Source organism: Lissotriton helveticus, chromosome 3_1, assembly GCF_964261635.1.
Source record: "Lissotriton helveticus chromosome 3_1, aLisHel1.1, whole genome shotgun sequence".
NCBI classification, from domain to species: Eukaryota; Metazoa; Chordata; class Amphibia; order Caudata; family Salamandridae; genus Lissotriton; species Lissotriton helveticus.
The window spans coordinates 848329778-848401866 of NC_136061.1; positions in this window are offsets into that span (position 1 = coordinate 848329778).

Below are 72089 nucleotides of genomic sequence, written 5' to 3' on the forward strand. Positions count from 1 at the left end.
CAGCAAAAGTGCTAGATGATGGGCCAGGGAGGGCCAGGGCCAGAGTGAGAACAGAGAGCAGCCCAGGCAATTCTATCGGACCGGCCCCCGGGAGGGGGAGGGGTGCTAACCAGGCCCTAGCACAGCTGCTTTTGCTACTGGGGGCCAATATTGCAGCACTGCTGCAAAACCGGCCCCAGTAACAAAAACCGCTCCCACCACTCCAAACCCAGCCCCCACCCATTCATCCCACCAGGAAAATGCCCGCTGCCTGTACGGCCAATCCGGCCCTGGCCGGGGGGGGGGGGTCCTCCATGTACTTTGCAGAGGGGCCTCCTCAAGTTTCGTTACACCACTGGATGACGTGTTTTGTTCAGCACAAAATAATACGGTGACTGACCCAAGTTATTGCTGTTTCGCCGCAACAATGGAGACAGAACCTTTCAGTAAACACAAACATGATTAATGGAATTCTTCAATTAATCCCTGCTAATCACCCTGGCCTGTCCATTGTTTTACTTTGTGCCATTACACACAGAGATCACCCATATGCAACTCACACTTGGTCCTTCTCAAACAGGAACAGTTGACCTTGGATTGCCAGGGTAACTCTTCGACAGACAGGTTTCGGCCTAGTTGGCCCTCATCAGTGAGTTGCAGCTTGAGTTCTATGCAGCAAACGTGGGAGACCTTCAGGCTAGGGATGGAGCAAACAAGAATATAAAACAAATAGAATGAGATGGCCACAACCTTCCCAGTGAGAGTGACAGTCAAATCGACTGAAAGCTAAGAGTGAATGGATGAGTACTGTATGGTGTTAGTGTATGTACAGTGGCTGAGAGATTGGTACAACTTTACCCAGCCTCTCATTCCCATTCTAGAATTTTTGGCCCTGGTTTGGAGTTGGGTGGACAGAAATCCACAAAGTTCTGGAGGAGCTACTGTATCAGGAGAAGAAAGCAACAGCTGAACAGCTTCCACAATAGCATTCCTATGAAGATGATATTCAGCCAGTGAGTTCTCCTCTATAGTTTCCTCTTCCACCGAAACTGGAGGATCGGCTGTAATGCACTGAGCTTTCTAAACAGAAACATATGGCCGTGGATCTGGGTCCAGTCTTCCATTTTTGGTGATAAGCAGTCGATGAGATGCATTTTTAAAAAGTTCAACAGAATACCTATATTCAAGCGAGATGGTTCTGGAATACTCTACATATAAAATAGAAGTTTTCGAGAACTCCCTTTTCTGCTCTGAGTCCTGAAACGGGGATGCCTGCTCACAGCTCCTAAGCTCAGTGGATAACAGCGCCAACTCGATGGCCCAGTCAGTCTCTCATGTTATACTCTTGAGTGGGTTAAGGGAGTTCGAGCTCAGCACTATGGCAAGGCAGTACATATAGATGGACTGTAAAGACAAAGAAACTAATACTATCAAACTTGGCCCTTTTACAAGTTTTGGGTGTACCTATGTACCTGTTGATGTGGAAATGTCACCTGTCTGGCTTTGGAGTGTCCACTCCTGCCCTGAGAGTCTAGGTAGTTTGGATTTGTGTGGCCTCAGTGAGCATGACAATCACACACATATCCACATATCCTCATTGGTTTGTTAAAGCGTGACTACTCACCCATAAGGGTCTCAAGGCGCTGGCGGGGGCGGGGAGGAGCTCCGGTCCAACAAGGCAGGGGTCTACTGAGGAAATGAACTGAGACCCAAAGTAAGCCATGGACTTCACTGCCTAACTACCCTCAGGGTCAAGCACTAAAAAGGCGCTTAGATTTTGGGTCATCAGAAGGTAATATCGTGGACAGCAGAGGTAAAATGTTCAATAACTTCTGTTTGCTCTCAGACTCCTGATAAAGCTTGGTGGCAAGCAGTGACGGACAACTAGAGAACTGTCAAGGGAGCACCAATAGCAGCTACAAGTCCAGCTTTTTCACTCACAGCCTGCACATAAATATGACAGATGAGAGATGGGAAGAAGCAGACTCGCAGAAACTGACCCTAGATAAACTGAAAGATATGTGTTAGGAAAGGGAATGGAGAGCACCAGGTACAAGGATAGTTGCATCATAATGGATTTTATGAATAACCAATGGGAGAAGCAGTCTCACAGGAAAAGGTGCGAGGTTTGCATAGAACTCAAGGGAGGGAACCATGGAAAAGAACGCACATGAGAGTGTTGTGGCCACTGGCTCTCAAAGACCACCCCTAGACTACCCCGGATTTTGTCCCCTGGGTTATCCACTAGGTTACCCCAAAAACATACCCAAGCCTCTAGTCCTAGGGCTTACTTATTCATCGTCCTAGGAATTAACCTTGCAGAAGAGTTAGACCGAGCAGAGACCCTCTCTCTGCAGCTGGCCCTTCAGAAGAAAAGGCTGATAAGTGGGCAAGAGAGTTCTAGGGTTAAAAGCTGAGGCTAGATCGCCGGGCAAAGCAGGGAAGGCAAATCAATAGGAAGGAAGAGTGGGCCTACGAATAAAGAAAAAGAGAGCAGGCAGAAAAATAGACAGCAGGAGATAAAGAATTTGAGAAGGAAATATTAGCTTTCAAAGAAAAGACGATAACTACTGAGCTAGAGAAAGAGAACCTCAGGATTGAGTCTGCTAGGGGCACTAGTAAGGGGAAAAGTGACTCCTCCTCCAAAACCTATTTCATCATAGAGTAAAGTAATGTAAGTAAGATGTCCATCGCGGTGTGGGGTTTGAGGCAGGGCCTATCCTAACCGTCTGTGGTTGTCTATCCCCCCCACTGCGCATACCCCAAGGTCAGGTGCAGCATGGTGTTGGGAGCAGGGCCTGGGAGCCAACCACCACTGTGACACACACAGCTGACTATGTCATACAGCAATATAAAGGGTGTCATTTTAAGTAAGGCAGACCTACTGGCTTTGTCAAAGGGTCAGAACACCAAAAAATAAAAAGAGGCAGGCCTATTGGATTTCTCAAAGGGGGCAGCACATCAACATATATAAAGCAGACCTTGTCAAAAGTCACCAATGACTATAATAAAATGTATATTTCATAAGTTCACATATTGCAATGTATATTAATAGCAATTGTCACAAAATATTTCAAATACAACGTTGTATGAAAAAACATTAAATACGTCTTTGAGTCTTAAATCATTTTTCAGGCCACACTGCAGCCATTGAACCAACCACAAGTGGTCCCTGCACTTTGTTTTTTTTAATGTTGCTAGGGGTCTGCTGCACTCTCTGCAGCCCTCCACAACATTAGGAAAATGCTTAGTGGTGCCCCTGCCCCTATTATCGATCCAGAAATATAAATACCTAGCCCTCACAAGATATTATGGGGCGCTCCTTGTTTGGATCATTTAATATAAATGTTTGTTATTTTTCATTTTTTATGTATGTCCATGGCAAATGTGGGGGTCTGCAAAGGGAGCCCCAAAACCCCTGTGGCCCTGCCGACTCCCAAGCCAGCACCGATGCTGGGTGCCGGCGAGAGTCAGCGATTTTTTAACAGTGAGTCCCGGTGCCCACCCCCAGTACCCAGAACATGGGCAATTGTTGGGGCAGGAAGGGGAACCTGAAGGCCCCTGTGACTTCTGCTGGCTTTCCAGCCACCACCTATGCTGGGTGCAGGCGGGAGCCGTCAATTATTTTTACAATGGGTGGGGTAAATGTTTAGGGGGAGCCCCAAGGCTAACAGCAGACCCTGCCAGCTCCCCAGCCAGCACCCATCCTTTGCTCCCGACTAGGCAGGAGCAGCTTTTTTCTGTGCTCCGGGCAACTAGGTGCAAAGTTGTGTCCTCTGCCTGAGACAGTTAGGGCAGGGTCTTAAATTTACATTCAGAACAGCTGTGTCTCAGGTCATTGGGTCTCCCGGGACAAAGCTTTGTTCTAGCCCTCGGAAATGGGGTCACCGGGCCCAGTGAATGACTTGGGGAAGGGTGGGCAAATTTGCCTCACCTAAAAGTCAAAGTCAGCCCCTGGGCCTGACTTTGACATTTAGGTGAGGGGGATTCACCCACCTCACCAAAATTAGGCTTAGGGAGTGGAGGCACATGCCACCTGAGATTTCAATGTTGGCCCCAGGGGATGGGGTCCCCATTACATTGTAATGTCTCGGGCAGGTGAGCAGCACACCTCCCACCCAAAAAACATAATTGTGCCAACGCCTCAGACCTTAGCCCACACTGGGAGCTTATTTTTGCAAATAGTGACTCCTCGGGCCTGTTAATAAAAAAAACTTTTTGCACCTTTACCAGGCATGGCAGGTGGTGGGTATCCCTACAGAGGACCTAGTGAAAGAGTCCTAAAAAGGGTTGCCACCACATCTTTGTTGAAGAGGTGGCAGCTAATCAGATCTTATCTTTGAATCTGTTGGATCCGCGGATCCTCTGCAGTGTGATATATACTTACATTTTGAACCATATTTTCTCAAAAACTACTGAATAGATTAACACAAATCACAAAGGCATGCTTTCTGACCCATATCTAGTTACCTACCAAATTTGGTGTTATTCCATTTAGTCATTTTGCAGTATCGCTGTTCAATTTTCCTATGCAAATTGTTTGGGGAAAAGTAATTTTGGACCCCCCCGCCTCTTTCTCAGCCCCTGCTTCATGAATGCCCTGAAACATTCCAGGAAGAAGCTGTGGTGGATGAACGTTTTTTGGAAAGCTTTGTGAAGAATCGTCAATCTGCACCAAAGTTATAAAGAATATATATATATATATATATATATATATATATATATATATATATATATATATATATATATATATATATATATATATATATATATATATATATATTGTCGCTCCAAGGTTGTCCACCTTTGAGTAGCACACGAGCAGCAGCTTGATTTATGTGTAGGTGAGGACGGGGATCCGCTTGTAGATGCCGCTCCGTAATGGATCTGCCCGACGCATTTCGAAGCTCCATATGCTTCTCTTCAGGGACTTTAACGGAAGCGGTGTGCGCAACTGCTAATCCACTTCTCCATTTTCCATATGACACACCCACCAATGTGAGGCTCAAATGAGACTGTGCATTATGGGAAGTGTGGTGGGGAAAGCACATAATCAAATCCTGTATGGACCCCGCAAGTGGGCCCATCCTCGATCCCGTGTACGGCTGCTGTTTCACTTCCGTGACCCCCAAGGATGACGGGGTGGTGCATACTCCGCGGCTGGACGGCCGCGTATAAATTATCGCTCCAAGGTTGTCCACCTTTGAGTAGCACACGAGCAGCAGCTTGATTTATGTGTAGGTGAGGACGGGGATCCGCTTGTAGATGCCGCTCCGTAATGGATCTGCCCGATGCGTTTCGAAGCTCCATATGCTTCTCTTCAGGGGCTTTAACGGAAGCGGTGTGCGCAACTGATAATCCACTTCTCCATTTTCCATATGACACACCCACCAATGGGAGGCTCAAATGAGACTGTGCATTATGGGAAGTGTGGTGCGGAAAGCACATAATCAAGTCCTGTATGGACCCCGCAAGTGGGCCCATCCTCGATCCCGTGTACGGCTGCTGTTTCACTTCTCAGACCCCCAAGGATGACGGGGTGGTGCATACTCCGCGGTTGGACGGCCACGTATAAATTGTCGCTCCAAGGTTGTCCACCTTTGAGTAGCACACGAGCAGCAGGTTGATTTATGTGTAGGTGAGGACGGGGATCCACTTGTAGATGCCGCTCCGTAATGGATCTGCCCGACGCGTTTCGAAGCTCCATATGCTTCTCTTCGGGGACTTAAACGGAAGCGGTGTGCGCAACTGCTAATCCACTTCTCCATTTTCCATATGACACACCCACCAATGGGATGCTCAAATGAGACTGTGCATTATGGGAAGTGTGGTGCGGAAAGCACATAATCAAGCCCTGTATGGACCCCGCAAGTGGGCCCATCCTCGATCCCGTGTACGGCTGCTGTTTCACTTCCGTGACCCCCAAGGATGACGGGGTGATGCATACTCCGCGGCTGGACGGCCGCGTATAAATTGTCGCTCCAAGGTTGTCCACCTTTGAGTAGCACACGAGCAGCAGCTTGATTTATGTGTAGGTGAGGATGGGGATCCGCTTGTAGATGCCGCTCCGTAATGGATCTGCCTGATGCGTTTCGAAGCTCCATATGCTTCTCTTCAGGGGCTTTAACGGAAGCTGTGTGCGCAACCGCTAATCCACTTCTCCATTTTCCATATGACACACCCACCAATGGGAGGCTCAAATGAGACTGTGCATTATGGGAAGTGTGGTGCGGAAAGCACATAATCAAGTCCTGTATGGACCCCGCAAGTGGGCCCGTCCTCGATCCCGTGTACGGCTGCAGTTTCACATATACAAACGGGTTAACAAACATTCCATCACTATTGCACATAAAACCATATTAGCAGTAGATTCAAACCAGGACAGTTAACATTATGTAACATATACGTATATAGTCTGCCCCACTATTTAAGCACTGATACTTCACACTTAGTTAATGACTCACTTTGAACACAATACACACCAATAGATTTATTATGTGACATAGAGGATAAATAAATAATACGCTAATGCCGTAATGAATTCAGGAATTATGGAAAGTTTTGCCTATCTGTATATGCTGTATTTAACAAATACGCTTTTTAACTGTGATTTTGATATCATATCTGTATTAATACAAATGTGTAGGCAGTGTTGATGAAATGTAATTACCTGTTCGCTGTTTCAGGAGGCATTTTTAAGAACTTTGTAGTCTATCTGCTATGTCTAGTGTTGGAAATCTTCACGTGAGCACTAATTAGTAAGCACTTGCACTTTAAAATCAAAAAAAGTCTGTCTAACCGTGTCATGTGATCAAGGCTCACTCCGAGCCGAAACGCGTCAGGACCGAGCAGGTGAATAAAATTTTTCTTTTTGGCACAATCCAAGTGGTCCGTTTCCGTCCAAGCGTGTATGCTGATGATTGACGGAGAGCTGCAATATATATATATATACATATACATATTTAGGTGTACTCTAGAGATGACTAGAGGTGTGCGTAAGCGTGTCATTTTGTAAAATGTGCAACAAAACATTAACACAAAATTTCAGATATTACTCTGATTCCACCGGTGAATAAAAATTTCACCTAGGCTCATGCTGCCTTGCCAGACGTATGTCAACAACAAAAAAATGAATTATATATAACAAATACACAGAGGCTTTCTGTGAACCCAATTCACTCATTGGTTTGTTCAATGATCTTCCATATTTCACTTTCAACTATCACAGCCACAGCATGGGGGCGTGGATCATCCATTGGTTGTTTTGCACCGTGAATGATGGCTTTTGGTCTGATCACATGTGTACAACCGCCTGAAAATGAGTGCACTTCAACATCAAGCCTGAAGTGCATGGATTGCTGGGCTGCTCCTTTATTTCTATATTTTTGCCGTTTTTATGCAAGTTTGCAAAACAAGTTTTAAAAAAAACATTGAATGCTTGCCAAGGCTAGACCTAGTGCTTTGGCAATACCTGTTTATATGACCTTTTTCTAAGCCAGACCTAAAAATGACAGACTTGTGAACACAAATAACATATTACCTAAGGCACTATCTGTCATTTACAAGCAGTCTTTATCAAGGGTTCACCCAGAACAGGCAAAGTGGACAATTGGCCAGCCCCCGCTCTGCCTTCCAGCAGCCCTCTAGTAAAGGGATAACTGCATGCATAAAAACAGACACATTATTGATTTGTCCGTTTGGCACGCCCAGTCTGTCCAATCGTAACTCTGTCAGGCAGTTGGTGGCAACTAAATGAAAATCAAGCTTTATCTCTGTCTCCTCAGTTCGCATTACCTCTTCTACCTGACCTGGCTGACCGCTCACTTTACCTCTCTCACTCTGCCTATCCCGAGACCTAATGATCCCGCTGGGTTTAGCATCTGAGCCCTGCAAGCACTTCTACACAAGATGCATTAATCCACCTAGAATACTTGACTGACGTGAAAGCCTGAATCTACATGTTTTCACAAAACCCCAAAACTAGAGTTCGGATCTCAGCTGACCCCGTTGGTGTTCCTAGCTAAACACTGCAGTGTAAAAATGTATGCTTAGGTTTAAACCACCAGAGATTAGAAGTTCTTTGGGAAGCATGTAGCTGTGTGTATGCTTTAAACCTGTTGCCCTTAAAAAAAATCTTTATTTAATCTACACGAACATTGCGATACTTACTTGTAATTCTGGTTTTCGTTAGTGTGTCCTACATCTCTCAGCTTATCCGCAGATTAAAAAATTGTTTTCAGTGGGTACTTTCTATAAAATTCCAATAACATGTAGGACTAATAGGCCAGAAAAAGTCCCCACACTCCTAGGATCCGCTTGATAAGCTTGCACTCCCTTTAAAGGGGCTTGGTTACAGTCTTGTAGAATTGTCTTGGCGCAGGACAAATCATTCTTAAAAGAGCTACTATAAACATGCACAGTGCCTATATTTTGATGTAAAAGGAGCTTCTCCATAAAAGGACTTTCACATGCATTTTTTTGGGCAAATGATAAAATTTGGGCTGAGTCACCGATGAGAAAAAGCTTAGCACGGTACACGCTCCCGTACAAAATCCTCACAAGTTACCAGTGCAACATGGTGTCCGAATACTAACAAGAAAAATCAAACCCAACAAACCAAGTACATAAAAAATACTAAAGATCCGCACCAACCAGAATACTATGCAAGTACGAAGTGTGGGAGAAGTAAGAAACTCCAAGGCCTGTGGGAAGATCTAGTTAAGTTACCACTCAGATGATTTCCCAACATTTGGAGGTATTCGAAAAGAGGGCTCTTCTCAGTGTGGTTGTCATTTACCTACACAAGATAATGTTCAGCAGAGGAAATGGCATTTCCCTGAGACCATGTAATGTACTCTCGCAACGAGGGCCTTTGTGACACCTCATCATGTCAGCAAGTTGGGCCAGGTAGGCTAGATGTAGCAATGACCAGTTCCTTCATTTATAATCCCTTCTGTGAAAGGAGCTGCACCAAAGGTGATCAAGGGCTGAGGGTCCTTGTGGCTTCACTCTCAACAAGCAATACATTTTAATGGTTTCAACAGGTTTTAGCTGATAATATCCACAAATGTCCTTTATGGGCTATCATCATGGTTGGAGAATGTTGCATATGGGACTCAGCTGGGAATCAATGAGGATGCTCTCAAATCATAGTGGTCTTGTGGCTTGGTGTATAGGTGGAATGCACTAATCATGTTTGACCGACCCTCTCCAGGTCAAGAAATAACTGGTCTTTTTTACCAGCTGATATAGTTGTAGGAACTCCCTAACCATATTACATGTAATTTTTCACATGTTCCATACTGAGCTGATTGCTGCGTACTTGGTCAGCAGTTGGACTTTTAGAGATCTCTTAACTGAAATGAGGAGCTTAGTCAGACTGTTGAGACTGCTCAGGAAGATTCTATATCTTATTCCGGAGCAGCTCAGGAAATCTGTCATTCAGTCTCTGATAGTTGCCAGTTTGGACTACGGGAACTCTCTCTACTTGGGCTCGCCCAAGTACGTGATTAAGCGGCTTCAAACAGTGCAGAACGCGGCAGCCCGGCTCCTACTTAAACTCCAAAAACATAAATCAGTGAGAGAACCCCTGACACAACTACATTGGCTCTCAGTCACCGCAAGAGTAAAGTTCAAAGCCCTCTGCATTGCTCAGAGGGCAGTTAACAATAAAGGTTTAGAAAAACTTAGACTCATGGTCTCTGCTCACACCCCGACTAGGCTATTGAGATCCTCCCACACCCACCTCCTTCACACCACCAGAATAAAAAGATCCAGATGGGGTGGGAGCCCCTTCTCACATCTGGTTCCCAAGATGTGGAATTAGCTGCCTCTGGAATTAAGAAGTCTACAAAATGAGCTGGCTTTTAGAAAGGGACTGAAGACCTGGCTGTTTCCTGGAAACCACTAGTTGGCTCCTCTCCTGATCACAGCTCCTGTCGGCAGCGCGAGGAAGCCTCTGGGAAGCCATGCGCTTTAGACATCCCCAAATCAAATCAAGGCTTGGCTTATAGGAGGTGGTGTGAAGGTTTAGTGAGATGCAGATTGAAACAGTTGTTTGTAACGTAGACAAGTCTTAATGCCCAGTCATACTTATTACATGGTTTGGTAAACAAATTGGAATAAAAAAATTAGAATTATCTACCATCCATAGAACCTATAAAGCCCTCCAGCCCTAATCATGATTGACTGATCACCTCCAAGTCGTAAAATAAGTATTAACTGGGCCCTCAGGACCAAAAGATGGAAAATTATGTATATTTTAGAAGCTATTAGGGTCTTATTCTTGCTAAAAGGTTTGCTTAAAGTTAGGGTAACTCAGAAGAAAGCCATCAAGCTTCAGAGAGGCATGGGCTTGTAGTGTTTATGTTAATCTGGCTAAGAAATGTATTTACATAGCTCTTACTACCCCAGATCTCAAGAGACTGCTGGGGCGGCTTTACGAAGCAAGTGCATCAGGTTGGTCAGATGTTAGTTACCCTTGTTAGATTTATAGGATGACCCTGGCCTCTGAGGTTGTACCCGATGGCAACCGGCTTTTTTGCCAGGTTACCAGGGTCAGTTGGCTGACTCAGAGTATCTGGCCCAAAGGGAAATTTGCAAAATGTAAAAGGTTTTCAAGGACAGAATAGTTCAGTCTTCCAATTAATTTACATGTTATTGGCAGCCATCCAGATATGAACACTAGATAGACAGTTATTAAGTTGTGTGGCTGTGATCTGAGGGTCTTCTGTAATTTTCACAATAATTTGAGATTTGTTGGCATACAAAAAGAAATCAAATCCAAATGATTGGATGAGATGAGCCAAGGGAATCATACAGATACTGAAAAATAGTGGGGACAACAGGTGTCCTTGGAGAACTCCACAGGTACAAGATCTTACTGCGGAGTCAAAAGGGTGGCTGAATATTCGAATAGATTTATTCTCAAAAACTAATAAGACCAATTTAAGGCCAAAACTTTAATTTCCAAGTCTGCAAATCTAGGAAAAATAAAGGACTTTTTTATGTAATCAGAAGCAGCTATCAGATCCTGCATGATGAGAGTAGCAGGAAAAATGGCGCCCACAGCACATCTCAAGTCATTAAGCACCAACACCATGGTGAGTTTGGTGCTGTGGCCGGAACTGAATGCCCTCTGGGCCAGGTGTAACTTCACTTTCAATATAAAATGAGGTAATCGTTGGAAACATGCTTTAAAAGGGTTTAGCAAGAAATGGCAATTGTGAGATTGGCCTATAGTTAGAGACCTTCTGGGTAAAGAGTTGGCTTTTTGAGTAGGGGAGTCACATGGCTGTTTTCAAAACTTCTGAGATATGACGTTTTAAAACAGAGGCCTTGTCTAAGTCAGGTTACATTGTGGAAATGTGCCTTTTAATGAGCACACGGGTGCTGGGGTCACCCTTCTCTGTCCACGGGTCCGTAGATCAACGAATTAGAGATTGGCACAGAAGCTGGAATTCCAATAACAAGTTTATTAATCATTCATGAGTGGGACTACGTCCATACAACACCCTCAAGTGTTCCAGGAGGTAGTACATTGAATACATAGACCATAGTGCTTATATACAGAGTTTGTTGCAGAGTAGGAATGTAGTTACAAATAGAAGGTACAAGCATGCACAACAATAACTACCGACAAACATGGGTAGATGGGAGATCACTTAGTCAGCAAAGTGGGAGTGGGAACAGAACTGCTTACAGCAGCCACAAATAGTCGACAGTTACATCTTGGACCAGGTACATTCCACCAGCTACATGCCATTGCTCAGCACATACATTCTTTGGCCCAGTACAGAAGGAGTTAACTAAAGTTGATGACACAAGCAGACTAGAAAGGCAAGCAACAGGGAAGACAGAAAATTACATAGCGAACAAAATGGATGCCACAACCAAAATGGCTTCAGCTTATGCTAACTGAAATTATTTTCGATTTCCGCAGACGGCCCTTTTAGCATATGCTGAAGACATGTTCTTAAACTTTCAAAGGAATATGAAAAATATCATTTATGTCAATCTGTATCATTTCATTAATTTCTTGATCACTTGCTCAACGGGCATTTACATCCTTAACATTTGTTTAGTCGGTATATACGAGATGCAAGTAGAAACACAAAGAGAACAAAGCATCGGGCCGCATTGGATACATAGGCAACAAGTGAAAAGAATAGCAACAAATATACTTAGAGCTGACAGTAATTTCCAGACCCATAAAGTAAACATGTTCCATAGCCCGTCAAAGTTCATGTCCCTGAATCCTGGTGGATTTCAGTGGCTATTTTGTGCATCATGGAAATTGCATCAAAAACAGAAGGGCTGTAGTCAGAGATGTAAATGCAACAGCTACCCCCGATGATGCGACATGCTCCACCACGGTCAGCCAGGATGACGTCAAGGACCATTCTATTTTGGAGCGTCACAATTCTTGCAATTTGTAGTTCTTCTGTGATATTTCCAAGTGCCATTGCTGTTTATTGGTTACAGCCTCTACAACACATGTCAAACGTCTGATTTTTCTGCTGTTTAAGGCCACACCAACAAAGAAGAATAGTCCCAAGTTAAAGTCAATATACTGCAGTATCAGTTTGATCCACCACATCATTATTTATTGTCCTCTTGAATCGGCTCTTAGAAATGTCATTATACAGTTTATAGAATTTATGGTAGGATGCAGGTGCCAAAAACACAGGTGAAAGCAAAAAGGACACGTAGCAGCTACCAGACCAACCAATAGGTAGATGATAATAACCTTTACTTCCGCAAATGAAATAGATATTATGTGAGGACAAAAAGCTGCTATTGTTTGTTCCAGTAATATTCAACACTTACGTACAGTCACTTTTTCACACAGGTATACTGCCAATACTGTTCACACAGAGATCCGCTCGAGCTCTAGTAACAGCGATAACAGGAGGCCCATTTCCCTTGGTTGTTCGAGTGTTAGGGAAAACATAACATGGGGAGGAATTTCCCTGACAATACTCCTCCATTTCCCATACAGTTCCATTAGCTTGTGGATTTCCTTCCTCATCAGGGTAACAGGGTAACAGACCTTTATCAACTGAGCGTTTAGTCTTCCTACATCAGCATAAGTAATGTTAGCAACTTCAGAAGCCCACAACAATGCAAACCATGCTCTGCAGGAGCCACTATGTAAAAACGACAAGGGAATAAAAGGCGTTCCTCCCTTTTTCTGATGAGCTGGCATCATTCCACATACCCAGCAGTTGGTAACATTTGTAGCATTGTGTGTAACATCTGAATGAAAGTGTTATTGAGGTAGGACATTCTGTGCTTCAGCTCATGAGAAGGAACAGTGAAGTAATGGTGTTCAATGGGGACAGTAGTAGTAGCAATCAGTAGATTTCGGACAGGGGCTACTTCCTCTACAATCCATGTTATTGCAGCAACAATAACAATAGTTAAAGGCAGTCCAGTAACAATCATTGTTCTTTTGCTACAAACTCTTGCAGCAGTTGGTTTCTTCTCCTTAGGCATATTCATTTAGTTGACAAACAACAAAACAAATGGTGCCCTAAGGTCCTAGGCAGACGTTGATTTCTTCACTGAGGTTGAGACGAGCAGTCACTAAAAGACTACCCTCCTTTGTAGTCAGTCTTTAACCACCCAGGACAGTGGCTCAAACAGTATTTTTCAACAATGAAGTGTGTCGCATGGACCCAGTTCTTCCAGTTCGTCACTCGAACTGCTGTCCTGGTAGCCAGCAGCACTTGCTCAGGGCCTCGCCATCTCGGTGCTAGGGAGCTGGCTCTCTGGAAGGACTTTATAATCACAAAGTCACCAGGGCGCAAGCAGTGGCCCTCACCTTGGGACCTGTCTGGAAGAGTCTCCTGAACCTGTTGATAAATAGAAGACAAACTTTCAGTCAACTGAGACAAATAATCATTCATCAATACATAGGGTACATCATGTATAGGGCGTGGCTTAGGAATCCCCCAAATATTCATTGGCCTTCCAAAAACCACCTTATACGGTGTGAGGCCAGATCATGTATGTGGTATCGATATAATGGATAGCAATGCTAAAGGCAGTGCATCAGGCCATTTCAAAGATGTGGAAGCCTGTATCTTAGCCAATTTCAATTTGAGGGTAGGATTGTAACGTTCCACTAGTCCTGCCGATTGTGGGTGAAAAGCAACGTGAAATTTCTGCCTAATTCCCAACCCTTTCATGAGATACTCAACAACTTGCCCAATAAAATGGGGTCCGTTGTCACTCTACAAAACTCAACAAATGTCAAATTGGGTAAAGAACTCCTTTATGAGCACCTTTGCTGTAGTAAGAGCTGTATTAGTTCATAGCATATGCCTCCACACATTTACTAAAGGCACAAACCACTACCAGAACATACTTCAGATTATTACAGCGTTCAAGCGGATATAATCCATTTGCAGAACCTCAAAAGGTGCAGTAGGTATTGCAAACCCTCCTGTTGGAGTTTGTGTTCCCTTTCTAGGTTTATACTGGAGACAGATCAGACAGGACTGGACTATTTTCTTAACCATACCGATAATATCTGGATGATGCCAAACTTGCATAAGTTGGTTTGCTATTGAGGCTGCTCCAACCTTTGCCGGCCCACGTGGCATATGATTCATAAGGTGTAAATAGGTTGTGGGTAACTTCCATTTTGTCATTTCTTTATTCCTCCAACAGCCCTCATCGTCAAATGCTTCCTCCTTGGACCAGTCGTCTAATTAATTGACAGAAGCAGATTGTTGCATGTCCAGCACTTCTTGCCTGGCATCATGCCAGTGTTCAGCCTGTGATTTAACTACATACATAGATGTGGTACTTCGCTGCATTGCGGTCTCCCAAGCCGTGTAATCTGCAAAGGCATTGCCTGCTCCTGTTTAATCAGTCACTTTCTTGTGTGTGCTACATTTAACAAATGTCACTTTCTTAGGATAGGTCAAGGCAGTAAGGAGATTATGTACTAATTCCCCATGCACTATTTGTGTCCCATGTGAAGTGAGAAAGCCTATTTCTTTCCAAAGCTATCTACCACACCAAAGGCGTATTGGCTATCAGTGTAAATGTTAACAAGCAAATCTATACTAAGCTCACATGCTCTTGTCAATGCTATTAATTCAGCTGCTTGAGCTGACTTCTGTGGGATACGAGCTGTCTCAACTACTGTCTGAAGTATTGTAATTGCATAAGCAGCAGATGTAGTGCCATCAGGCAACTTCAGGCAAGATCCATCGACCCACAATTCTCCATCAACACTAGAAAGAGGTGTATCTTGTAGGTCAACACAACCCTTTGTTTGCTCTTCAGTAAGGGATATACAGTCATGTAACTCTTGTGGCTGAGACTGAGTAGCTGGAAGTGGCAATAATGTAGCAGGATTCAGAGTCATACAAAAGGGGGTGGTAATGGACGGAGCATCTGATCCAATCAAACACTCACACCCAGTCAAAAGATCTGGGTTTAATCCATCACCGTTCTTTAGCCCACTCTGCCACCCCAGTTCAGACATGGCTATATGCAAATCAGTCTGACCCTGTGCCTCATGGGAACAGTCCAGCCCGAACTGCCAAGCCATGCCTTCCCTGGACCGGACACAAGCTTCCGAGGACCGGTTTCTGGCATTACAGCCGTCTTCAGCCCGGCTTGCTTGAATCCAGTGGCAAAGTGAGCAAGGGACTCACGTCTGAGCATACCCTGCCACACTTATGGCGGCCAAAAGCGGTACAAAAGGGGGTGGTAATGGACGGAGCATCTGAACCAATCAAACACTCACATCCAGTCAAAAGATCTGGGTTTAATCCATCACCGTTCTTTAGCCCACTCTGCCACCCCAGTTCAGACATGGCTATATGCAAATCAGTCTGACCCTGTGCCTCATGGGAACAGTCCAGCCCGAACTGCCAAGCCATGCCTTCCCTGGACCGGACACAAGCTTCCGAGGACCGGTTTCTGGCATTACAGCCGTCTTCAGCCCGGCTTGCTTGAATCCAGTGGCAAAGTGAGCAAGGGACTCACGTCTGAGCATACCCTGCCACACTTATGGCGGCCAAAAGCGGTACAAAAGGGGGTGGTAATGGACGGAGCATCTGAACCAATCAAACACTCACACCCAGTCAAAAGATCTGGGTTTAATCCATCACCGTTCTTTAGCCCACTCTGCCACCCCAGTTCAGACATGGCTATATGCAAATCAGTCTGACCCTGTGCCTCATGGGAACAGTCCAGCCCGAACTGCCAAGCCATGCCTTCCCTGGACCGGACACAAGCTTCCGAGGACCGGTTTCTGGCATTACAGCCGTCTTCAGCCCGGCTTGCTTGAATCCAGTGGCAAAGTGAGCAAGGGACTCACGTCTGAGCATACCCTGCCACACTTATGGCGGCCAAAAGCGGTACAAAAGGGGGTGGTAATGGACGGAGCATCTGAACCAATCAAACACTCACACCCAGTCAAAAGATCTGGGTTTAATCCATCACCGTTCTTTAGCCCACTCTGCCACCCCAGTTGACATGGCAATATGCAAATCAGTGTGACCCTGTGCCTCATGGGAACAGTCCAGCCCGAACTGCCAAGCCATGCCTTCCTTGGACCGGACACAAGCTCCCGAGGACCGGTTTCTGGCATTACAGCCGTCTTCAGCCCGGCTTGCTTGAATCCAGTGGCAAAGTGAGCAAGGGACTCACGTCTGAGCATACCCTGCCACACTTATGGCGGCCAAAAGCGGTACAAAAGGGGGTGGTAATGGACGGAGCATCTGAACCAATCAAACATTCACACCCAGTCAAAAGATCTGGGTTTAATCCATCACCGTTCTTTAGCCCACTCTGCCACCCCAGTTCAGACATGGCTATATGCAAATCAGTCTGACCCTGTGCCTCATGGGAACAGTCCAGCCCGAACTGCCAAGCCATGCCTTCCCTGGACCGGACACAAGCTTCCGAGGACCGGTTTCTGGCATTACAGCCGTCTTCAGCCCGACTTGCTTGAATCCAGTGGCAAAGTGAGCAAGGGACTCAAGTCTGAGCATACCCTGCCACACTTATGGCGGCCAAAAGCGGTACAAAGGGGGGTGGTAATGGACGGAGCATCTGAACCAATCAAACACTCACACCCAGTCAAAAGATCTGGGTTTAATCCATCACCGTTCTTTAGCCCACTCTGCCACCCCAGTTCAGACATGGCTATATGCAAATCAGTCTGACCCTGTGCCTCATGGGAACAGTCCAGCCCGAACTGCCAAGCCATGTCTTCCCTGGACCGGACACAAGCTTCCGAGGACCGGTTTCTGGCATTACAGCCGTCTTCAGCCCGGCTTGCTTGAATCCAGTGGCAAAGTGAGCAAGGGACTCACGTCTGAGCATACCCTGCCACACTTATGGCGGCCAAAAGCGGTACAAAAGGGGGTGGTAATGGACGGAGCATCTGAACCAATCAAACACTCACACCCAGTCAAAAGATCTGGGTTTAATCCATCTAGGTTCTTTAGCCCACTCTGCCACCCCAGTTCTATCCATTCCTATCCTCTGTGCCTTTTGCTTCTAATTCCTAACACTCATAATACTGAGCCATAGTCAAAAGGGACACTGGGGAAGACGTAGTCCACTAACTCTTGCTGGCCTTGAGGCGACTAGCTATTTCTGGCAACATGTTAGCGACAAATTTGTCAACGAACAGATGCTTACCCATGTCATCCGTTAATGACTGCCCCCGAAAATCATGGAATGTCTCTTCAAATCGTGTAAAGAAATCAGAAACGGACTCATGTGCTTTCTGTTTACAAGACGCTAACGTTGTCCAATCTATTTTCTTAGGGAGTATGAGAGTTTTTAACTTAGTCACAATAGCTTTGGGAAGATCTAATATCGTCTGTTGTGGTTTCTAAACAGGTTCCCTAGCCGCATCTATTTCATCTAAATGCACCCATGTATCACCATATGCTACATTATCATCTAATTTACAAATTGTTCCCCACATATCAGGAGGCAAAATAAGTCCAAAAAACATATCAATACCTGGCAGGGTCATAGTGCAGGAGCTAATGGCTCCTTCCACTTCTTCATAGAAAGCGGCAGGATTTTTCCGCGGATTGGGCAAAGCAGCATTAAGAGCCATAATGTCTACTCTACTCCAAGGACTATAGACCCAATTATGGACAAAATATCCCTTTGCATCATCTGAATCTTTATCGGCACTTGGTACCGCACCCTTCGGAGGAACATACAAAGGCGCAGTTTTACGCATCGGTCTCACAGCAACTACAGTATCACTAGGGTCATTGGCTTTCCCCGAAACTTCTTCTTTTGGCGGAGGCGTCTGAACTGTTTGCACAGTTTTAACTTCACTAACTGAATTCTGCTCTGCTTTTAAACGTAGTGTATCATGTCTTAATTTAACTACTCACTTAATTAGATCAGATATATTTGACAAAAGGAAAGTTCCATCCTTTAATTGTTTATAATCGGAATTAATATCCTTGGGCTCTAGGTTTTTAGAAACGTTTCTAAAACGAAGTATTATTTCCCATGTAAACTCTGCAAAATATAACTGCCCTAAATCTTTCCACTGCTGTACCATCGCTACAAGATCTGAAGAAGAAGTAGTCCCATGAGCCTCTTTGCGAGCACGGATCTAATATTGGCTTTTTCATCAACAGTCTAAGTGGAGCGAGTCTGCCACCCATCTTGCTTATCTGTGTCTTTATCGTCTGAAGAAAGATGTTCTTCATTGGAAAGATCATCCTCAGGGGCAGAGGGAAACTTATACGGGGGCGGATGTCGATCTAACAAGATGGAATCATACTGAGGCTTATTAAGTATGGGATAAATGGGGCTGGCCAGTTACTGCTAAAGGACGCTCCCTTTCCTCTTTTTCTTTTATTGCCTTCATCTCTTTATTTTTTAATTCCAACTGTTTTTTGATATATCGTTTTTCGCTATTCTTTTTCTGCTATACCTTCTTTCCTCACTCTCTCTTGCACTTCTTTCCCCCACTTTCGTACACAATTAAACATATCTTGTTGACTTTTCCTTTTAAACAAACACTGTTCTACATATTGAATCTTCTTAAAGTCAAATGACCCATTCACTGGACATTGTAGATCAAGATCCTTTTTTGTATATTTGTCCCACTGTGTACTATACATTATGGAAGAAATACCATATTTAACATACATATGTCTATTAGGTGTCCCCTCTGGGGGAGCCGGCTGACTTCTTTCTAAATCTGTTTGGTACCATCAAGACAGCAACCCAGACTACAGTGTGTGCTAGAAACAGGCATGCTACCAAATTTTTGTAAAATATTACTTTTCCAAAATATTCTCCACATTACCTGCCTTTATCTTTTGCAAAAAATAAATCAAACAAACAAAACCAGAATCTTGGCCAAGCAAATCAAGAGTGCAGCTTCAGCAACCTTACCAAACAAGAGTCTCCAACTTCCAACTGCCAATCTCTTGGTCAACCTAATGGTGTCAGGATTGTACTAAGTTGCGCCTGCCTAAATGATTAATAACTACAAATCCCATGAGCCTCCTGGTTAGGAAGTATATATTGCTGCCCTGCGCGATTGGCTGATGCGCGTAATTCTACTTCCTGATTTCGTTTTCACTCACCGATGCCGAGTGAGAGATGCTACGTTTCCTGTGATTCTAACAGGAATCCTGGTCCGGAGAACTCCAACCGGAATAAAGGTGCCGGTAAGAGGAATGCTTGGAGCATCTAATATGAGAGACGCCCGATAGACTTGGTGGTCTTTCCCTGTAATCGCTTTTGGTCACAAGCGGAACGCGGAGTGATTCTTAACTCGCGCTCCCGCCAGTGACACTTGGTTTGCTAGGCGGAACTCAGAGGTTTTCCGCCTCGTGTTACCGTGCTAGTACTGTCGCTGGAACTCTTTACAGTACTGCAGCGGAGCGAGGTGGTATTCCGCTACACGCTGCCGTATGATTCTTAATCTTTTAGTTCTGTGGATTCCCGGAACGGTAGTGGTGGTCGCAACTACCCGTTTCCGGTAAGAGTATCTGTTGTGATTGTGACTGTGGAATATTACAGAGTGGAACACGGTGGTGGATGCAAACCACATTTTGCCGTTTCTTTCACTGTATTCTGGAACTGATCCTTGGGATTCTTTAGCGGAACGGTAGTGGTGGTCGCAACTACCCGTTTCCGTATAGATTATTCTTTTGTTCAATGTTATGCTTTCCACCTATCGGATGATGTTTATTGGGAAGTACGCTACATGGAAAACACTATAAAAAAAGAGTACTTTGTTTCATCCTATTATTTGTCAAAGGGAAAAGGATATTCTAAGACTACAGTTCAACAGGGTAAAGAAGGATATTACTTCTTCTTGGATGGTACTTTAGAACACCATAACTTTGCATTCTATATGTCATTGCAAGTCATATATAACATCTGTTTTCTTGATGTGTTTGTTCCTAGGAGCCCCAGAGTATATACAGAGCCTCATATTCTCAGTTTAGATTATCACAAGTATACATCAGGTATTCAAGGTTTTAGCGAGATTGCATGAGAGTAGTCATATTATGCTTGCTTTGTTTATACATTGTGTTGTTTTGTCATTTCAGATCCGTTCCCCCTGCTGAACCTTCCCTTTCCCTTTTTTCCCTCGCTTGATATTGCGAACAGCCTGTGTTTTTACATTCAGGGTGTTGGTAACGTCAGGAGGTGGACCCTTATTCTCAACATCCGGATCCCGCGGAGCGTATTCTGACAGAATTACGCGCCCACGAATTGGCTTTGCCTGGTCCGGCTGTTTGGGGTAATGGCTTCCATGGAGGATGTACTTCAGGCCCTCTTATTAGTGCAGCAAGAATTGGCTGCTTCCAGAGCAGAAACAACAGCACTTAGAGAAAGGGTAGATAAGTTAGCTCGGAATCCATTTGATGTCTCACACCCGAATCCTCAAATACAAGCCACAGTCCCTCCACCCATACCTTTGGCAAGTCCTGAAGGCAATAAGGGGAACAAAGAGGAATTAGTGCAATGGAAACTCCCTTCTTTGTCCATAGATACGGTTCCTGATTCCATGACACACATAGTTCTACCCATGAGTCTAGAAAGCCACCAAAACAATCACCAAGTACTGGTAATGATAGATTCAGGCGCCACAGGGAACTTTATAGACAGTGGGTTGGTTTCCAATCTGTCATTAAACCGTGTGTCCAAAGAGAAACCAGAGGAGGTCTGGGCTGTGGATGGGAAGCCGTTAAAATCAGGGTTGATCACAGAACAAACGGAGAAAGTGGTGTTGTCTGTTTTGATTCCAGAAGGGGAACATCAAGATGTGTTATCTTTGAACATAATTGAGACCCCACAGTATAAGATCATTTTGGGTATGCCATGGTTGAGTTTCCACAATCCCAGTATCGATTGGAAACAAAGACCATTCTGTTCATGTCTGATGAGTGTAGGGCTCATTTTTTGTCCCCACTGCCTACTCAGGCTGCGGCGTTGTCATTTCCTTTTATAGTAGCCACGGCAGCTGAAAAGGAAGTGGTTTTACCTAGGGCATATCAATCATACAAAGATGTATTTAGCGAAAGCATGGCTGAGAAACTTCCTCCACACAGAGAGTATGATTGTTGTATAGATTTGGTGGATGGAGCACCGATACCCTTATGTCGTGTTTATGCTCTATCCGTTCCTGAAACCAAACACCTAAAAGACTATTTAGAGCACTATCAAAAGATTGGTTTCATTAGACCTTCCAAATCCCCAGCCGCCTCTCCTTTGTTTTTTATTACGAAAGCAAATGGGGAATTGAGGGCCTGTGTGGATTACAGAATGCTAAACAAACACACGGTTCGTAACAGATACCCTCTACCACTCATTTCAGTTCTGTTAGACCAAGTGAGAAAGGCCCAAATTTATACCAGATTAGACCTCCGTGGAGCATATCATTTGGTGAGAGTACGTGAGGGGGATGAGTGGAAAACCGCTTTCAAGACTCGTTATGGTTTGTTTGAGTATACTGTAATGCCGTTTGGGTTGTGCAATGCACCGCGGCATTCCAGTTCTTCCTGAACAATGTCTTGAGGGAGAGGGTGGACGTAAGTGTCGTAGTCTATATAGATGACATTCTTATTTATTCAGAGGAGGTCAGCAGGCACACTGAACATGTGATCCAAGTCCTGCAGCGCTTGAGAGAACACACACTTTTTTGTAAACTGAGTAAGTGTGAATTTGGTGTAAAAAAGGTGGAATTTTTGGGAGTGATGCTTTGCTCTGAAGGGTTACAAATGGCCGAACGGAAGGTTCAGGCAGTACAAACATGGCCAGTACCGAAAAATGTGAGAGAAGTGCAATGCTTTTTAGGCTTTGCCAATTACTATCGAAGGTTTATCCTTCAATTCTCTAAGGTAGCAGTGCCCCTGTCTAGGTTACTCAGGAAAGAAGTGGTTTTTCACTGGTCCAAAGAAGCTGACGAAGCTTTTAGTTATCTCAAGCAAGCGTTCACTTACGCACCCATATTGGCTCATCCACAACCTGAGTTTCCCTTCGTTGTAGAGGCAGACGCCTCAGATGAGGCTATAGGGGCTATTTTGTCACAAAGAAATCAGCATACCGGGCAGTTACACCCAGTAGCCTATTTGTTGAAAAAACGAAGTCCTGCAGAAAATAATTACTCGATTGCTGAAAAGGGGTTATTGGCCATAAAGCGGGCATTCCAGGAGTGGAGACAATACCTATGGGGGCGGTGTTTCCAGTCACTGTTTACTCTGATCATCATAACCTTCAGTACATGAAGACAGAAAGACATTTGGCACAGAGACAGATGAGATTGATGCTATTCTTTGCAGAGTATGATTTTGTGATAACTTTCAGACCAGGTAGTGACAACAGGAAGGCCGATACCTTATCACGTCTAGAAAACTAGGAGGATAATAACACAAAATCCTCGCTAGAACCCATAGTGGAGCCATCAAAAGTAATTTGTGTGCTAAGGGCCGATACCTTTTTGGACAGCATAAGAAATCAGAGAACTGATGTTGCTTGGGTTTCTTGGAGCAGGAAAGAAACAGGGCGGTCTCTGAAACAGGGCTTGCCATTTGTGAACAGTAAATTGTTCCTGCCCACAAAGGAAATCCAAAAGAAGGCTTTTGTATGGTGTCACAGTTCTCCATTAGCAGGACATCAGGGGGAGAAGAAAACCATACAATTGATGTTAAGACACTTTTGGTGGGACGCTATGAACTCAGACGTAAAAATGTGGGGAAAGAAGTGTGAAGACTGCGCTCGTGCAAAAAGCGAGAACATTAAGAATAAAGAGAAACTCATAACCATGCCACTCCCCAGAGACCCTGGCAAAGCATCAGCATTGATTTCATCACTGGGTTACCACCGGATCAGGGGAACACAGCTGTGCTGGTAGTTATTGACAGCTTTACTAAGATGGGACACTTTATTCCTTGCCGAAACCTTCCCACAGCAGGTCAAACGGCGCAATTATTGTTGAGTAACGTCATCCGTCTACATGGTGTACCAGAGGTTATCGTTTCTGATAGGGGCCCTCAGTTTATAGCCCGTTTCTGGAAATCTTGGTGTCAAGCCTTGCAAATAACATCCACCCTGTCAACCAGTTTCCATCCGCAGACGGATGGTCAGACAGAACGTTTGAATCAAACATTAAAGAAATATTTGCGTTGTTATGCTATATCGGCTCAGGACTCATGGGTGTGTTTGTTATGGATGGCGGAGCTGACGTATAACAATGCCTGGCACAGCTCCGCGGGATTCTCACTGTTTTTTGCCAACTTTGGGTTTGATGCTAGGGTCCTGCCTATTTGCATACCTGTGGAGACGGAGCGTCAACCTGCAGTTATGGCGCAGGTACTTCATCTGCGTGCTGTGCAGAAAAAGGTGACATCCCATTTGATTCAGGCGAAACTAGACTACAAGAGGTGGGCGGATTGCCATCGATCAGTGGGTCCTGTTTATCATGTGGGTGACAGGGTTTGGTTGTCCACCAAGAGCATTGGTTCAAACTGAGAAGTGTTTTTCACCCCAGGTTTATTGGGCCTTATGTCATTCTCAAGCAAATCAATCCTGTGGCTTTCAAGTTGAAGCTGCCTGCTTCACTTAGGATACATCCTGTTTTCCACTGCAGCCTGTTGAAACCTGCCTTGACTGCTCAGCGCCGTGCTCCTCCCCTGATACAGTGTGATGGAGGTCTGGAATATGAAGTGCGGAGCATTAAAGACTCTAAATGGTGCAGGGGTTCTCTGTGGCACCTGGTATCCTGGAAGGGTTATTCATCGGAGGATGATTCATGGGAGCCCTGTGCGAATATCCATGCTCCACTTGCTGTTCGTTCCTTTCATAGGCGGTGTCCTGCCAAACCTGGTCCTAGGAGGCGCTAGGGAGGGGGACCTACTGTCAGGATTGTATTAAGTTGCGCCTGCCTAAATGATTAAGAACTACAAATCCCATGAGCCTCCTGGTTAGGAAGTATATATTGCTGCCCTGCGCGATTGGCTGATGCGCATAATTCTACTTCCTGGTTTCGTTTTCACTCGCCGATGCCGAGTGAGAGATGCTACGTTTCCTGTGGTTCTAACAGGAATACTGGTCCGGAGAACTCCAACCGGAATAAAAGTGCCGGTAAGAGGAATGCTTGGAGCGTCTAATGTGAGAGACGCCCGATAGACTTGGTGCTCTTTCCCTGTAATCGCTTTTGGTCACAAGCGGAACGCGGAGTGATTCTTAACTCGCGCTCCTGCCAGTGACACTTGGTTTGCTAGGCGGAACTCAGAGGTTTTCCACCTCGTGTTACCGTGCTAGTACTGGCGCTGGAACTCTTTAAAGTACTGCAGCGGAGCGAGGTGGTATTCCGCTACACGCTGCCGTATGATTCTTAATCTTTTAGTTCTGTGGATGCCCGGAACCTTAGTGGTTGTCGCAACTACCCGTTTCCGGTAAGAGCATCTGTTGTGATTGTGATTGTGGAATATTACAGAGCAGAACACGGTGGTGGATGCAAACCACGTGTTACCGTTTCTTTCACTGTATTCTGGAACTGATCCTTGGGATTCTTTAGCGGAACGGTAGTGGTGGTCGCAACTACCTGTTTCCGTATAGATTATTCTTTTGTTCAATGTTATGCTTTCCACCTATCGGATGATGTTGATTGGGAAGTACGCTACATGGAAAACACTATAAGAAAAGAGTACTTTGTTTCATCTTATTATTTGTCAAAGGGAAAAGGATATTCTAAGACTACAGTTCAACAGGGTAAAGACGGATATTACTTCTTCTTGGATGGTGCTTTAGAACACCATAACTTTGCATTCTATATGTCATTGCAAGTCATATATAACATCTGTGTTCTTGATGTGTTTGTTCCTAGGAGCCCCAGAGTATATACAGAGCCTCATATTCTCAGATTAGATTATCACAAGTATACATCAGGTATTCAGGGTTTTAGCGAGATTACATGAGAGTAGTCATATTATGCTTGCTTTGTTTATACATTGTGTTGTTTTGTCATTTCAGATCCTTTCTCCCTGCTGAACCTTCCCTTTCCCTTTTTTCCCTCGCTTGATAGTGCGAACACCCTGTGTTTTTACATTCAGGGTGTTGGTAACGTCAGGAGGTGGACCCTTATCTCAACATCTGGATCCCGCGGAGCGTATTCTGACAAATGGTCACTGCAAAAATTACGCCAAAGGATATCTCCGTCGGGACCGGCCACCACCTGGAGAGTCAAATAAAAAAAATGGAAAAGTCACTTTGGTCTGCAAAGACAAGGGTCTCCTCATGCAGGACGTCTCCTCAGTAACATTCCACTCTTCTGTCAAGACCACACTTTGGACGGCCGCGTCTCCGATGAGGACCGACGTTTTGCCGCCAAACTGTGGAAATGTGCCTTTTAATGAGCACACCGGTGCAGGGGTCACCATTCTCTGTCCACGGGTCCGTAGACCAACAAATTAGAGATTGGCACTGAAGCTGGAATTCAAATAACAAGTTTATTAATCACTCATAAGTGGGACTATGTCCATACAACACCCTCAAGTGTTCCAGGAGGTAGTACATTGAATACACAGACCAAGGTGCTTATATACAGAGTTTGTTGCAGAGTAAGCATGTAGTTACAAATAAAAGGTACAAGCAAACACAAGAATAACTACAGACAAACAGGGGCAGATGGGAGATCACTTAGTCAGAAAAGTGGGAGGGGGAACTGAACTGCTTACAGCAGCCACAAATAGTCAACAGTTACATCTTGGACCAGGTGCATTCCAGCAGCTACAGGCCTTTACTCAGCACATACATTGCTTTGGCCCAACACAGAAGGAGTTAAATAAAGTTGATGACACAATCAGAATAGAAAGGCAAGCAACAGTAAAGACAGAAGAATTACATAGCTAACAAAATGGATGCCACAACCAAAATGGCTTCAGCTTATGCTAACTGAAATATTTCCGATTTCCACAACATAACAAGAGTTCTTTGAACAAAATTGCAGGTGGTAGGTCAAGAGGGGAGCCTGAAGACTTACTCGAGGTCATAGGTGTAAAAAGAATCACTGTTGTCTAGTGGTGAAAAGTTGTTTAGTGTTGATGAGATATTAGGATGAAGTAAAGTGAAAAAGAAAGTGAGAAGTTTTAGTATTTTCAAAGACTGCTTGAATAATCTTGGTTTGTTACAAAAACAGACTGCAATCTGTTTCTGAAGTTTGAAATGTGGTTTGCCATGTTAAGTTATGCAGGTTTCAAATGTTTTGTTTTCTGGTTAATCTTATATTCTTGTCTTTCAGGTGCTGAGTCATTTTATTGTTGTGCTTACTTCTTTTTTCTTTCATCTGAAAGAAATAGTTAGTTATAGATTCATTATCTTAGAATTATCCCCAGGCATCAGACTGGATCCAGTAAGTTTTGTCAGCAGTACCCCTGCGTCGGAAGGTGGTGTCGGTGACTCCCCATTCGTCGTTGGCGCATGGTCGCCGGGATGACGTCGTGATAGCTACATACATAGACGCGACCCTCGAGCGTTGACGTCAGTTCTTTCTTTTTGCGCGCCAACCAGCGCAGACCCAGAGAGAGCAGTACCTCTAGTCACTTTTTGACTGACCTTTTGACAACTTTTGTCAACATCGTTTTGAGTCTTCGACTCCTGGTGCACGTCAGCGATGCCCGGCTTCAAGGGTTGCAGTTCCTGTAGACGACCGATGTTAGTGACGGATCTGCACCCTGTGTGCCTATTCTGCCTGGAGCGACTATGACCCCAAGTCATGCTCCGACTTCCAGACCATAAATCGGAAGACTTTGTGGGAGCGTTCCCGAAATCTTGTTGAATCCCGGCAGTCGGCTCCGCGTCGATTGAGGTCTCGGTCGCTTAGAAGGTCAAGCGACCGGTCGCGGAGCCACCATCATTCTTCATTCGAGTCTTCACACTCGGGGGCAGGTAAGTCTAAGCACAAGAGGATATCGAAGAAGCATTGTCACTCTTCGACTTCTCCCCATATTTCTGCCGATGCGATGAGGGATGCGGATGGCGCCCCTCCTGCAGCTCTGTGTGTGGAGCCTGAAGGGTCCATTCCGGGTTTCCCTCCCTTTACGGGACCTGGAGCACCACTGTCCAGCTTTGTCACTTTTTCACGCCTTCGGGCCCCGTGGACTCAGCTGGGGGCCCTAGGCCTTCAACGCCGGTGGGTCCAGCCTCGGCACCACAGGGTCCCCTTGGATCCAGGCTTGGATCCAGATTGGCGCCGGTTGACCTAGTTACACCTCCCCTGGTGAAGCTTCCATCGGCACCACATCCGCAGCTGACGCCGGTTGTGTCCCCAGCCGGCGTCGACCCTAGCCTCCATCCCAATGTAGACACGGAGCTGGACCGGCGTTGACCGATGCCGGATCCGGCGCCGATGGATACTTTTGTGCCCTTGTTCTACCCTGGCTCTTTTAGACTGCATTGGCAGCCAAAGGAGAGTGAGGAGGACTGGGAGGGGTCTGGAGACCCTTTAACTGACCAGTTAGGCTATGAACTTGGGTGTTCACAAAACTGATGGTGTTGGTGGCAGCTCATCTGCGCAGATCAGGGGTTCCAGTCTTCCCTCTCTCAATGACTGGCTGTTGAAGGCGGGCTCGCCCCAGGCTGTCGTCTCCCACCTCCAGACTGACCTCCTGCATTCGATGGAGTTTTCCATCAACGTGCTGAAGTCACACCTGACTCCCTCTCAGAACCTCCTCTTTATTGGAGTGGTTCTGGACACAACGCGGTTTCGGTTCTATCCTCCCGAGCAGCGAGTCCAGGATATTCGGGCTGTGATTCCGATCTTTCAGCTTCTATCCTGGGTTTCAGTCAGGATGACCCTCAGGCTACTGGGCCTTATGGCCTCCTGCATCCTGCTGGTGGACCATGGCAATTGGCATATGCAGGCTCTGCAGTGGGACCTGAAGTTCCAGTGGACACAACATCAGGGGAAGCTGTCCGATTGTGTCCAGATCGCGGAGGGCACTGCACATCAATTGCAGAGGTGGCTAACAAACCAGGAATGGGTTGACGGCAGATCCCTCTCCCTTCCCCAACCAGAGGTCACAGTGGTGACTGATGCATCACTTCTGGGATGGGGTGGCCACATGGGGGAGGCGGGGATCAGAGGCCTCTGGTCTCCGGCAGAGTCTGGGCTCCACATCAACCTTCTGGAGCTTTGGGCGATTTGTCTTGCACTCAAAGCATTCCTTCCCTCTGTCTGGGGAAGAGTAGTGCAGGTGTTCATGGACAACACCACTGCCATGTGTTACTGCAACAAACATGGCGGGGCAGGGGTCGTGGGCCCTATGGAGAAAGGCCCTCCACCTCTAGACACGTCTGCAACATCAGGGCATATCCCTGGTAGTTCAACACCTGGCAGGTTCCCTGAATGCCAAGGCGGACAAACTCACCTGCAGATGCATGATGGATCACAAATGGCATCTTCACTCGGAGGTGGTGCAAGGTCTCTTTCGACAGTAGGGAGAGCCTTGGTTAGATCTATTTGCCACTGAAGAGAACGCACAATGTCAGCAATTCTGCGTGTGGGAATTTCAAAGGTTGCACTCGCTAGGCGACACTTTTCGTCGCGAGTGGAGTTGCAGTCTTCTATATGCCTTTCCGCCTATACCACGTCTACCCAGAGTGCTAAAGAAGATCAAGCGCAACTGGGCCCAAGTCAATCTTGTGGCTACAGATTGGGCACAAAGAGTCTTGTATCCGGAGCTGCTTCACCTGGCCATCGATCCTCCGATCTGACTGCCTCTTCAGGAGGATCTTCTGTCACAGCAGCAGGGGACGATCCTCCACCTGAACCTGTCTGGCCTCCACATCCTTGTGTGGTGATTGAGCAGCGGCAGTTGATGTTGTTTGACCTGCCTCCCAAAGTCTGTGATGTTATCTTGGCAGCCAGGAGTCCCTCCACTAAGACGGTATACGCCTGCAGATGGAACAAATTTATTGCATGGTGCACAGCAAAGGCTGTGGATCCCCTTTCAGCCCCTCTTTCGGAGGTCCTCTTGTTCCTCCTTTCTTTGGACTAGCAGGGCTCAGCTCTGGGCACTCTAAAGGGCTACCTCTCTGCCATTTCAGACTTCCTTAGGCTTCCTGATCAGCCTTCTCTTTTCAAGTTCCCTGTTGTAAATCACTTCCTTAAGGGCATTACTCATCTGTTTACTTCTGTTCCCTTTGTAATACCCCAGTGGGACTTGAGCTTGGTTCTTACATATCTCATGTGCGCTCCCTAAGCCCCTACATAAATGTCCTCTCAGTCTTCTGACTTTAAAAACTGCTTTTCTGGTGGCCATCACTTCTGCGCTCAGGATGAGTGAACTCCAAGCACTTTCTCCTACGCCGCCTTTTCTGACTGTTCATCCGGATAAGGTTGTCCTTCGAACTCGTCCGTCCTTCCTTCCCAAAGTGGTTACTCCTTTCCATATTGAACAGACCATCACTTTGCCCACCTTCTTTCTGCCTCTGAATCCTTCCAAAGAAGAAGAGAGGCTCCACAGTCTGGATCCAAAACGTGCACTTTCCATTTACATGGATCGCACGCTTTCCTTTTACTTGGATCGCACAAAACAATTCCGGGTGGACAACCAGCTCTTTGTTGGCTACATGGTCGCACAAAAAGGTCGGGCCGTGCACAAACGGACCATCTCTAGATGGGTCTCCTTGTGCATCAAACTGTGTTATTCCTTTTCAAAGTGGTGTTGCGCACCCATTCCACCAGGGCGACGACAGCTACCACTGCTTTGGGATGTGGAGTCCCCCTTAATGACATCTGTCAGACAGCTACGTGGGCATCCCTGCACACGTTCACAAAACACTACTGCCTGGACAGCCAAGTCAGGGGAGACGGCTTCTTTGGCCATTCTGTTCTCCAGGACTATCTGGTGTGAACTTAGTTCGCAGACCCACCTCCGGGGTTGGTATTGCTATTCTAAGGTAAGGAATATATAACTAACTGTTTCTTTTAGATGAACAAGTTACTTACCTTCGGTAATGATATATCTGTAAGAAACATAGGTTAGTTATAGATTGCTAACCGCCCCACCCATCATCCCCGTTTTACAAACTGACTTCTAGGGTAAGGACTTCCTTTCAGGGCCCTAGTTTTGTGCACCAGTGGTCAGTGTCTTGCATGGCTATGCGCTTCTGGCGTGGAAAGTCGTGTAAAGAACTGACGTCAGCGTGCAAGGGCAGTATCTTTGTAGCTACCACAAGTTCATCCCGGTGACCATGACACCAACGACAAAAGCGGAGTTGACTAATGCCACCTTCTGACACACAGGGGTACTGCTGACGAAAAACTTTCCGGATCCAGTCTGACGCCTAGGGGTAATTCTAAGGTAAGGAATCTATAACTCACCTATGTTTCTTACAGATATATTGTTACCGAAGGTAAGTAACTTGTTCTTTATGATGTAACTGTTGTGTGCATGGAGAAGAAGGATGACTGTCCTGTAGTTGCTTTCAGTAGACCTTATCCCAGTGTAGCCTCTCTTAGGTATATTTTTCAGTCGTGTTCTTGTGGTTATTAATTGTCTTTTAAATTTTGCATCATATGTTTTTTTTCTTGTTTTTTAATCTTTCTCTCTCTTTTAAGTATCTCTTTTACAATATCTTACTAAAGACATTATTCAGTTAATTCTTAACGTTTTTCTTCCTATGGTGGAATACTGTTCATCAGGTATTTATATTGATGTTTCTTCCTAGTACAGAATAACTAGAACTGATTTATTAAATGTAAAGGATCTTAAATCAACGAAGACATTTATCTAGAATTAAGGGGGTCATTATGATGGCGTGCCATCACAACCACATTTACCCACCCCCCCCCCCCCGCCATATTACCATCCAGGGGTACCGCAGTGGACGGAAAGTCCGTCTGCCGCTTTTCCGCCGGTCGGCAATTGTCACGATTGACGGCAGGACGGAACCCGGGCATAATATGGTGGCGGTGCCATCCATATAATGTTGCCTGGCGGTTCAGTCCTTTCCATGGCGGCGATGCTGGTGGCAATTGCTTTGGGCGCCTGTTGAGAGCCCCCGAAAAGTGGGGGGCGGCACTTAGAGGGTACCTATGGTACCCCCCTACATTGGCATGCTCAAGGTGGCAGGCACCGCACAGTGCCTGTCACATTGTGCATGGCAATACAGAGCATGCATTGCGGCGGGTGCTGCTTACAGCAACACCCTCCACAATGTTAAAGATGCAGATGCGACCACCAGGGTGGCGATCGCATCCTAACTCTGGCGGTCGCATCCTATTTGGTGGTACTGGACCGCCACACCCCTAGCTGCCGGTTCCAGCACCGCTAGGGTGGCGGACGGACAGAAGTTTGCCTGCCATCCGAATGGGGCCCCTAAGACATGAATCATTTACTTCAGGAGACTTATCTTGCTGATGAGATGACTAAGACTTTGTACAGAATTGGAGTGGGAAATGTTTTTGCTTAATCTGCTAAATCAATGAAAAATTGAGTTTTATTCTTGCTTCACCAATCCCTCAATGTTAACCTATTGGCACAGGAGAATGAGTGGATGGTTATCGCGTATTGCTTAGTTTAAAAATAAATGGTTGTGCTTTATCTATATTTAATGTTTAAGCTTTCAACATTCTTGTGTTTTATTTTGAAAGACCTAACATATGACTATCTCTGATGACAATGAAATATTGGGAGGGATCTGCAACTAATAACTGATGGAACCCCTCATCAACAGGAGATCCTCTTTCAAATGCAGCCATTTTTCAAGGGCAGTGACTGATTTCTCGAGACTTTGCAATCTGAATATGACGAAGTCCTGTTACATTCCCTCTGCTTGTTCTACTCAATCTAGAATAGATTATATTTTTTCAAGGAAAAAACTTATTTGTAAAGTCACTCCTCTCAGAAATAGTTTCCATCTTAATCTCAGGTCATGTCATAATTATCTCTGATTTTGACATTTGTCCCTCATAAAAGGGATTAAAAGGTGGTGATTTAATGCATCTCTTTTAGATTATCTTAAACTTGAGACCGGAATTTCAGGCTTCAACAAAAAAATTGTCAATAACAACAATCCCTCAAGTACATATTTTCAAATGACAAGTGATTGATTTTAGGATTCATTGTGCATCCAAGAAAAAGCATCTGAAGAAAAATCTAAGACTATTTGTCCAAACACTAAATACTTAGAACACAATATTCATACTTCATAGTCTCAGGAATCACTTAAATAGCTTTCCGAAGCAAAGTTTGAATTCAGTAAGAATATAACTGACTATGTATCAAGCATGCTTTATAAAACTAAAGCTATGTTTCACTGGGACCAGAACAAGGGAGTAAAGATATGACATCAACAAAAGGTATAGTGAACCAATACCATTGCTAGATCATGGGGGGTTGGCGGGGGCGTGTCCGACACTGGGACACTCCCATTATGGCATCAGAGTAAGTGACATAAATCTATAAATCTTTCACCCAGATACCGGGTTTGTATCCTTCCTGGGCGCAATCCGCACCATCTGTATTTAAGCCCAATGGGTATTGACGATTATGGTGGGTTGGAAACATCGGCTTGAGGCACTGCGGCCGGTCTCTACCGAGCCGGGTACAGCGGGCTTATGCCTCTGCTAGTTCAAGAGACATTTTAAGGCAAGGGCAAAGTGGACTCTGGCCTAGGGCCCTAGTCTTTCAGGGGGCCCCTGATATAGTCGGCTTTGTTCTGCAGAGTCTTGCCCTGATGACATTGAATACATCTTTATATATATTTTTTTTTTTATTTGTCCTTTTTTTTTGTTATCAGACATAAACACAACTGGCATGTCACAAAAAACCATCAACCACCACCCTTCGTCTCCCCCCTCTCCTCCCCCCAAATCACATTTCCATCCTTCTTTCCATCAGGCTTGACAGTGCTTCTCCGAGGACCCCAGAATGCTAAATCACAGACCCAATTAAATGCGCCCCCCAACAAAAGCAACCAGGTTCCCCACTCCCTCCGATTCACAGTCCTCCATCCAAGCCATGGTATCAACGCCATTTCCCCCACACTCTATGAAACTTCTTAGGGCACCCCCTTGCGTGACCCTCTCTGCGGCCATGTATAGGTCCATACCCCTTCTCCACTCATCGAGCCCTGGAAGAGTGGAGGCCCCCCACGCCTTCGCCACATCCCTCTTAGCTACCACCATAGCCAGAACTAGAAAAATCAGGAGCGGGCGTCTCAGGTCTATATCATTCTTAATACCTAGCAGGACCATTTTGGGATCTAGTGGTAGGGTGACCTCTAAAACCTCACCCACCTCCTTCAGGACCCCTACCCAGTACTGCTGCATGTTTGTGCACTGCCAAACAATGTGGAAGAAATCCCCCCTCTCCTGTCCACATCTGAGGCACCGTGTGTCGCTGGCCCTCCCCATATGGTGTAGGTGTACCCTATCATAATAGACACTGTGCAGGATTTTGAACTGGATAAGTCGTAGGTGGCACTTGATGGCAACTTCCCTCTGGTGCATCAGGGCCGTGTCCCAATCCACCATATCCATCTCCCCAACATCCTGCTCCCAGGATTCTCTAAGTTTTACTAGCCCATCTGGTGTATTATTGATCAATGTTTTGTAGGCCAGGGAGACTGCCTTGCACGGAATGTGTTCCTGTAACAATTGCCCCTCCAGTGGTGCATACTCCGGCAAGGGCCCAACTAGCGTCTCCTCCGCCCTCCACGCGCGCCGCAGCTGCGCATATCTATAGTACTGTGTGTGGTGCAGCCCAAATTCCGCCCTCAAGACTTGAAAGGACTTCAGTTCCCCCCTCTTCAACAAGTCCCTCAACATGGAGATACCAATATCGTCCCACCTCTGGAACCCACGGAGTTTGTGTAGCTCCTTCAGCCAAGTACAGTGCCATATCGGGGCCTGTTTCGTCGGAGTGTGTTTCCAGCCTATCGCCCTAGTCGCCCCCTCTCCCAAATCCCCAGTGTAACCTTGGTGGCTGAAAGCAGTCGTTCCTTCCCCTTGGCTCCATATATATAGTAGAGGCAGGTGCGCCGCGCCATGGTTCTCCTCTCTAGGCCGTAAGTGGGGTGCATCGCCGGGGCATGCAACCATTCATTAATGGGAGCAAGATGTTCCGCCCAGTAATAGGCTTCAATGTTTGGCAGCGAAATTCCACCGTTATACTGGTTCCGCTGCAGAGTTCCCAGTGCTACCCTGGACTGTTTCCCTAGCCACAGCAAGGACCTCAGCTGTGCATTTATATCAGTAAAAACCTGGCGGGGAAGCGGGAAGTATTCATTCTGAAGGGCGTACAAAAACCTTGGTAACATAATCATTTTAAACATGGCTGCCAGGCCCAAAATCGTGAGCGCCTTCCATCTAGCAGCGTCCTCGGCAAAATTATCCAACACCCTCTTGACGTTCCTCTTATAGGAGAGGTTCCTATCCAATGTCATGTACACCCCCAAATATACGAACCCCTCCTCTGTAATTCTCAGCATCCCAGGCAGGTAGGACCAGTCCTCTCCCCCCCGGGGGTCATAGAGAATGGACTCATGCCAGTTAATCCGGTAGCCCGAATGGGCACCATAACGGCCCAGTGCCGCAAACACGGCCGGAACTGTAGTGACAGGGTGAGTAATGTAAAGTAAGACGTCGTCCACATACAATATTTTTTCTTCGTATGGGTCAGATTGGTTGAGTCTAAAACCCCGAATATCTCCGTTCTGTCGGTTCTCGCATGCCATCACCTCTATGGTTAGGGCAAAGAGCAACGGGGACAAGGGGCACCCCTGTCGAGTCCCCCGCCTCATAGAGAAATCCTCGGATAACACCCCGTTAACTTTAACTCTGGCTCCCGGGTCCATATACAGCAGCCGCACCCACTGCCTGAACTTAGGTCCAAAACCAAACCTGGATAACACTGCTTTGGGGTAGGGCCAATGTACCGCATCAAACACTTTTTCGGTGTCTAGGGACAAAAACAAGTGAGGGTCCCGTCGTGCCTGCACCTCCATCAACCAGTTATGGGTCCTTCTGAGGTTCAGTCTGGTTGCCCTATCCGGGAGAAAACCTGTCTGATCTAAATGGACCAAGTCAGGGATCACCCGTCGTAATCTAAGGGCTAAAATTGTCGCCGGGGGGGGGCGTGGCCTGGCGGCGGCTAAAATGGCCGCGTAGTTCTGAGGCTCGTCGGGGGGTCGGCAAGAAGGCCCCTAAAATCCGTACCTGATCCTGCTGCCTTTCCTGCATGGCTGCGGGACCCGATAGCGGAAGTGCTCCGGCGCCGACGGCGCCCGCTCCGGTGATTCTCTGCCCCCGCAAACTGCCGCTGCTGACCCGACGTGCGGGGCCTTGCTGCGGCCTGCGGCTGCTGTGGACGTCTGGGGCGGCCTCGCGTGACTGTGAGGCCGGCTAGACAGCGAGTGTGTCGGCGGCGCGGGAGTACCTGGGATCGAGATCCCCAATTGACCCGCAGGCCCCCCCGGATCCCCCGCGGAGGCTGGGGTGGTGCACCTACGGCGGGGATCGAGCGACAGGAGTGTGTAGGGCCGCCCCAGCCCCGGGAGGTGCGGCGCTGCTTGTGGCCCTGGAGGGTCCCAGAGCTGAATGCTGGCTGGAGAAGCCCCCTCCCCCCCCCGACCTCGCAGGGGGGAGTGAACACCTGAGAGCGCCCTTGGTTGGTGTGGTCGCCCGCTGGAGACGTCCGGCATGCCCGGGGCCCGATATTTTCTGAGTGCAGGTGACGGCCGGCTGGGGAGACCCTACCCTGACGTGGGGACCTCCTAGGACGGCGGGAGGGGTTTTGGACCACCCCCCAGATGGATGATTGAGGCTGAAAGAACTGAGGGGTCCGAAAGGAGCCGCGCGGCGATTGGTCACCCCTCGTGGGGCTGGAGTGCTGTTGCGAATTGGCGACGAAGACCCGACACAATGGGACCGGGAGCACGGAGTCGGACGGTAGGAAGCGACGCTGAGGGCTCGGGTACCCGGGGTGGTGCTGCAGCCGCCCCGGGCTGCAATCCAAAAAAGTGACCAAAACAAAGCCCCCCGAGACTGTCCAGGCCAATACAATCGACAAATATACGGCCCCGACGGGCGGAGGGGATGCCGCCACCCCTGGGAGGGCAGTGGAGGGATCAGAACCACCCTTGTCTGCCATCATGCTGGCGATACAGTCCCTGGGCACAACGTTGGAATCTAAAATTGATAAAGTAGCCATCGAACTGGCCCTGCAGCGAGCGGACCTAAACAAGACGTCAGAGAAGGCCTCCCGCAACGGACATTGGGGAGCTCCAACAGGTCACAAAACAGTTGCAGCAGCAGGTCCAACATTTCACCCACCAACAGAAGCTTACCACGGCACGGTTGGTGGTCCAGGAAGGGAGGGCCCGGAGGAACAATATATGGGTGGTGGGTGTTCCGGAAAAGATGGAAGGGCCGAGTATGGACCTGTTCTTGGAAGACCTCATCCTACAACATCTTCAACCTAAGAGGCTGTCCAAGTTCTTTGTCATTGAGCGAGCTCACCGGGCCCCGGTCCCCCCGCCACGCCTGGGGGCCCCCCGCGGACTGTCATCGCCCGGATCCTGAACTTCAGAGACCGGGACGCCATTTTACAGGCGGCTCACCAACATGGGGACCTTCGGTTGGAGAATGCGGTGATCCGATTCTTCCCTGATTTCACTCTGAAGGTCCAACAAGAACGTCGCTCCTTTGATGGGAATAAGAAGGAGCTCCGCACACGAGGCCTGAAATACATGATGTTCTTCCTGGCCCGCCTCAAGGTCCTGGCTAGAGGCAAATCCTTCTTTTTCATGTCCCCGGAAGACGCCATGGCATGGCTTGAAGAATCGGAGCGCCCCTCGCACGGCCCGCGTGGTGAGGGAGGTTGGAGAGATACTGGGGCCCGGTCCCCAGCGTCGTTGATGAGTTCGGGAGGAGGCGAGCCTCATGATCGTGGTGTTACTCGGACACCGAACAGAATGGGAACCCGCAGTTTATCGGCCTCACCGGACTTGGGTTGATGCGGTGCAGCAAGGCCCAATGAGAGACATATAGCTGGCCAACGCACCAGGTGGTGGGATCACTATCTGGGAACGGACGGTGCTTGACGACGGCCGAACTGAGACCAACTGTGAACTGTGAGACCGATGCACCATTGCCATGGCGGACATGTGGTAACATATTGGGGGGAGGGAGGGAGAGCGGCGAACAAGTGAGGGGCAGAGTTACAAAGTGTATTCACGATTGGGCTTGCAGCTATGGAGAGGTGGACTTCATTGATAGACTGGGGCCGGGCAAAACCCTCGGACTGGCTTTTTGGTTGCCACTTTTGCCCCTAAGTTTTTCGTTGCCTGGGCGACAGGCACTCTGCTTATTGGGGTATGTCGGGCCCGTTTGGCCTGCGAAGCAGGGTAGCAGGGAGGGGGGGGACCCGGGTGTTGGGGGGGAAGTTCCACAGTTCATTTGCAGCAGAAAAGTTTAGCTCTGATAACATTCTTTTAGCTCCAGGGACACGGGTGGTGGGTGGGTGGGCGGCGGGGAGTGGAGGGGTGTGGGCACCCCCAAGGCTAGCTGCACTGTTTTACATTTATGATGCATAAGTCAAAGTCACAGGCGATTAATATAGTATCCTGGAATGTCAACGGTTTGCAGAATAAGATTAAACGCACTATGGTCTTGCAGTATCTACATAGGCATGGCCCCGACATAGTCCTGCTCCAGGAAACGCATCTAATTGGGAATCATTATAAGGCCCTCAATAGATTTGGTTATATGCTGAGGGCACATGCCGGATTTACCACAGGCTCGAGAGGTGCAGGGATACTAATTAAAAATTCCCTTCCATTGGTGATTGGACGACATTGGATGGACCCCCTAGGGCGCTATGCAGCTATCACGGGACAATGGGAGGGCCTGACCCTTAACATTTGCTCACTCTATGTTCCCCCACGGCTCCATGGCACTACCCTTCCTGACATTGGGAAATTACTCCTAGACATGCCGGCGGGCATCCTGCTTCTGGGGGGGACATGAATGAGGTAATGGCAGAGGACATGGATAGGTCATCGGGTCTGACGTCCAGGGGGAAGGTGAGTCACCTCAGAGATTTTGTGCAGGCGATGGGTCTGGTGGACCTCTGGAGGGCGCATAACCCCCACAGCCGTCAGTACACACATATCTGCGGCGCTTGGATCGGGTTCTAGATTGGATTACCTATTCACACAGGTCGGGGGCATGAACTCCTTTTGTGGTGGGAGCCATAAGGCCAGGGGCATTTCGGACCACTCCCCAGTAGAAGTACAGCTCCTGGGCCCTGGGAGGGATTGGAGTGCTCCCCCAAGACTAGACCCTTACATTACAGATCAAGAGTTCCAGACGCAGTTTCGCAAGCGGGTGGATCAGTACTTGACTGATAACGCTGGCTCGGTGCGGTCACACAGTATAGTTTGGGAGGCCTACAAGACAGTAGTGAGGGATTTCGTACAGGCGGAAGTGGGCAGGCGAAAGAAGGAAAAACAGCGCAGATTGATAATCTGAAATTGCGACATCTGGAATTGGAACAGGACAGGGAGGGAACATGGGAGCAATAGCAAGAGCGGCGCCATAGACTGCGGCTGTTAGAGAAGGAAATGCACGATGTGCTGGCAGATCAGGCACGACCTAGAGCGTTAGCGACCTAGCGGCGGGTCTATGACCTAGGGGACAAAGCCAACAAAATGATAGCCTGGCTGGAAAGGAGAGATAGGGAGCGGAACTGGGTGCCAGGGATTAGGACACAGGAGGGACAGTTGCAGACCACGGGTGCAGGCATAGCGGAAGAGTTCGCTGGATATTACTAAATGGTCTATAGATCCCACACGCAGCGGACGGAACAAGAATGTGAGGATTTCCTGGCCCCCCTGCAGATGCCCTCCTTGGAGGAGACAGACAGAGATATCCTGGACTCTGACATCACAGTGGCGGAAATAGAACATGCCATGAGTGACTTACAAGTGGGGAAGGCACCGGGGCCTAATGGGTTCCCGGCGGAGGCGTTCAGGTGTGTTGCTAGTAAAATAGCGCCCCATATGCTGCTTATGTACAAAGAGGCCCAACAGGTTGGACGCTTGGCGAAGGACCTTCTTTCGGCGACGATCGTAGTGATCCACAAGGCTGGTAAGCCACAAGACCTATGTAGCTCATACAGACCCATCTCCCTCCTTAATTTTGAAACGAAAGTCATGGGCCAGATCCTGGCTACCATGCTGGGAGCGGTGATACAATCCCTGATCCACCCAGACCAGTCGGGCTTTATGCCACACAGAAGCACCCGCCTTAACCTACGACGCCTCTATGGGGTCATCCAGATGACTACGGCCAGGCCGGACGTCCCGGCGGCCCTGCTTGCACTCGACGCTCGTATGGCCTTCGATAGCATAGAATGGCACTATATTAACGCGGTCTTGCCCATGATTGGGTTTGGGGACAAATTCCGAGCGTGGCTACAATTGTTATACACCGACCCGCTGGCGAGGGTCAGGGTGAGTGGATCCCTGTCCAGGGAGTTCCAGCTAGAGCGAGGCACGAGGCAGGGCTGCCCGCTCTCACCGACCCTCTTTGCCTTGGCCCTGGAGCCTTTGGCGACTTGGGTGCGGGCGGACCCACTGGTGTGGGGAATAGATCTGGGTGGTGGATGGGAAGAGCGTATTTCTTTATACGCTGACAACGTCCTACTATACGTCCAACGTCCTGAGGCTTCCATCCGGAGACTATTGGAGATCCTACTTCAGTTTGGCGCCTTCTCAGGCTACCGGATCAACTGGCGTAAATCCCTGGGCCATGTGTTGGCAGGCCCTACGCCGAGTGTGTTGGACGAATGCTCCGGGCTTGTATGGAAAGAGGTGTTTCGGTATCTGGGGATCTGGATATCGAAGACTGAGGCGGAATACATGCGCCTGAACGTGACGGCTCAGCTGGAGTGTATGCGGGGCGATGTTATGCATTGGAGGACCCTCCCGCTGTCCCTAATGGGACGCGCGGTCCTATTCAAGATGATGGCCTTCCCTCGCCTACTCTATGCGTTGCAGAGCGCGCCGTTCATAGTACCGTAGCAGTTCTTTCGGGCGGTGGAGTCGGAACAGCGTGCGTTGTTATGGAGCGGGGGCTGTTCTAGGATAGCTCTCAAGAAGTTACAGAGGGGGTGTATGAGGGGGGCTCGCGATCCCTGATGTCCGCCTGTACTACTGGGCGTTCCAGCTAGTCAATGTTAATGGGTGGGCGTTCGCACCTATGGAAGAACCGGAGTACAGAGTGGATTGTATGGTCTTCGGAGACGCGACCTATCTAGCGGCCCTCTACCGTAGAGGCAGATGCAGTGGGACCCTCCCGCCCCAGACAATTGCGGTGGTGGAGGTGTGGAGAAGGGCGACGAAATTGCTAGGATGGGGAGCGAGGTTAACAGCCCAGACCCCCTTATGGGCTGGGAACTTTCTCCCGGCAGTGGCCAAGCTAAAGGGCCTTCGAGCTTGGAACCTTCTAGGAAATGACAAACTAGGGGACATTTGGAAGAGGGGAGACATGGTGGAATTTGCGGCCCTACAGACGGAATTCCAGATGGGAACTGGAGAGTTCCTGCATTATCAGCAGCTTAGACATGCCATTCGGGGCCAGTTGCAGTCCGGGGACCACCTACCGGAATATGCCCAGCTTGAAGACCTACTGCTAATGGATCCGATGATAGATAAAGCAATCGCCCTCACTTATAAAAAGCTGATCAACAATCTGCCTGACCTCTTGGGCCCTCGGAGGGAAAAGTGGGAGACGGACCTAGGGCTACTGGAAGATGACGATTGGAGAGAAGCATTGCAAGGTCCAAGGGAGGTGGCGATCCGGGCTAGGTTCAGGCTGGTCCAGCTCCGTATATTAGACTGCTCTTACACCCCTCGCACGACACAACACCGGATGGGTTACGCAGATTCGAGGTTCTGCCTCAGGGGATGTGGGGAGGAGGGCCCGTTCTTCCACATTCTCTGGGATTGCACCAAGATCAGGGCCTACTGGTCCAGGCTGTCCGACATCATGGCAGAGGTAGTGGGGGCAGACGTTCCGCTTGAGGCTCGATGGCATGTCCTGGGGGTAACGAGTGACATCACATGGCCACAGAGTGACAAGATCTGGTTAGCACTAGCAAGTATGGTCGCCAAGAGAAACATAGCAAGGCTCTGGGGGAGTGAGATGGTGCCCACAGTGGAAGAATGGGAAAGGGACCTTGACTGGTGCCAAAGGGCGGAAAGGGTAATCTATAAGAGATGGGGATGCCCCAAAAAATGGGAGAGAGTGTGGGGGCCATCGAGGCGCTACAGAGGAGAGGCAGTAGACACGCAGGCAGACTCTGAGTCCGATTAAAAGCTGGGAAGGGCCCTGGATCCCGCTCCATTTTTTGAGGGCGCTGGGGATAGATGGGTGGTGGGGGAGGGAGTAGGTTGGGTTTGGGAGAGGGGGACATTCTACTACGAAGTGATGCTCGCTAGCAGGAATTTCAACGGTATGGGCACCGGACATTCATAGTTAGGCCCTGCTGGCCGTGATGACGACATGCAATATGTATGATGATGTATTTTATGTATCAATGTATTAATACTGCCGACCACTATGTGATCTTACTGGAGCATGTTTTACAATAAAAAAAGATTTTCCCCAAAAAAAAATTGTCGCCAGGAGTTTAACCTCCACGTTCAGAAGCGATATGGGGCGGTACGACGCGCAGTCCTCTGGGGGCTTACCTTCCTCAAATATCGGGATGATTGCGGCCATGCATAAATCTGGTGGCAGCCTGCCCTACTGCACCGCTCTCTGAAACAGCGCCAATAGGTAGTGAGCTAGGAGGTCTGCTATTTTTTTGAAGAATTCGGCAGGAAACCCGTTGGGGCCAGGGGATTTCCCCGGATGAAGATTAGTCAAGGCCTCCTTAATTTCATCAATGGGTTTACCCCCCTCTAGATCCCGCTGGTCGTCATCTGGCAGGACGGGGATGTCAATTCGGGCCATGTATCGCAACGCGTCCTCTTGAGTACCCAGGTTCCCAGCCTCATAAAAGGTCCTGTAGTAAGCGGCAAAGGACTGAGCTATCTGTGCATCCATTCGCCGCAGCTGCCCCTGTTCATCCCTCACCTGCTACACCCACCGGGCATCTCTCTCTTTCCTGCTCTACCACACCAATAGTCTCCCCGATTTGTCCCCTACATCGTACAGCCTATGTAAAGTCGCAAGCACCTGCGTTTTTGCCTCACCCGTCGCCACATCCCTGTATTGTCGCTGCGCATCCCGAAGCCGCCTAAGAGTCCGAAAGTCGATATCGACCACATGATCGCGCTCCAGGTCCAAAATCTGGGCTTCCAGGGTCCGTACTTCCTCCTGCACTTTCCTCTTTTCCCAGGCTATTCTATTCTGGGAAAACAATGGAGGAGTAACCCCTCGTGGACAGAGAGTTATCTCTCTGATTGCGAGTTTATGTGCTCTACTCAGCAGCACATGACCCAACCTGTTGCTGGATAATGCATATCCTTGTAGAAGACCCCTCACTCACCAACCTAGTTGGTGACATGCTTCATCATCGGGGTCCCACCCCATAGGCCGAGTGCCTATAGGGTGTGCTGCGACACCTGACTACAGTGGAGCTGGTTAGTTTTCTTTTTTATGTGTTCAAATCTATCAACAAATGTAATTTTAAAAGGGGCCAACACTACTCACTGCAAGTAATTTATTCTTGAGTGCTTGAACCCTTGTTAAAATCAAGTGTGGCACCTGTGCCTAATTAGGTAGGCTTTGGTGTCAAAAATAGTGTTAGAAGATATATAAAAATAGCAAAAGTGTGCTATGTGAATGTGAATCTTACCAAACTATAAATTTAAAAAGGTCTACATGTTTCAACCCATATATTTATTCAAGGGTTTTCGTCAGGACCGTGGTGTTTTGCGAACTGGGTGGTCCGCTCTCGCTAAGGAGCGTCCTGCCCTAGTCCGAATAGGAAGCCGCAAAATTGCGATTTCGTGAAAAAAGTGCGTCATTCCTTTTATTTGGAAAAAACGCTCAAATGCGGAACTACCGCTTCATGGGCACCAGCGTTACCAAGACGACAAGAGTCCGTCCCTTGTAACTTCTGTTCGTCAGTGGCACGTCAAGCAGGAACCAAGTAGGTTTTCGGTCTTCTTCGTGCCGCATTTACCGAAGTGAGCACTGGATTATTTACACCCGGAATCTAACTATTCAGGTTAGTCTTATCCCAACGTTTTTCTCACTGACCATCCCTCTAATAACGCTTTTAGACCGCGCAGACCGCACTAATAGTAAACCAGTCCCTTTACTTTCCTTCTAGACTTCGAACCTCTGATTTGGAAAGGCATGTAAGTGACACTGACACACTGTTCTTTATTTGAATGTTTTCTGTTGCAATAACCTGTCTTTGGTACAACGAAGTCCAACCAATTTAACAACTGACTAGTACATTACATTTTTAGCCTAATGCTAATGAGTTAACCATGTTGCTTTAACTGTTTGTTTACCCGTTTTTAATCTTATATTAACAGTCACTCATCATATATCTTTTGTAGTGTCGTCTCCCTGATGAAGGGCATGAATCTAATGCCCGAAATGCATTGGTGATTTTGAAATGGACATTGCCTGATATTATCAAATTGTTTGCAAAAATAATCAAAAAAGACTTTAAATGTCAATCATGAAATAAAATGAACATTTGAGAAAAACCTCAAACTGGAAGTCTTCCTCATTCAGAAGACGATTTAACGAGTGCCCACGGGGGATGATTCTAGATTGTTCTAGTCTCACTATCTCAGCATCGTCTGGATGTAGCCACCTCCATACGTCCACTAATCCCAGGGTGGAGACAGTTTGGGCCAGAGGAGTCGGGGGTACATCCCTAGGTCTACCTCCTGACCTATCCTGCGCAGAGGACATAACATCATTAAAGTCCCCCCTACCACCTGCAAGGTCTCCAATGTGGTCAGTAAAATGTCTGTGATACCCAACAGTGTCCTAGCCTGTAGTTTCGGCAGCGCATAAACGGAAATAATCATAGGCTGCTGTCGTCCCCAAGTTCCCCGCACCCCCACATAAGTCCCCAGAGGGTCCGTCCAAGTCGGTGCAACCTCAAAGGGAGGAGTCTTCTTAATCAGGATGTCACCCCCCTGGAGCCCATTGTATACCCCGCATGCGCCAGTACTCTGTAGGGACCCCTAGCCAGGAAACCACATTTGGTGCCTAGGAGGTGCGTCTCCTGCAACAGGACAATATCAGACCCCACTCGTTTCACATAGGCTTGTACCAACCCCCTTTTAACTTTGTTGCACAGCCCATTCACGTTCCAGGTGAGTATGGTAGTCCCCCCTCTAGTCTGGACCCCCGTCTCATGACTACTTAGTGATGTACAGGGCATCGTACCGCAGAACTCCCAATTGCAGAGGGAGTATGGCTCCGGGAGCCAAAGTGGGAATGACGGTCCCAATCATGACATGCTGAAACAAACCCCCCCCCCCAACAAACATCCCCAACTTCAATGTTGACTCGTCTAGATCCGCCCTCCCACCCAATCCCAAGAAAAGAGTAACTTTCCCCTCGCATCCCACCCCACCTCCCTCTCCCCTCCAGTCTCATCGCCATCTTAAGACAGAGATTAGGCCTTCCAGGTGAAGGAGGTCTGTCGCCCTCCCAATCTGACCCCCAAGAAATCCGCTCAGAAACCGTTACCCAAGAAACCTACATATGCATACTTGCAAGCAAATTCAGACAACAAAGAAAATTAGACCAGAGAATCAAGCAAATTGTAAGGGGTTGTCCAACTTGCGTGCTCCCCGGCCACTGAGTCCATAGTCGATCAGCCCATCTTGTCCCATGTTCACAAATTAGAGTCCAGTGGGTCCCCTTGTGAAGCACCCGCTTCCTGCACCGGGTCCTGTTCCAAAGCGTTGATCGCCATCACCAGGGAATGTAGAGATTGTCCTTCCGCGTCATCACCTTCCGAAGAAGTACCACCTGGCTCCTCCTCCTCCTCCGACCGTGCGTTCCCAGCAAGACAGTGAAACCTGGAACCCGACAGCCGGCCAGGGTCAAGGGAGGCCGAGCTCCGCCGCCGCCTCCGCACTGATGCTTTTACAGGGTAGGGGGTAGTCATCACTGTCCTACTGCCACGCGTCTGCCTCAGTCTCTGTGGCTTTGGCGACCCTCACGAGTTCTCCATGGGTTTTCCGGCATCCGATGCCCTCCGAGCCCCTGTCGCAAGTCTTGTCATGGGGGGGCGCTCGTCTAGCCACTACCATGCGTCTTCCGGGTGTGTAAAGAAATATGATCGCTCCTTGTAGATGACCTTTTAACTTGGCGGGGAAGAGAAGCATGTACTGAATGCGGAGATCCCTCAATTTAGCTTTCACCGCATCAAAGGTGCGCCTCTGTTTCTGCACCTCCTGGCTGTAGTCCGGAAATATCATAATCGGTGCGTTCTCCAGTCGGATTTCCCCTAGCTTTCGCGCTTTCCTTAAGATCATGTCTCTATCCACAAAATTCAGGAAGCGTGCAATGACCGGTCGCGGCCTATCACCCACTGGCGGCATTGCCAGCAGTGCCAGATGAGCCCGCTTTTTCACAAAGCAGGTGGAGAACTTATCTTCCGGAAAAGTGTGCAGCAGACAGGAGCGGAGGAACTTCGCCATATTGGTCACTTCGATTCCTTCCCTAAAGCCCACAAAACTGAGGTTATTACGGTGGGCTCTGTTTTCTGCATCGTCCACCTTCCACAGAAGTTGTTTATGCGAGGATTGGAGTTCCACCACGCTCTTCTTCAAATCCTGAATGTTGTCTTCGGCCTCCCCCAACCGCGTCTCAGCCACTGTCATTCGCTTCGTAAAGTTCCGAAAGTCCTGCTGTAGGAGCGTAACCTCGGAGCCCACCTCTCCGATCTTGATTTCCAGGACCGCCCGGGAAGCCTGTATGTCCTCTCGCGATGCTTGTATAGCCCCCATCAAGAGGGCCGTGTCTGTGCGCACTCCCGGCGAGTCAGTCTCTGGGGGAGAGGCGTTGTGGTGTATCGATCCAGAGTCCCCTGTCGGGGGGTCCTGGTCTCGCTATCTTTTTTCCCCATGGTGCGCCCTCCACCAGCGGTGCTACGGCCAGGTCCCTGCCGTCCGTTGACTCCTCCGGTTCTTGCCGCCTCTCACCCTCCACACCGCCCCTCTTCAGGGCAGCCCTTTAAGTACAGCTTCTCACCAGACGATGCCAGTCCCCTGGCCACTCCGGAGAATCTCCCGGTGATCCGTCTCTAGGCTCTAGGGGGAGGAAGGGGGAAAGGGCGCTGTAGACAAAACCGGGCACCAAGGGCAGAATAGATATCTCGCCCGCTCAGCCGACTCTCAACAAATAGTCCCCCGAGGCTCTCCTCTGCTGCAGCTGGGGGCCTCGAGAGAGCAACCCCCGCTCCAAATAGTCCTTACCTGGCTCCAGAGGTACAGCCGGGGCTCCTTCGTTGGTGCCCCTCTTCTTTCACATTCCAGGGCTCGAGGAGGGCAAATCAATCCCTCAGGTCTGCCCAGTCCAATCGCCTTCCCCCGCAGTCCCCAGGCAACGAGTGGCGGGGGGGGGGGGTGGGGGACATTGAATACATCTTAAATAGGTTGTTTCAAATACTGTTTTCCTTTAATTTCTTTTTAATGTGGGTGAAGTGTGAGACTCTATAACAGGTATTTTGCAGAGAAATTTTGTGTTTATGTTACATGCAACATACATAACAAAAGTTTATTCAGATCAAAACAGGACCAGACATATGAGACATGGGAGGGGGTCACAGAGGTCATTTTCAGTAATAATAGTGAGATGCTGATGTTTTGCAATGTTAAAAACACAGGTCACTATTTCTGAATATTAGATGTAAACACATTTAGAATTTGGACGAGTGTGCATGTGCACTGTTGGTGACCTGACCAAAGAGGGCATGAAAGGGCGGAAATTGGATCCTAAATTCAAAGCTTTTCCGAACAGGGGCCCCCAAATTCCTTAAGATGTCCCTGGTCTTGCTAATGCAGTGCCAGCTGGATGCGCAGCGGTTGGCTTTACCGACCTGGTGCGTCCTAACCGAGCACCATTGGGAGTTTAAGAATTATTATTTTATGCACGGATGCCGGTCTCTACCGAGCCGTGTGCCGCGGACTTTTTCTAGTTCTCGCTAAATGGTATTGCAATGAATCTTTGTGCATCGCAGTCTGCTTTTCTGACCTGGGTGCGATCTGACCGAGCACTAATGAAAGTTCAAGAAAGACTATTTTATGCACGGTGCCAGAGCTCAAATGAACACTAGGGCCTATGACTTGGGTACTTGATACCAAAGCTAAAATCATGAGGGCCGACAAGGCTGATTTGTATAACATGCGAGGCACTTCCTACCATAGGTGACTCATTGGCCTTTTTAATTGTAATTTGTAATATGACTTCAACCACTAGTTGTATCGATACATGTATGAGAGTACTTATGAAAGGGTTTGCAATTGAATCAACGGTTTCATTAATATATCTGTTCATTGCAATTTTGAGACTATACTTCTCCTCTGAAATTGTAGGACTTGATGCCACCTTGAATTTGTGCCAAGTTAAAGCTGAAGCTTGTTACCTGACTTTACGGGTAAGCTAAGGCTAACACGAGTGGTGTTTTGGATTGATAGTGACAATTAATTCTGTTAGTTGAATATGGTTCTCAAAAATGTGTGTGAGCCTTTTGGAGTGAGTTTGTGGGTAACTGTACAAAATATGAGTATGTCCTTTTGAAACAATGTTTTTATTTCAGGTAAACACCACTTGACTTCTGACAGTGGTGTTCCACTCCAACCACTGGTTCTGTATACCATTACTTATTGATTTGTTTGCAATTCAGTGCACTTGCTAAACAAGCTATATTACACCTGTCACAAGGTCCTGAAGAAAGCTGCGAAAACTCTAGGAAGGTTACTAGGCTGAAACATGTCGACCTATTTTGTTCTATGACAGGTTGAATACCCTCCTGTCGTAGCCTGGTTTTAATCCTGGCCCAGGGGCGCTCTAATAAAGTTTTCTGTGCACCCTGTAGTTAGTTTTATCTCATGTTTGATTTTCTTTTTGCACTCTTCACCACACCCTGCTCATCTACAGGTTTAGTATACCTCTTTATGACACAAAAAACATCCTTGAGCTCCTCCCTCTAAGAGCGGGTTTTAGCCTGCATTTTAACTATGTTACTAATGAGAGGAGGTTACCCTATGATAGAGCATTACACCCTCGGGTGGGTGAGGGAAATTGTCCTTTTAAAGGGACATCCCAGTAGCACTCCTCCACACTCTATAGAACCAGGGACCGCTTTTGTCTTGTTAGATCACGGAAGGGATATCTATTCAAGGAATATTTCATTTTAGGACATGGGATCCTCACGGATGTATGACGTTACAACGCATGCTTTTACCACGCATGCTGTTACAATGCAAGTATTACAACGCAAACCTTTACAACGCATTACACTTGGGGGTGCTGGATAGTGAATAGTTTAATTTACTATTCCAACTCCAGTCCCCGTGGACACTAGGGAAGGTGTTGGATAGTAAATTAAAACTATTCCCTATCCTAGAGCGCCCCCCAGTGTAATGCGTTGTAAAGGTTTTCGTTGTAATACTTGCATTGTAACAGCACTGTGTGGTAAAAGTTTTGTTGTAAAGGATGTTTCCCGATCCTCACCTACCGATGGCGACACACTTTATAACAAGCTCAGCTTCTCATTCAGGAAAGGACAGGTAATGTGATTAAATTCCAGTCGTATTTAATCTTGACTAACTGAGTTCGGCCTTATGAATATTAGCTTGCAGAGTTTGCTCTGTGCCTGTTTGTGACAGAAGTGTTATTTCAAGAGAAAAACGTGTAACCCATATGTTAGATATGATACAAATGTTGCATTTATTTATCCTCGCCTCACTGCTTTGTTTTCCAAGAAATACATGTTGAGTTTGTAATTTCATCCCTAAATATTTAAATGATGTGCTAGTTGAGATCAAGTTGAAAGCTAGCTTCTTAGTTTGTCTAGCACTGCGATTTTTAGAGGATGTCAACATTATGGCCATTCCTTGATTTATTTCAAGTGTATTGGCTTCACAATACATGTTCAGATTGTTAAGCATATGCAGGAGGCCTACAGGGCTGTAGTCTAAAATTAATGTGTCATCTGCAAATTGCAATACATATAGCAGACGATCATTGATCTTTGGTAGACATGCTCTGGAATTTGTTAAACCCATCTCTACATCAGTGACAAAAAAGATTAAACCAAATTGGGGCAAGACGAGTCTTCTGTTTATAAATATTTTATTGGTCAAGGTCCCATCAGTCACCAATTTCACTTGAATCCCATTCCTCTGCAAAGCGATGTTATAGCTTTCAAACTTTTCTAAGGAATACCCCACTTGTTCATCTTAGCCCAGAGTAGTTTTCTATCACTGCAAAGGCATTTCTTAGGACAATGAAACATGCACATAGGGAGCTGCCCTTTCTTATAGTTTTATGAACAAGTAATGCTAGGGCCACAATATTGTCTATGGTTTTGCTTTTTTTCCATAACCCTGTTTGAAGCCAGGGGATCAAGTTGAATTTTGTCAAATTCATGGAGATCTTCAAGGAATTGCGAGGCATAGTTTTTTGCGCCCACATCCAGAAGGTCTTTATTCTTTCCTTTTTTGTTGTCAAATATGTCCAGAGATACAACTAATTTTTGCTTAACTGATTTCTTGTCTGGGCGATATGCAAACTTTTATTATTCACAGAAAACAGTTTGGGAGAAATGAGGTGTAATAGTTAAACTTATGTCACATGTGTAGCTCATAGGTCATCATGGTGAATTTGCCATTAGCCTGTTTGAGTGAAACTTCTAGCCTGGTTCACCTTTTTTGGTAGAATTCCAGATAAAAAAGCTACTCACCTATGATACCAAAATATCTTGTGGATACATAACCTTTGTACAGATTCTGCACCGTATGAAAATCCCTCCAAATGCTACAATGGTCTAGAGACTTTTCCCCAACAATAGCTTTTCAGCAATGCCAGCATTAGCCAATACTCTGGCCATTGGATGCGAGAATACCAGGGTCTATTAGACACCAACCATTGTGCTCGCATCAGTTACTGGAACATTTTCCATGCCCCATCACAGCATTTCAGGGAGGAAGCGAGGAACAACAGCTACAATAACGGTGCATAACATATACTCTTAACTTGGGGTCTTATTATTATTATTCACTACACGAATTCAACTGGGAAGAGGGTAGGCAGTGAGGAATCTGTTGGGAGATTATATAACCACTGGAAATATTTTTATTGAAGGTAAGTAACTTTTTATTCCGATGGATATATCTTCCCACAGATTTCTCACTTTCTGAAAGTGTCCCAAAGTAATATATCACTGGAAGTTGAGAACAGGTAGTGCCAATTAACCAAGGAAGCTATGCATTATAGCCATCACAAAGTATCTGTCACTTATTGGAATGTGAGGCAATAATGTATGGAAAAAGTATACAAAGATGACCATGTGGCCATCTGGCAGATGTCAGTCACCAGAATGTCCCTGTTGAGAACTGTGGAAACAGCTGTGGGAAAAGCAAAAATGACCTTCAGTGAGTCTTTCTTAGCTAAGGAGTAGTAGCATATGTTGATACAAACTCATTAGAAATGGTGCTTTAGGTCACTGCATTGCTAACTTCAAATCTGGTGAAACCCTTAAACAGCTCAACATTCACTCCGTCTTGTAAAGTGTGATTGATGTTTTAGGACACAGCACATCTGGGGTCAAATATGTTCAGCCACTCTTCTTCTTTGGGAGGATGAGCAGTAGAGAATTATAGATGAGTAATGTACTGGCAAGTATGAAAGGCAGATACCACATTGAGTATTAAGGATGGTCAGGTAGGAAGAACCGACTTATCCGCATAGAAAACCGTGACATGAGGCCTAACGTCCTGTGACTCGACGCGTGTAGGGTATTGCTACTAATAAAAAAGTATTCCGAACAAGATGTCAAAACATGAAACTCTGCATGAGTTCCAATGGGAATGCCATGAGGAAAAGTCAACACAAAGTGCAAAGCCCACTCTGGATCAATGTATGGAGACAGAGGAAATAAGTAGAGTAAACCTTTTAGAAAACGAGCGGGTAGAGTCAATCTAAGCAAGTATGGCTGGTCAGCAAGACGCAATAAGGTGGACAGTGCAGCCAAATAGCCTTTAATTGTTGCTACTGCTATCCCCTGCTTGACAAGAGACAGAGTTAATTGTAGGATAATCTGACCATCCTGCTGTGAAAGGAGGTCCACCATGTGGAGGACACAAAGAAGGGGTTGAGGGCCAGCATATAGGTATACCAGATCCTCTTCGCTGTCTAGGATGGTCAGATGTTTTCGATACTTCACATCATCCTCAGCGCAGGATATTTGACAGTTGTGATAATGGTGGAAATGTGTACAGAATGCACTGAGAATAGCTGACCCAGGAGGCATTCCCGCGTACACCTTCAGGGAGAAATGTGTGGAACAAAACAGAGGAAACTTCCTGTTTTGGGCCATGACGGACAGATTTACATATGGACACCCCAAACTCGAAAAGATCACCTCTTCAATTTGGGGCGTAGCTCCCAGTTGTGGACTTCCAGTGAGCGGTGAATGGCAGCATCCACTCTCACACTAGGGAAGTCTGCAAGGTAAGCCACTATGAATGAATGGATGAATGAATGAATGAATGAAACTGATTTATAAAGCGCACTGGTGCCCCAAGGGGCGTCTTAATGCTAGCCAGCAAATCAACTGCCCAGATAACCAAGGAAGTCAGAGGGCGACATTACAGGAAGAACAGCCATGTTTTTGACAGCTTCCTAAAAACAGATCATTTTTAATTGATCTGAAAAAAATCGGACGTTGGTTCCGGGAGCTGGCCCCTAAAATTGAGGAGGTCCTGCCTCCTCAAGTGGTTAGTCGGAACTTAGGCGCATGCAACAGATTGGTGTTGGTAGATCTTAATATTCTCTAAGTGGTATATAGGGTGACTCTGTCTGAGAGGTATATTGGACCGGTGCAATGGAGACTCTGAAGAATATAATCACAGATTTAAACAGAATCTGCTTCTCCACCTGCAACCAATGCAATTGTTTAGGCACTCGGGTACCAAGTCCCCATGAGCCAATTTGAGCACAACTCTAATTACTGCATTTGAATACACCTACAGATTGTTCATCAGATATTTAGGTACCAAAATAAAGAGTGTTACAGTAGCCCAACCTGGAGGTAATAAGAGCGTTGACAGCTATCTTCTGAGTGTCCAGAGGCAAGAAGTCCAAAAATCTCTTCAATGATTTTATGCAAGCGAAAGAGGTCTCTGCTAACGCCAAAAATCAAGGGCCAAAGGAGAGAACTGAAACAAACTTGACTCCCAAATTCCTGGCCGCAGGAGTGGGAGGAGGCTTGGCAAGTACTTCAAACCACCAGTCTGCAGAGGAGAAAGTATTATTCCTACCAAACAGAAGACATTTGGTTTTTATCAAATTACATTTTAAATGATTGTTATTCTTTCGGGCAATAATTTGGGTAAGGCATGATTTAAAAAGGAAACATCTTCATTGCCACACCAACTTCCAGATGTGAATCGCTTCCCAACGCAGAGTCCAGATCCCCACACCATCCTGTCTGTTGACATAATGGACAGTGATGGTGTTGTTGAACAGAATCTAAATGGTACTTCCTGAGATGGAAGAGAGAAATGCCACCATGGCAAGAAAGACAGCCTGCAGCTCCAGCATGCTTGTATGTACGCACATTCCAAAAAGGTACAAAAGCGACCCGCCCAGCTATAAAGGCATCTGTGATGTTAGATTATGCCTGTCGTAGACTGAAAAGATGCCCCACCAAATGAATGGAGGGTGCCATCCATCCGTGCAGATCCAGATGAGCTGCCTGGAAGGTCTACAACTGGATCAAGAGGCTCCATTAATGTTGCAACAACGGTGTTTTCAAGCACCACCGTGAAGGGCAGTCATCTGCAATCTGGTGTGAGGCACCAAGATGCACAAGGCCATGAGACCAAGCCAATTTAAAAAGCACGGAACCGGGATGCAAATGTGAGTCCGAAAAATCAGAATCCTCCATGAAATATCCACAGCCCTCTATGGAGAAGAAAAAGCTTTCATGTGGGTCATGTCCAACACCGCTCCTAAGAAGTTAACTTCTGTGCTGGCGTCAGGTGAAGCTTTTCGCCATTGATACCAACGCCCTAATTAGTTCTCACTGCTAAGTACTATGAAAACTCGAGCCTCGGCTGCATCCTTTGTAAATATTGTCTCTACTCATCTTGCCACAGCGTTCCAAATGCCCCCTTTGCCCTTTAATTCTGCTAGGCCAATCTCTGAATTCATAAGTTCATCTTCTCTACCCCAAACTCTTCACCCCTGCAGTGCAGCTATAGGCACCTCTTCAAATAATTCAATTTCTCCTGATCTCCCGCTCCTCTACCAACACCAAGCGGAAATGTATTTCATGTCTCGTATAATAGCAATAGGACTCAGCGAGACTAGACAAAAGACTGCAATTGAGACATTCCCTCTGTTTTTTAATAAATAAAGATCTGGTAAGGTTTTTATTCTGAGAAGAAAGAGCTAATGTATTCATATATGGGCCTTCGAGGCATCCCAACATCTTTCCCCCTCTGTGCTCCCCCACAGGCCTCCTATCTCAGAAAAGTAACTAAGCAAGAGAAACTCCAAGTATTTAAAATTAAGATTTTAAAAGAATGATGTTGTTCAGTGCTGGTCCCTTCCCCTGGGGAGATCTGCCTAATGACACGTGGGGAAGCCGCGAGTGGCCGCGAGCCTCACCTCACCTTCCCGGGCTCGGTCTATCGCCGTCTCAGCAAGCGGGGATTAACCCGATCGCAGGCAAAATGTACACACGGAGCGAACTAACGGTTTGTGCTAATCTGTGTTAAATTAATGAGATGTTAAGGGAATTAGGAACTCGTTAAGGTTTGATTTAATGCGCCTTCCGCCCTCACAAGCAGTGGGAGGAGAGGGTCTCTCTCAGGCTCATCCCATTGGGTTCATTAATAACTTTCTTTTTACCTCGTGACACCGGCGCGCGCCTGCTTGTCAGTCACAGTGGGGCGCAGCTACTTAGAATCAGCGCGGGGGGAGCGGAGGCGGGAAAGCGAAGTGCAACTCTCAGCCTCTCTGTGGGAAAGGGCGGCTGCAGGCCTTCACCACGCCGAGCTGTTGGTTGCGGTTAAAGAGCAGGACATTGCGCTCGCCGCCATTGCTGACAGTGCTTCAGATGGGATGAAAAGAGGTGTGTGGGAGAGGGGAGTGGTATTTAAAACTGGGCGTGGCCGAAGAAGCGCAACTAGGAATCTTTTCCAAGAGGTGTGGCCTGTGCAATTAAGGCAGGGGTCTCTAACCTTTTCTGCGGCGAGAGCTACTTCTGATCCATGAAAATTATTGCGAGCTACTAAAGGCCAAGCAACTTGTACATTATTCCCAAAGTCCCTCCACGCCCAGCTTCATTGACGAGGGATAAACAGACACCCATTTAGTGTCTGAAATGCACAATGTGAAACCAGAGAGCCTGTCATTAGTCCTGGCTTTCCTCTTCAACAAACTGCGTACTCTTGAGGGGAGGAGCTTGGCGGGCATCCGTGATGGCCGCTTGAGCACAGCGCTCTCCGGACCCTCGCCGCTCCCGGCGATTTATCCTGACTAGATCCTGATTTCTTGTAAGAATTCAAGTAGAGGACGTTTGGCTGATTACCCTGGCACTTTTCGGAATTTGCTTTGGATCTCGTACTCCTGAGCTACGGTGGTCTGAACTTTTGGGCTCCGCCCTTGAGGTGCGCCCGGGACGGGGTGCGGATCTGTGGCCGTCCTGGAATTGAACAACAACGGCAGGAGATCTGGCCTTGTGAGACCCCCTTCCTGAGTTTCGGTTTCGATTCTGTCTCGACCTGTGCCACGAGTGTGCGTATCGCGCTTGGCTGAGACTTGGAGACAGCTCGGACACGGGGCTTTCCTCTTGTCTATTTGCTGGTTTGGTGGCCTCCTCCCGAGTTGAGCCCTTCTTTTGGGTGTACTTTTGATCCTGAGTTTTGGGTGTTTGGCCCGTCGACCCTGGTGGCTTGTCCCGTGACGCATCTTCAAAATGGCGGGCAGAGGGGACAGAGAAACGCGCAAGACGAAAACACCTCTGCGCGGAGCGCCGGTTCAGACGAACGTCATGGACCGTTATACTCAATCTAAGGGGTCCCCCGGAGCTGCCCTACCTGGCCACAGTACGGCGTCTGAACGAATTTTGGAAGAGTCGGCGGAGCCTTCCCTACAGGATATCATGGGCGCCATCTCGGGAGTGAGGGAATCCACCGGCCTTCAGTATGAGGCCTTGGCCCACAAACTTGACACCGTGGCCATCGAGGTGAACCTGATTCGTGCTGATCTCGGCAAGACGAATGAGAGGGTGCAGTCATTGGATATTAAATCGTCTAGCCTCACGAAGGACGTCTCGGAGCTCCAGACGGAGGTTGGGAATCTTCGTCGGGTGAACGACTTCATGACCCGACGCCTGGAGGATTTTGAAAACAGGGCACGTCGCTGCAATGTTCGCCTGGTTGGTGTACCGGAAAACCCTGAACCCCACTCTGTTGATCTCCTGGTTGAGGATCTGATTTTAAACCATCTTGCCCCCTCCGGGCTTACCAAATTTTTCACGGTTGAACGTGCACATCGTGTCCCGGGGGGCAAAGTTAAACCGGGTGCTCCACCAAGGCCTATTGTGGCTAAACTGTTTCATTATAGGGATCGGGACGCTATCCTGCAGGCCTCACGGGTGAAGGGCCCGGTGGCCTTCGAGAATGCCACAGTGAACTTCTACCCGGACTTCTCCCAACAGGTTCAAAGACAACGGATGGAGTTTCGTGGTGCTAAGAAACGTCTTCGAGATCGGGGTCTACGCTATGCTATGCTTTTTCCCACCAGACTTCGTGTCGAGTATAATGAGCGTACTCTGTTCTTTGATAGACCGGATGCTGTTAATGACTGGCTGGACTCCTTGCCTGACCGTCCTCCTGAGACTGAATCTGCCGCTCACCCTGGTGGTGCCGAAGGTGGTGTGGAGATCTGATTGTTTGACTCTGATGTCTCGTTTTGAATACGTTCCCAGGAGTGGTGGCCGGCGTACCTCTGCAATGTGATTATTTATTTTTTGTGTGTTGTTTCTTGCTCTTACTGTAGTCTGGGGGCGGGTGGAACGGAGACCTTTCCTCCTCCGGGTCTTTGTGTGGACTAGGGGTTATGGGGCGACAGGCACACTGCAGGTTGGGGTGGCTCTTTAGCTTTTTGCAGGGGTGCAGGGTGGGGGGTGTTTCCTTTCAGCTTGGGGGAGGGGGGATGGGAAGTTCTTATTTTTTTGTGTGTTGTTTTCAAGGCGAATTGCTTCTGTCTTTACTGATGTTTCTGATGTCTAGCTCTTGGATGGGGGGTCCTGGCTCGGGTGGATGGGATGGGGGGTAGGGGGTTGAAATTTGTTTCCTGGAACGTTAATGGCCTGGGAGATCGCATCAAGCGCAGTGTGGTGTTGAAATATATAAGACGTTTGTCACCGGACATTGTTTTCCTGCAAGAGACCCATTTGATTGGGAATGTATGTAATGCAATGAATAGATGGGGCTACAGCCTTGTGGCACACTCGGGGTTTACTTCAGGATCCAGGGGTGTGGGTATCCTTGTTCGTAACTCCCTCCCTCTGGCGATAGATGAGGTGATTCGGGATGACCGTGGGAGATATATTGTTCTGGTGGGTAGATATGAGGGCCGCACCCTGTCCCTCTTTAATGTTTATGTCCCCCCAGGCTTGCAAACTGCTACTTTCACTGATTTAGGCCGTGTCTTGTTGGGCCTTCCTGATAGTGTACTCTTTCTTGCCGGTGACTTTAATTCAGTGCTTTCTGGCCTTCACGATCGCCATCCCCCCAGGGATACCCCGCATGCCCAGCGTTGGTTGGGTGGGTTTTTGGATACTTTTGGCCTTGTGGACTGCTGGTGATTGTTACACCCTACTCAGCTTCAATACACTTTTCACTCTGGTGCCCATGGTAGCCTATCTCGGCTAGATTATTTCCTGATGCCCGCTGCCCAGTCGTCGGCGGTCCGTGAGATTATACATTTGCCAAGGGGCATCTCTGACCACTCGTCGCTCTGGCTTCGTTTTGAGGTTGGGGTAGAGGCAGTGGGCCGAGTGGCTCCCATTAACCCATGGTATCTCTCCTCCCCTGTGACTCGTGCCCTCTTGCTCAAGTCCATAGATGCTTATTTCCTGGAAAACGAGGGGTCGGTCCCTTCGGCGGTGTCCCTGTGGGAAGCCTTCAAAACTGTGATTCGTGGACAGGCCCTTTCTTTGATTGTTGAAGCTAAGAAAGCCGGGAAGAGGGAGGTAGTGGACCTCGAGGGGGAAATTTCTGCCTTGGAGGACGAGCTGGGATCTGGTGTCACGCCTGAGAAACTTCATGCCCTGGGTCTAAAACAGTTTGCATATAAATCCCTAGTTACTGACGCTGCAAAAGTGATGTTTCGTGAGCAACAAGGCAGATTGTATGATGTTGGTGATAAGGCGGGTAAACTCCTGGCGTGGTTGGACAAGAAAGAAAGAGCTAATCGTGTTGTGCCTGTGATTCAGTCTGCGAGTGGTGAAAATGTGATTGATCCGATCGCCATTGTAGATCGTTTTGCGGAACATTTCCGTATTGTGTATGCTCCTGTGTCTGTGAGGGATGTGGCTGACTCTCGCCTCCTTTTGCGTGATATTGCATTGCCCTGTGTCTCTGATTTGGACCGTATCGCTTTGGACTCCCCCTTTACGGTTGATGAAATAGCTACTGCCATTCGTTCGCTCCGTTCGGGCAAGGCGTTGGGTCCAAATGGTTTGCCTATTGAGTTGTACAAGTTGCGACCCGATAAAATGGCGCCATATCTCCGCGATATGTTTTTGGAATCACGTGAGCGTAACCTCCTTCCCTATGATCAGCGTTTGGCGACGATAGTCGTCATCCCTAAGGACGGTAAACCTCGCGACCTTTGTTCCTCATATAGACCCATCTCCCTGTTAAATGTTGAACCCAAGGTTCTGGCGAAACTTTTGGCGACCCGACTCCTATCGGTTCTTGGGGACTTAGTTCATCCGGATCAATCTGGTTTTATCCCGCATCGCAACACTGCTTTGAATCTACGTCGTCTTCACGGCGTGATAGCGAGGGCGGGGCTACTGACTGAACCGGCCATTTTGGCGTCCTTGGATGCCTCCATGGCCTTTGATACTGTGGAGTGGCCTTATTTATGGGCGGCTCTTGAGAAATTCGGTTTCGGGTGCGAGTTTATTAGCTGGATTAAGTTATTGTATGCGGAACCTTTGGCGCAGGTTGTTGTGAATGGTAGGGTGTCTGCTCCCTTCCCCCTGGGCAGGGGCACCCGCCAAGGTTGCCCCTTGTCCCCGCTACTGTTTGCGCTCGCCCTTGAGCCGTTGGCGGCCTGGCTCCGCTGGGAACCGTCCCTTAAAGGGATCCGCTGGGCCCCGGACTTCGAGGACCGAGTCTCGCTCTATGCGGACGATATCCTCTTGTATCTTACCTCCCCTCGTAAGTCTTTATCTGTTTTATTTGACGTTCTTGTGTCCTTTGGTGCTAACTCGGGCCTCGTAATCAATTGGACCAAGTCCTGTGTGTATGTTTTGTCTGGTGTCTTGCCTCCATTACCGAGCAGGCTCCCTCTTCAGGTGGCCCGGGATGGTTTCAAATACTTGGGAGTTTTCGTTACTCTGGACTCGTCTCTTCGCTTTGATCGTAATCTCCTTCCTCCGTTGCTTCGACTGCGTTTGGACGTTGCTCGTTGGCGCAGGCTTCCCTTGTCTCCCCTTGGTCGGGCAGCCCTGTTTAAGATGATGTCGTTACCGAGGTTTCTTTACGCTCTCCAGAATTATTATGATCCTGTCCCTCAGTCCTATTTTCGGGAGATTGAGACCCTTCAGAGACAACTTGTCTGGGATGGACGCCCGCGTATTGCTCTTGCTAAGCTTTCCATTCCTTGGTATGACGGTGGCATTGCACTCCCCGATATTAAGAGGTATTATTGGGCCTCACACTTGTCCGCTATCAACCACATCATGTTCTCGCCGGGTAGTAATCCGGCGTTTGAGATGGATAGACTTCAGCTTCCGGGAGGTGACTTTAACAGAGTGCTTTACTCTCGCCCTGCTGGGCGCCATCTTGTGGGTCCTACGTCGATTGCTTTGGCGGTGTGGCGGGCCGCGACTCGGAGCCTGGGCTGGGAGGATCGCTTGACGTTAGCCACGCCGCTTTATGCTTCCGAACGTCTGGGCGGTCTTTGGTCTACCAAGGGTTTTGATCGCTGGGACATGATTGGAATTTCTAAAGTGGGAGATGTGTATTCCAAGGGCTCTGTGCGAACATTTCAGGCCCTCCAGGCTGAATATGGCTTGAGTGGTCGGGAATTCTTTCGATACCTACAGGTTAGGCACGCCTTGACCGCTGTATTTGCTCCTGGTGAGATTCCGCCTGATTCTTCCCCCCTTGAAGACCGTGTCCTTGACGGACATCTTCCTGACAGCACTATCTCCCTGATTTACAAGAAACTGATTAATAATCGGACTGATCTGTTGGTTCGACTCCGGGAGGCATGGGTTCGTGATGGTTTGGAGCTTGATGACGAGGACTGGCAGTCGGCCCTCTCTTCTCCTAAAGAGGTGGCTATCCCGGCTCGTCTCCGTTTGGTCCAATTGAAGATCCTTCATCGGGTGTATGTTACGGGACCTCGTTTGCTTGTGATGGGTTTTTCTTCTGATGGGTTGTGTAAGCGTGGATGTGGTTTGAGTGCGACTTTCCTACATATTCTTTGGGAATGCCCGATGGTGGTTGCTTACTGGACGGCTGTGCTTGAGGTTATGGCTGTGGTGACAGGGGTGTCCTTGTGTCCGGAACCTCGTCGTTGTCTTTTGAATGTTTGGGAGCCCACTGACTGCTCGGTGGCCCAGACTAGGTGGGCCACCCTGGGTTATATGGTTGCGAAGCGAGATATTGCTCAACTTTGGGGGGCCTCCAAGCCCCCTGAACTATCGAAATGGGAAGACGACATGGATTGGTCTATGTTCCGTGAGAAGACTGTCTACGTGGCTAGGGGCAGACCCAGGGCATGGACTAGGGTGTGGGGTCAATGGAATGAATATCGTGGTGCCATCTGTACTCCTCCCCTTGTGGATGACATTGAGCTTTCCCGGTCTCCTTAGGCGAGCGTTCTTGGAACCTTGCATATAGGGGTTGTGCTGGTTTTCCGGCTCCCCCCCCCCCCTTCTTTTTCTCCTTCGTGCCCCGTCCCCCCCCCCCATCCGGGCTCTTTGGAGCTTATAGCTTTGATTCCATTTTTGTTGCTGTCCCCTCCCGTCCTTTGGGCTGACCTTCAGTAATACACTTTCGCCTTTTTTGTGTGTCTGTTCTTTTTTATAAAACAAAATCTGTTTTTGTTCTGTCTATTATATGGAGTATTGCATTGTCGATTGATCGTTACCGCTACGGAAGTGTATATTGTGTATTTTCTCCTCTTTAGCGGCTGGCCCGTGTGGTTGTAGGCCCATCCTTGTATTTTATTGCATACTCAAATAAAGGTTTTTAAAAAAAAAAAAAAAAAAAAAAAAAAAAAAACCAAACTGCGTACTCTTGACCTCTGCCATAACCAGCTAAGAAACTACAATCATTAGAAATCATAGGGCCATTTAGTGCTGTTCAAAGCTGCAATCATACTAAAAACCATAACCTGCAAATCTGTCTTTCAAACCTTTTCATCCACCACACTACTACGTTTCATAACTCAGTAATAGAACATCGGTGGTCATCACGCACAACATGGAACACTTCCCACATAGGCTCAAAAAAGAGAGACAACACCTTTCCCAACACAAACCCTACATGGATTGGCTTGCAGGGTAGTAGTAAGCATTATAAACAAATGCTGCAATACAATTAACATCTTACCTCCTTTTTCTTCATCATCACATGACCAGACCTTGAAATGCCGGAGTTCAGGGAGAGCACTGTACAAATTCTTTCATAACAGACTTTAAATTTGTTCCATGTAATTATAACCTATTCTGCATGTATGGTGCACATGACTTGCCACTTAGTTAATTATTAAAGACTTACTTAATCTCCTCTCTTTCAGGAAGGAGTTGAAAACTTGGCTTCTCAGTTTGATTTTCTCTTTGGCCTACGCGAGCAGCTGTCTTATGCTCTTCTCCGCAGTTCTCTTTGCTAAAGCGCCGGGACACCCCCTGGGGTAGCCGTGCGCTATAAAAGAGACCTAAACATAACATTACAATCTGGGCTGGTGGGAGTCAATCATTGCCTCATGTTGATAAATTATCACTTCTAAAAATGCCTCTCCATGTAAGTACTGTAATATGCTGGTCATACGAAATGCTTATATATGTAAAAGAAATAAACGTTGTGATTTTCTAAAACATTCCAATATATTTTTATATGTCTTTTGTACCACTCTTTGCATTCTTTTCAAGTCTTTGCTCATCTCACGTAAGGCAGGGGCCACAGACCTTAGCTTGGTCCATGCTCAGCGCTCCTAGTTAATTTATTAGCCTCGTTTACAACAGAAACAAGGGTATAATTAATTGTGCTTAAAATCAACCCTTCATTTTAAATTACGTGCATGATATCATGACACTAAATGTATCGTTTTACATGTATTTTGTGTTTTAAAAAAGCACCTCTTGGAAGTTCTCACTGGGCATAAACCGGAGCCATTGACTTAATTTTACATTACTTCCATTATTTAATTAAAATGTAATGAAAACACATGTAAAAGATGTTCTTGGTTCCTGTTTGAGGCCAGTAACAACGTGCAAGATACACTATTATTTCAAAATAAAAGATGCCTGAAAAACGCTGCTTTAATTCAATGATTAAATTAAAGCAGAGTTTCAGATCGATTTATTTCTTGTTCGAACTACTGCTCATGTTTTAGATGCCTCGAATAACGGCATGCACAGGCATCAATATAAAAAAAAATAAAGTTTCTCTTGGCCACAAACCTGATGGCTGTCTGTTTCTGCTTCAGCTGGCTGGCACTGCATCTCCCATATTTCAGCATGGAGACCCAATTCATTCAAGGCTAACGCTCCGGCCGAAAAAAAAAATGCACGGGATCAGAGCAGGAAAGCATGCAGCAAAAGGCGCGCATAGTGGTTCTCCGTGGGCAGCCAACACTGCCCATGAGCTGGCCGCGGTCAACAAGTTCGCCTCCCCCTAGATGGGTTCAAATTGCAGTTGGTTCCTACCGCGGCAGGGAAGCAACTGCAAAAAGGCCTAAAAAATAACAAAACGACAACAATAGCTACTAAAGTAGAAGTCAGGCCGCGAGCTACTGGCAGGGCATCTGCGAGCTACCAGTAGCTCGCGATCGACCGGTTGGAGTCGCCTGAATTAAGGCATGCGGCTTAAAATATGTCTATTTAAAGCCTAGGGTTTATCACAGGTGGCCCTAAGCAGTCGCTATTGGATTCCTTTCTGTCATGGCCTTCAGACATATCACTGAACACACACCCAAAATAACTCAGACATATCTGCTTTTCCAATGCTTATTAGCAGTATTAGATAAGCAACAATTATTTTGTTGTGAATAATTAATATTGGAAATGTTCAATTTCTGAAAATGTGTGACTGAATTAAACATCAAGGACTGAGGAAGGGGTTCTCTTCGGAGTATCTCAACCACTCAATCATCTCTTCACACCACTTTCATCTGCAGTCTGGCTACAGGCCTGCCAACCAGTGCTTAATTTGTAAAAAATTAAGTGCTAGGGCCCTTTGCGGAAGGCCACTACAGCATGCACCACCTATTGCCCCACCAGTGCTGCCAAAGACAGTAACAAAAGGCCATCTAATCATCGCATTCCTGCGAGTGTGATAATTCAGACTATTTTAGGCCACACAAAGCTATAATAATGGGCATTAGAGGCTGGTATTATTCATTTCCAATGTATATTGACTTAAAAACAGTTGTGCTCAACTCAAGATTAAAAAGACAGCACCACCTTGTGGTGGACTTTCTCTAGAGCTGGTGTAGACAATTAAGTGCGGGTGCCGAGCACCAGAAACCACTGGCTCAAATTAAATACTGCTACCAACACATACCGTGTCACTGTGTGTCTCATGATATCGGCTCTCGTAACATGGTTTCCCACTGAGGAGCTGATATCACACACTGGAGTTAACTGGAGCTCTGAGCTCCTGCGCAGTGTGGGTTTCCAGCTCGTGTTTGGAGCCTGGAATAGCTGATGTCCATGGCGGTATGGTTTGCAAATTCCACAGGAAATTAGCTGTAGTTTCAGGAGCTTATTTTTGGTGTTGTGGTCGATGCTGTGCAAAAAGCCCAGCAGCCTCCTCATGCCGCATAAAAGTAATGGGCTCAAGGCCCCGTTCCCTCCACAGACCCTGCCCCTTGAAGCCTCCTCTGATCAGGCAAGATTTATCTCAAGGGTTGCAGGTCTTTACTCTTTCTGTCAAACACTTATGCTCTTTTACTCCCCACACCTTTCTGAAATCCTCCATCTGTGTATCTCACACATCATCACTGTCTTTTCTCTCTGTCTTCCAACATATGCTTCCTTGCATCACTTTCCCCCTCTTTTCCTTTGGTACTGTCGGTTTGTCAGCAGTTGTGTATACTTCTACAGCCTCTATGGAGATGGTGTGAGGTCGGGAAATTGATCAGGCCTCTCATACCTACGAGAAACTGTCTCGAGGATACCCACAGCCGCATCTCATGGGGTACTTTTCCCTTATTATCTAGAATACTATTGATAGAGCGCGCAGGTCACCCGACTATAATTTTTACCATATGCACACTTGGGCTCATAAATTCAATTTACCATATTTATTAATCGGGTAACCCTACACTCTACTACCAGTAATCCAGATACTAACTAATTCCTAAACCTGGGTCTTACCACTTTTGTCCTTTGGCACTTATGACCACAATGGATGAGGGAGCTAGCTGAAAAGATAAACAGTCTAAAATAACCATTTATAACATTTGCACTCTTTATGATAACCACAGACTCAGGAAGTTTTGAAAACCTTTATCTAGTCTTCGTCCAAGTTAGAAAGCATGAAGTTTACAGCAAGCAAACTATCAATTACCAAAATCATGAAAATCGTATAACCATGCAGAAAATAGATTATGCCAACCATTTAGAAATCGAAAGGGAAGGTAAGAACAGGGAACATGCTAATACGACAAACTTCAGAAATTAGACTTAATATGGTGATTCTTAAGGATGGGAAAAATAAGGAACATGCTAGAATGTCACAGTTTAAGTACCACCAGAGAGATGGATAAGGAAAAAAGAACTTGATTTTAATGACGAAAAATTTGAAATAACCATGTAGCTATAGGGAAGGTAAGAAATGGAACACGCTAATAATTCAGAGTAACCACTATAATTCGGCTAAAGGAGGGTAAAGAAAGGGAACATCTATAGTTCATTAACAGTATTTTGCAATTCACTTAAAGGATGGGAAGAAAAATGGAACATGCAAATAATCAGACTTTATTTATTTTTCAGAACAGGGAGGGTAAGAAAAAAGGAACAAAAGTGAAATTAAGACTTTGGCTATTTCAAGACAAACAAGAAAAGGACGCAAGTGTGTTTTCCCTCACAGATTTATATTTACCTTGAACGGTGTGGAGACCAACCCTGGCCACGGGTCAGTTAAGGACAAGAGAACCCCAAAGGATGCAGTTGCCAGTAGGCCAGCAGGTGCAGAATGGAAAACCAGGACAGGAAAACCAGATTAGGATCAGGACAGGACCACCAAAGTTGAGACCAGCACCCGCAGTTCAGTTGCAACGCCTGCGCTACACTTTCTCTGCAGCTATCAGTCAAAACCCCGATTGGGGTATCGAATTCCCCAGCAAAGTGCTTCGACAGCACTTAAGGTTCCCAAAACCCCGATTGGGTCTGTGAGTATGTCGGACAGAGTGCTCCGCAGCACCTCTGTTTTCAATCAGCTATTGAGTGCGTTGGGTCAGTGACAGGTCAGCTATTCGGACAAGTCGGACTATTTCTCTAGCTAAACCTAGGCTAGTTATACTGTTTTCCAGGTCAGTGTTCCACCCCCCAAATGTTGCAAATGTAACGATCCCCAATTTCGATTGGACAAAAGAAGGGACAGGTCATCACACCACCTAGGATTTGAGCTTTCTCAAGCCCCTCATTAGCATTTTCATTCCCGCCCATCGAATTTCAGGTTCCCGTGATGTCTTCAATTTGCGAAACAATGGACAGTCTATTGATAAATACATTGTAGTCTTTTGACTTCTTCTTAGTGGGGTTAGACGCAAGTTCCCAGGCGCATCTTGGCTGGTGCCTCTATCTGGCCTGGGTTGAAGAATACAGAGTTCATCCTCTGGCTGAAGACTGTCATGCGCAGAAAGGATTTTCAAAATGGAGTATTCCCGTCCCTCATGCCCAAGGATTACGATACATGAAAAGTAAATAGAAACAGTTTTAGAACACAGAAAAAATGAATACACTGTATACCATAAATCTCTTCTCTATACCCATTACTTTATAATAACTATAGCATTAGGATTAATGCAGAACGGACAGCATAACAAAAAGCAGCAATGCAAGCTTCTCGCATGTGAGAACGTAAAGCAGCCATTTTAGCTCTAGTGCGCAAGTGCAAACAGTTTCCCACCAGAACTGTGAGTACGTCACGTCACATGGGTATGACCGACGCATGCGCAGTAGAAATTCCCACGTAGCAGCAGCCATTCTAGATAGCAAGCGTATTAGGATTAGTAAACACATAGGCAAGCTTCACTCGGATACCCCGTGTAAAGTGAAAATATGCAAATTTTAGTAAAGCAAACATGTTGGTTATATCATTACCGTTATTCGAGGTTCATGAGTACAAGCAAGGCGCTTTTCGTGCGAATCCTTGCTCCATCAATCCCCTCTTTGATGATATTTTATATCATCACAATTATTAGAACCAGATGCCAACTTCTCACATTTCAACCAGTTCAATCTCTTCAACCTTTCTGTTTAACTTTTTCTCAGTATCTTTATTAGGATGAGAATTTTTCACCCTTTTTTAAATCTGATTATTCAATTCTTCTAATTCGAGCTCATCAACATTTCTTTTCACTCCTCTTCTATTCACAGTATATTTCTTTTTGTGTTTTCGACATTTGCAGCAAATTATTATTGTAAACACCAAAAGACCTATTCCCGCTATTGGCATCAGTATTTTACTCACAAGACTCTTCCCTAGGTTAAAAAACCAACTACCTACAGCGGAGAGACCATCAGTAAGTCTCTTCCATGCACTATCAACCTCCAGTGGTTTAAGCTCTTTTTCCAAATTTGTAATGTTCCTCACATACCCTTTAATTTCCACACTTTTGTCAGGCATGTAAGTGCAACAATGTTGCGCTTTCAACATTCTGCAGACTCCGCCCTCTTTTGCCAGTAACGTGTCAAGGGCAAGATGATTTTGTAAAACCATTGATCTGACCGCAACCAATTCGGTATTGACCATCAGGAACCCACCAGCAGTGTCAGTTGATAACCGATCTACTACTGTTCACAATTTGCAAATTCTGTGTGTATTCAGATCCACTCCCACTGTAGGTATCAATGCACTAAAAATATCACCTACTACTTCACCAACACTTTCTATTTTACTACGTACTAATTCATTAGTTCTTTCAGTGCTTCCAGTGATTTCCCCCACATGGTATATCTTTGGGAAGACTATACCAAAGTAACAACTCCCGTACCAATGGTCGGGCAATTTGAAATAGGCCTTGTTCCCACATATATAATAAATTCCAGGAAACACAGGCTCTGGAACCAATGAATATATTGTTCTTTCTCTTTGAAGACAAAGTTTCCCCTTCTTTTTGAAATCCAGCAACATAGCAGCATTAGCCTCACCATTTGAGGTGCTCTCTATGCTTTCAGCCCATTTAGGGGTTTTCTGATTTTTGTCTTTTGCTTTCTTTTGGAAACTTTCTCTTCTTTTGTCTACCATATTTAGAAACATTTTCTCTTTTTCGTGTAATGAACAGGTCAAGTTATCTTTGTGTGCGACATCTATGTTTATTTTACCTACAGTTAGAAAATATTCACTCATGTATTTGGCTACATCTCTTGTCGTATGTACAGGGTTCAGGTTTCTTCGCACAGGAAGTTCAGAAAATATCACATCAAAGTTTGAATAATAATACTGTAAAGGTCCTCTTCTATAGAACAAACTAGTCAGGATACTACAGGAGATTCCATAGGTTAGTGGCAGATGGTGGTATGTCACACCTTCAGCTACTGAAGTAGGCAGCTTCATACAGACATAACAGTCGTCTATTTAAATAGCTTCTACATAATGTACTAACAGGTTTGTGAAAACATTTAAATGAGTTTTATTCTTGATCTTATTATAATGTAGTCCTTCCTCATCTGGTGCTTCTAAGTCTAACTTTGTTTGCTTAAGGCTCAGGGCCTTTTCTGGTATATCTACTCTTTGTGGTGTATTTCTAGTTTGTGATTCTGAGGCAATTGATTAGAAGGGTACAAGTTTGGGTCCTTACTCATCATAGAAGGAATAGCTATTGTTAATCCTATCCAAAGTATCAGTACTATTGCTACACTACATAAACATACTTTACAGCATGTTTTTAAACAACCTCGTCTCGGTCTCCCATTCACAGAGGAATCAGACATTTTGACTCAAAAGAAGCCTTCAACCCCTCTTCTTAACTCTGCACAGCTTGCTTACTTCGCGCAACTTTCAGGACGGTTTCGCTTCTTCGTCAGTCTGGTCAGTAATCAATTCTTCATCACTTTCGTCACTTATTTCCAGATTTTCAAATTCTTCCAATACAAAGTAAGTCCACTCAGGACTCTGATACTTGTTATTCAGTTTCTTTATACAAGCACTTCTTCTCTTTGTTATTATCACAGCTGGGTCAGTTTGACTTGAGACTTAATTTATCTGTTCAGGTCCTTCGTTTATTGTCTTTAGTCGCAGTCTCAGTCTTTTTACAAATCTAGGTACAGCGTCACCTTTTCTGACTCTTTTAACTGGCACTGTGTCTTGACTTTCCTCAAACACTCTTTTATTTTCGTTCAGTTGTGGCACATTTGTTTCAATTTTCGTCTTCAGTGTTTCTCCCAAACTGACTAGGTCCAGTCTTATATCGGTTTCTTCTGCCTGGTCCCTAAACTGGTCTTGTTCAGGTGTATGTTGGATTTGGCTTTGTTCTGTACCGTTTTCTTCTTCCTGAACACAATTGTCTATTCCGGTCTGGTCCTGTTCAAGCACTTCGAACTTTTGATTTTCTTCCGCTTGAACTTCCGCCCTAATTTCTATCTGCCCCTCTTCTGGCTCAGGAGTTCTCGGAGGAGTGTCAATTACCTGTTCTTTCCCTATCTGGTCCTCCTCAGAATCAGATTAGATTTGGATTTCGATGATCTGAGTACTTCCTCTACACCTGTCTCATCTTCACTATCCCACTGTCTATCTAAATAGGTTTGTCTCCTTGTTCTCACAGGATCTATAGTCAGGTCGACTATTGGGACCCAATCATCTTGACTGGAGCTCGGTTGTTCTTCTTCAGCTACTTCAGGACCGATATCTTGGGACCCCTCAGCTGCACAACCTTCAGCCTCAGTTTCTTCAGGTTCAGTCACTTTCTTCGTATGGCTGGCATGGATCCAGCGAGGTACTCCTGCACACTTCACAGCTGTGGTGGTAACCAGAATTACTTGTCGTGGTTTTCCCCACCTTGGTGCAAGGCAACTCTTCCGAGTATGTTTCTTTATTACGACCCAATCACCTGGGTTCAGGTCATGTGCTGGAGTCGTTGGTCTGGCGACAGCGTCTTCTCCAACCTGGTGAGAGACAGAACGCACTTGGTCAGCCAGTTCTTTGCAGTATTCTAGTACCAAATCATCAGATATGCTTATCAGTTTGTATCCTCGCACCCATGCTTGCCGCATTGCTCTTCCCATTAGTATCTCATGGGGACTCAAGCCAGTGTTCCGGTCTGGAATACTTCTAAGTCCCATCAAAACAAGGGACAAAGCATCTGGCCATTCCATTTGGGTGAATTCACCCATTTTTCCAAATCTTGATTTGATAGTGCCATTCAGCTGTTCTACCACTCCAGACGACTCTGGGCGATATGCACAGGGCAGTTTTTGCGTGATTTTGAATGCTTCACAAATCTGTTTTATCACTTCATTATGGAAATGCCTTCCTCTGTCTGATTCAATTGTGACTGGAAAACCGTACCGAGGTATACGTTCCCTAAGTAACAACTTGGCTACAGTGAGGCTATCATTCCTACGTGTAGGGTAAGATTCTACCCACTTTGAAAATAGGCAGACAATGACAAGTAGGTATTTCATTCCTCGACAAGGGGGTAACTGAATAAAGTCAAGTTGTAGTCGAATAAAAGGACCCTCTGCCTTTCCAATTTTTCCCGGTAACACTACAGTTTTCTTTCCTGGGTTAAATTGCTGACAAATCAGGCACCTTTGGCAGAGTGCCTCTGCTATGTTTCTGAATCTCGAATTGAACCATGTCTGTCGGAACATGCGAATCATCGCATCTCTTCCCAAATGTGTGTCTCCATGTCTCAACCTAGCCATAGGAGCAAGCAGACAGTCTGGCAACACAGGCATACCATCCAGGTAAACAATGACACCATCTTCCACCCTCCTCTGACAACCACATTTTCTCCAATTTTCGTTTTCTTGTGGCTCTGCTGTGTCCTGTAAGTCTCTCACTTCCTCCCATGTATTTAATCCTTCTAGCATCAAACGTTGGCAGCTGTTTCCATTTCCCCCAACCTTTATATTGGTTGCAATTCGGCATCTTGCACAATGTTGGGCTAACTGGTCAGCATATCGATTACCTGCTGTCACTTTGTCATCACCAGATTTGTGAGCAGCACACTTGACGACAGCCAATTCGTTTGGTAACTGGATTGCTTCCAGTAAATCCTGCACATAATTTCCATTTCTGATAGGGGTGCCTGAAGAAGTCAGGAACTCGCTTTGCATCCATAATTGGCCAAAGTCATGCACAACCCCATAACCAGACTGGCTATCAGTATATATGGTTATTTTCGAGTTCTTCCCAAATTTACAAGCTTTTGTCAATGCAACCAATTCAGCTACTTGTGCAGACTTGACTCCATGCAAATAAGATGCTTCCACTGGACCTCCTAAAGTACACACCGAATAGGCAGCGCTTAGGCCTCCTTCCTCATGTCTCATGCATGAGCCGTCTACAAACAGCTCATAATCTTCATTATTCAAAGGCTCTTCTTTTATGTCTGGGCGTGGTTTTGTACTAAACTTGGTCAAATCAATACAGTCATGTTCAATTTCTTCTCTTACTTCTGCTGAGAATGAATTAGGCAGTAAGGTAGCTGGATTCAGAATATTACATTTAGCAATGGTTACGTTTCCTGCACCTACAAGGATTCTCTCATACTTAGTCAGCCGACTTGATGTGAGATACTGAGGTTTAGTTCTTGTCAGCAAAATCACAACAGAATGTGGAACATACACAGTTACTGGATGGCCCATAACAATGGACTCACTTTGTTCAAGACTCGTGCACGTTGCAGCTACAGCTTTCAGACATCTGGGTAATCCAGCGGCTACTGGGTCCAATATGGAAGAAAAAATATGCCACTGGACGTCGAGTTAAACCATGAATTTGGGTCAGGACTGAAAGTGCACAATTGTCTCGTGTGTCACAGAAAAGTGCAAAATCTTTTGAATAGTCAGGCATTCCTAATGCAGGAGCTGTACACAGACATTCTCGTAATTTTACAAAAGCAGTCATGCTTTCATCATCCCATTCTACAGGATCTTTTGCCCCTTTCTTTGTCATCTTTGTCAATGGTCTTGCTAGGACTGCAAATCCCACAATCCACTGCCTACAGTATCCTACATCTCCAAGAAACATTCTGATTTGTTTCTGGGTATTGGGCAATTCCATGTTACAAATTATTCTGATTCTTTCTGTGGTAACTTTCCTGATACCTCGCTCTATCTGGTGCCCCAGATATTTTACTGATGAGGTACAAAACTGTAGTTTTTCTGGCGACACTTTATGTCCACATTCACCTAAATGGTTCAGTAAGGCAATGGTGTCGACAACACAGTCTTTTCTGCTTTTAGATGCCACCAAGAGGTTGTCTATGTATAGCACCAGGGCTGATTTTCCGGGCATTATGAGAGTTTCAAGGCATTTTTTCAGAATTTGATTAAGATCGAAGGGCTTTCTGTGTACCCCTGAGGAACACGATTCCAGACGTAGACATGGCTGTCGAATTCAAATGAGAAAAGAAATTTGCTGTCTGGATGTAATGGAATTGAAAAGAATGCATGACATAAGTCAATGACGGTAAACCATCCAGCCTTCCATGGTATTTGGTATAGAATCACTGCAGGCTTTGGCACAACAGG